Source organism: Chenopodium quinoa, unplaced genomic scaffold, assembly GCF_001683475.1.
Source record: "Chenopodium quinoa cultivar QQ74 unplaced genomic scaffold, ASM168347v1, whole genome shotgun sequence".
NCBI classification, from domain to species: Eukaryota; Viridiplantae; Streptophyta; class Magnoliopsida; order Caryophyllales; family Amaranthaceae; genus Chenopodium; species Chenopodium quinoa.
In genome coordinates, this window is record NW_018742630.1 from 3278362 (window position 1) to 3347218 (window position 68857).

Sequence of the window (68857 nt, forward strand, 5' to 3'; positions counted from 1 at the left end):
ACCCAAATTGACCCGACCCGAGTTAACCTGACCCACACTAACCCGACCCAAACCCAACCCGTTTATCCGAATTGACAGCTCTAGCGTTCATGCATGACTTATTTATACATCAAGCCAAGTTTATAAATAAGTATTGATTAATAATGAGTTTTTCTTTCTCACAATATATATAGATCTATGAATAATATTTGTTAGCCTACAAAAATCGGCTAATTAATTAATAACATGACAACAAATGAACTTTAACAATAACAAAATGAGCTTATTAATGGGAATAATCAAAATTGTTCATGAATGGGCTAAATAAACAAGTAGTTTAACAAAACAAAATGTTCATAAATTACATAAATGATATAACTTTGTTCTTGTTCTACCTTGTTCATCAAATGAACATAATAGAGGTTCAATAATACTTGTTTAACCTCGACTCATTTATAAAATTATTATGATAAATGTATAACCTAGGTTTGACTAAACTCTAGTATGTACAAGTTGTTCACTTAGAATACGACTTAAAGGCCAAAAGTTTGTAATCCATATTTGTTGTAATGTACTAAAGCTTGTCTCTTTCTTTAGGGTCATTTTAAGGTCCAACAAGTTGAATACTAGTATATCTTAAAGGCCCCAGGCCAAAATAAAAATTGACTTGACAAGTACTTTAACACCCATTTATACTGTTTTGTGAGTAATTTCTGTAGCCAAACATCAACTTGACAAGTAATTTAACACCCATTTTGTTTGTTTTTGTTAAAAAAAAAAAACCTTTTGTTTTCTTAAAGTTGTTTAAAATTTCTGTTCAAACTAATAAATAGGTGTTTTTACTGTGATAAAAGTAAATTCAATCAATATTAATTTGATTGTGATGAATCAATCTTCCCTCCATTCTTCGGTTCTTCCTTCTGCCATGAATTTTAATTTTAAGAAAATCATTTGAAGGACTACCTAATTTATGCTCATAGGCACACTATAACACTATAATAACATTATATACTTTTTTTGTTTATACAATTTTTTTTATCAACTACATATAACCCGCTATCTATTCTTATATGTGTATCTTTGATCAATTAAACCTCACTATCTATCTTATTATAATATTCATCTTCTTAAAAGTTCAAGCTAAAGTCAAATGAGACTTATATTTGGGGATAAATGTAGTTGTATTTGTATATCAGAGTTGTATGTAATTGTTATAATATGAGTATACTCCATCCTTTTGTAGCAATTATCCATTTAAAGAGATAAATTTGTAATATTTGACCAAATTTTCATGCAATTACATATCAAAAGGGGTTTTATTAAATTCTTACCAATACATACTATAAACCTTATAAAAATTTTAGCAATGCATGATTATTAGTATAAAACAAGAATGTTTAATTAATTAGAGATATAATGGTCATAAACATACCTCTATGACGTGGAACATATATATATAAAGTGTTAATCTTATACTCAGTATGAAACATCAATCAACATAGTCTTGAGAGAAGACTATCCTATTTAACTTCTTGTTTGCCTTTCCTATCAAAAAAAAAATGTCTATCAACTACAATACTATAAATCGTGTTTATAATAAGTATACATGTCACTTCTTTAATATAGTAATTTGAATTGAAGGCCATCAAGAAATGAGTTAAAGGCTTACTAATTACTCTCTTCATCCCTTAATGATAGTCCCTTTTGGTGAAATTTCACGGAAATTAAGAAACTTAAATAAGAAGTATTAAAAGTACATTGAAAAGGTAAATTTACATGGGGTATGCAAAAAAGTAGAGAGAGAAAATAATAAAAGTATATGAAAATGCAAAATTTACACGGGAAAGCTAAATTTGCACAAATATTATTGTGCAAATTGGAGGGAATTTTGGTAAAAAATTAATGTTAATGGGGTGAACATTTTGGGACTAATATTTGACCAAAAGAGACTACTATTAAGGGACGGGGGAGTACGATCTTAGCTATCTTTCAATTATGCTTTCACACTCAACTTAGATGTATCTAACTTGGAATGGGGGATGTTAATTTTGTGTTTATATTCATTAGTCCATCTATTGTTTGCTAATTTCCATCACATAGTTTATATTTTGAAACTCAAGTAATAAAACATGTTATTCTCTACATTTCAATTTACTGGGTCCACGGTCATTTGTACAGGATTTTTATGCAAGTGAAAAAGTAGAGGAAATATATATATATATATATATATATATATATATATATATATATATATATATATATATATATATATATATATATATATATATATATATATATATATATATATATATATATATATATATATATGAGACCTAATTCAGGTGAAAAAGTATACTGAAAAAATTTCTTTAAAAAAATGGAGCAAGTAAATTTCTTAATACTTGGTCTAGGGATAAGGATTGTTTCATAAGGTTGTGGTATCAATCCCCATTAGAGACAATTTGAATGTGGGGATTGCCTTATCTTTCTCCCATTCTCAAGGGGTGTCCTTGTCTGATAATCCGAACCGAATGGACCTATGAGAGGTTCTGGTCTGATAAGGAATTAACCCACTGTTAAAGTCAATGATTATAAATAAACCCATCATTTATTTATAGTTGTAATTTTATTAGTTGCTAGATATATGCATTATCAGTATTCTCATTTGAATTAGTCCATTTGTCATCATTGGGTAGAGCCACATTCACAATTCTAGAGCCAATTAATCCCATTGAAAATTGAGCAAATTTAAATTTCTCATGTATATATTTCCAATTTAAACCCAAAAAAAAAAAAATTCATCAATCTTATTTTAAAAACACTCACTAAATATTATTTTTAGATTCGTCACTATCTCCATGTCTATATGATTTGTAACCCTTCCGGCAACTCCAATATGATCGATATGTATAGTTATTAGTTAACATCATTTGAATTCGCGGACACTTCCGACACAAGTGAAGTTTGAGCAATGACTAGAAGATGAGGTCCCAACATGAGAGCAATTGTGATAGCTCGTATGGGCTTCACTGCCTGCCTTCCCACGCTGCCGCCCAAAACAATTGAAATATTAGTTACCAAGTATTGTCATCATTTGCATCAATTAATGCTTCAACTCAAAGCAACGTATCTAAGTTTGAAGTACAATACAAAGTAATGCTGTCAAATTTACAACCTTAATTAATTGTTAAAGGTTGAGTACACTACTATGGCGTCTAATTAATGTTGCTTATTAATTTGGAATTTGGATAATACCCTTTAAATTATGAAGTAATTAAAAAACTCATTTTAAATTAATTTTATTGAACAATTTTGTTAGGTTGTAATTTTCAAAATGCTTATATAATTGTATTTGTTTAACTTTTTAACGTATAAGGTTTAACTTTTTTTTAGGAGAACATAATTGTATTTGTTTTTTTTTTTAATTTCATCTGTGTGACTGCGTTGATATATAAACTATTTTTTAAAGTACTGGCGTAGGATTTGCTTTAACCTTCACTTTTACAATTGAAATACTGGCGTTGTATTTGCAATTTTTTATTTTTTATTATTAAAATATCTAACACCACTAGCAATTTTCATTTATTAATGATTCCTATTAAACCCTCAAGCATTTGACAATCTAAATTAAAGAGCACAAAATCAAGAAGTGAAAGAAAAACCCTTCAACATATATATTTGAAGTTTAAACCAAACCCTTAGAAGAGTTAGAACCGATCCTTTGAATAGTTTATATTATTTATTTTTAAATACTTTCAAACCGATGGCCGATGCAAATAAAAAATTTGTTTTGTTATGAAGTACGAGTAATCCACTTTTAAACAATATGATATGCTAATTTGCATCATTGGGTGAACTCCATGTCTACCTATATTTAGAGGTGTCAATTTGATAAACGGGTCGGATTTGAGTCGGGTTAGTCTGGGTCGGGTCAGCTCGGGTTAATTCATAACCTATGCGGTTCGGGTTCGAGTTGGGTCATGTTTGAGTAGGGTCATACATCTTATCGGGTTTAAGTCGGGTTAATAACTGGTCGGGTTACATTCAGGTCGGTGAATAATAGGTCGGGTTTAATTCGGGTTTTAACGGGTTAAAATGAGTTAGGATCATTCTCGGGTTCGAGTCGGGTTCGGTTCAAGTCAATAATTTGCGGGTTATAATCAGGTCGGGTCAATTCCAAGCCGTGTCATGTTCGACTTCAGATTTCAAATATTGGGTTAATTTGTGTCTCGGATTGATTTCAGGTCGAGTCATATCGGGTTCGAGTATATTTTTCGTTTCGGTTTATTAACAGTTCATGTATTGACGTTTATGTTTAATCATTATCAATTTATTCATTTATTACATTTTTTCGCTTATTTTAGGATAACTAATTTCATATAAGCTCAAATTCGAACTAAATGTGATCTTGTTAAGCTATGTTCATACCTTATTCTGATCTTTTTTTTTCCTTGATTCCACTCATTTTAGGAAACAATTTCAGATTAGTTTTTGTTTAAGTTAATAAGTTCAAATAAGTTTAGATAAGATATATAAAATAAGTTCATATTAATCCAGTAAGATAGTTTAGTTTAGATTTTTATAAGATAAGTTTGGAAAATACGTCATATAATGTTCGAATTCAGGTCTCAAATACTCAGGTTAACTCGGGTTTAGCTAGGGTTAGTTTCAGGTCGGGTCATATCGGAATCGGGTCACCATAATTGGGTTCAGGTAAATTTTTCAGTTCGGGTCAGCTTTTAACAGTTCTAGTAATAGGTCGGGTTATATTCGGGTCGGGTTAGTAACAGGTTGGGTTACTAACAGGTCGGGTTAAATTCGGGTTTTGACGGTTTAAAAGTTAAAACGGATTTGGGTCAATCTCGGTTCAGGTTGGGTTCGGTTCAGGTCAATAATTTATGGGTTATATTCAGGGCGATCTCCAGGTTGATTCATGTTCGGGTTCGGATCTCAAATATTCAGGTTAGCTCGGGTCTAGGGTTGGTTTCAGGTCAGGTCATATCGGATTCAGGTCATATTTTTTTGATTTCAAACAAGTCAGTTAATAATGGAGTTCGGGTAAATTTTTCGGATCGGGTCCGTTTCTAACAGCTCTACGTACATTATTGTAAAGATTAAAAAAGACTTCATTATCTAAATAGTCCCACACTCCCACCAACCATAAATCACTAAACAATTGCCCACGCCGTCTATGCCTAATATTTAGCCCAAAAATCTTGGAAGAAATTAAAATTAAGCACTCATTTTGAACATATTAACCAAAAATCAAAAAAAATATGAGAGATTTCAGTCAAATTTTCTCTCTTTTTCTTCACTTACTCATTTTCACTCTAAATTCCCGACTGGGTATTTGCAGTTTTCAAAGTTCATCCTTGGACCCACTTACCCAACAAAATTTAGACAGAATTTATTATCTTCCTGGCCAGAATTTTGATGTGGGGTTTTCACAATTTTCTGGGTATATAACTGTTAATGAAGAATATGGAAGAGCACTCTTTTATTGGTTCATTGAAGCTGTTGAAGATCCTTCTTCAAAACCTCTCCTTTTGTGGCTTAATGGAGGTTCAATCTTGTTTTTACCCTTCTTTTATTTGATTTTATTTTGACTTTGGTGTATCGGGGATGGGAAAGGGTAATGATGTAGACGGGATTCGATCACTGGTTATGAGTATCACTTTGGATGACTTTAGCTAATTAATCTAGTTGACATTGACTTTGATTTTATTTGTTCTTGCTGAAATATACTGGTTATGATACCGAATTTATATTTTGATTGAAATGATTGTCATTTAATATAGTACGAGTGGCTGTCTTTTGGATTGCATTTTACTCTTGAAATGTGATCATTCAAGAATTTGAGTTGATGGCTGTTTGTTCTTGCTGATACAGATCGAAATTGGTGGATTTTTGAACTTTTTTTTTTTTTTTTTTTTTTTTTTTTTTGTAAATATAATTAGAATTTAGGTATGTTCATAAATTTGTTTGTTTTTTTAATTGAAATGAGTAGCATTTACTATAGCTGTGTTTTGGATTGCATTTTACTTTGAAATGGTGTTTTTTTAGCAAGTTGATGCTTTATGGATTGGGGGATTTGAGTTAATGGTTGTTTCGTGTAGGGCCCGGATGTTCATCCATTGCCTATGGGGAAGCAGAAGAGCTGGGTCCATTTCACATTGAGAAAGATGGGAAAACACTTTATATGAATCCTCACTCCTGGAACAAAGGTATGCAATACTTTTATGGATTTGCCAATGAATTCAATACTGCTCTTAGATCTTTATGTAATTGTATGGTTGAACTCTCTTTCTACCATTGACTCAAATGCTCAAGTTTCTTCATTTCCTCTAATATTGGACCATGAAGCAGGAGTTCGAATGGATGAAAGAAAGTAGGAAAGTAAATACTTTGTATATGATATAAAAGGTTTTGATTTGGAATTAGAATTCAGTATATAACTTCAATGAACGAAGAGCTGATTGAGGGTTACCGACTATATGCTTCGAAATGTTAAAATTAAAACTATCTGCTGTTGATATGGATAATTTGGGAACTACACATGTCTCACAACAGCTTTTTTTAATTCATCCTGATAGAGTATAAAGCTTCTAGTGTCTCATCTTATCCTTCGGGTTTGACATGGTTTGATGTGACATTAAATCCATTGTATTAGCTTTTCTGGACTTAAGTTTTTCACCAGAGAGATCACACAAGAATTCTAACTCAGTAAAAAAAATGATAACAGTCAGCAAAAACTATTCAAGATCTAAATCAACTCATTAAATTCATTTCTCACCATAGACTCATAGAGAATACATTTGTCAATCTTGACTGAAAATTAAAGTGATATAATCTATATTTTTGAATTTTGAGTGGCAAAGTTTGACACAACAGCTTGTATCGTTTGGCTATGTTTTACGAAGTACTTTTTTATGCAAAATAAGATCTTTAGTTTGGAGGAATAACTGACCTGCATAAAGCAAATTTCCCCCCATTTTCTTAACTTAACCCCCCCCCCCCTCTTTCTTCTTTTTAATCATTTTGAATTATCCAATCTTTCGGGTACTTCTCTATTAAGTCCAAACTAATTTCTTAGAAAGACCTAACAAAGACAAGGACATATTTTCCTGGTCTCTAGAAGTTCTTCCAGTTTTGACTTTTGTTTGTGTGATAATCACTGTGAGAAGAACTTTTAGAGACAAAGGGAATATCTTATTAGGACTATAATGGGTTGAGTGAACTTGTGATTCTTCATGTCAAATTTATCATATTTAGTTTCTTCTTGAAATCATTGTGGTCCTGAGTGGTCAAAAAAATCAGCAGCAAACAAGTTAGAGAATATGTTTCATTTCCAAATATGCTTTTTACATCTTGTCCTATGTCTAGCAATTGGTTCTGCGGGGTAACTGCCATGTATTTCATTCAACATTAATAAAGAGATCAAGATTGATAATGATGGGCCTAAAGGACACCTATTGCATCTGTAAATATATTGATTAAGCTGTAAACAAGTTCAATTTGTTTGTGTTCTTCTTAAAATTCTAATGGCCCGATTCGTTAATGTTAAATGTATGATCATTCGGAACAGGTACGGTCTTGTGCTATTTAGATCTTGAAGGGGGCTCTTTTTAAAATCATTTGCTTTTTATGCAGTTGCCAATATTTTATTTCTGGATTTTCCTGCTGGTGTTGGCTTTTCATATTCCAACACTACATCTGATTTGCTATCTCATGGAGACAAAAGAACAGGTATTACTCTGCTTTTAACATATACGACGTGGACTTTTATATATTTTAAAAAATAGAATCATTTATGGCTGTAGACTGTTCTTTCTATGGATTTCAGCTCAGGACTCCTTGAAGTTTCTGCTGGAGTGGTTCGAACGGTTCCCACACTATAAGGGGAGAGAATTTTACATTTCAGGAGAGAGCTATGGAGGTATTCCTTAAAATATTTGTTTTGCATTGGATTAGTTATTTATTTGTTTTTTCAAAATATTTTGTGTTTCTTTTTCATTCCAAATTTGTATAAATACGCTTGGCAAGTTCCTGCAATGCTTTAGGAGCCCCCTTTCTCATACAGAGGAGAGATTCTTCTTTAGGCTATCTAGATTCTGGATGTTGTGTTTAGTGCTGCGATTTTTTGACGTGTAGCTAGGTAATTTTCAGTGACTCAAAATAAGTATAACTAAATGGCTTATATCAACTATATATTATCTTACAAGCTTAAGGTTACATTTGTGGTCAGACCAATGTCATAAGCGGCTTTTCGCGTAGTTGTGCTTGTTAACAGTATACTTTCATACTGTTAGGAAAGACAGAGGTTCAAATGGTCGTTTAGGTATAGTTTAGATCATATATTAGACAAATTTAGAAAATTGGTGCTTGCAGTTTTCCCTTCACCTTTTATTGCAGAGAATGATGTTGTATGTTTTACAGGACATTATGTGCCCCAGCTCAGCCAAGCAATTGTAAGGCACAACTTGGCAAATAACAAGAAAACGATTAATCTGAAGGGTTATATGGTATGTTTTCCTCTCATGCTAGAAACACAAGCTATCTTTGGCTGTCTGCAGAACAACAGAATACTTAACTATCTTTTTATTTGTATGCGTTTTAGGTTGGAAATGCCCTGACTGATGATTTCTATGACCACCTTGGCGTTTTCCAATTTATGTGGTCATCTGGATTAATCTCTGATGAAACATACAAGCTGCTTAACGTATTCTGCGACTTTGAATCATTTGTACACTCATCAGACAAGTGCAATGAAATACTAGATATTGCTAGCAATGAACTTGGAAACATTGACCCATATAGCATCTATACCCCCTCTTGTACTGCAAACTCTTCGTTGCCTAACAAGCTACTGAAAAGACTGGTAAGTGCCAAGTGGTATTTCGGCAGTTATTTTAATCTCGCAACATTTTTTGTTTGTAAAGTTAGCATGTTAGAATTTTAATTATTTATCTAATTAATGCAAAGCTACATACTTCCTTCGTCCTTGAATAAAAGCCCCATTTATCTCCAAATTCTTGCCCCTATTCAAAAGTCCCATTCGGCCATTCCTAATTCGGGTGGGCCCCATTATCCATTTTAATTACTTCTAACCAAGAAACCCCTCTAACCCCACTATTTTTTGCTTACTTCCTCTAGAAACAATAAACTATTCCCACTACCTTCCTTTTATACTCGTATTCAATTTTAATCAACAACACCCCACTAACATTCGTCTCCTAAAATTGTGTGCCAGGAGAAATGGGGCTTTTATTTAGGGACGGGGGAGTATTAATTGATGGGAGGTTGGCCTTCAGTACTTGGACTAAATGGGAATAATAACTTAACATTATGCATCCAACTTGTATCTTCCCTGAACTATTTAAGTATTGACCTTCTAAGATTAGAGTATTTTGTGACTTTGGACTAGAGCTGACACAATTTCAGCTAAGACCTTGTTTTCTGTATTGGCTTTTCAGTTGTGTGAAACTTGCTCTCTCTCTCTCTCTCTATATATACTGGCTGTGCTCATTAATTATCATCTTGCAGCTTAGAGATCTGATAATTTGAGCTAGTTGTGCATGCCTTATTGATTAACAAAATTGTTGTTAGCTTCCGTTCCAATAGTATATTCAATCATATCACATTGATTATCCTACTTTCTGATTTGGGGAGTTCAAATTGACTGTCTTATATGTCCACTCTTTGACTGTGCAACTAATGGACTACTTTATTAGAAAATGTGCCTACTTATTCTTTTTCCACTTTTCTTGCTTTATATGAAATGTCAACTAAGGTAAATACTCTAATATGGAGGGAATAATTTCAAGTTTTATAAATCTAAAAGTTCATCCCTGTTGAATATCTTTGTTGATTATTCATGATTGGGAATGTTATTTGCTAGATTGGTCACATCAATGAAGCATATGATCCATGTAGTGAGAAGCATTCAGTTGTATACTTCAACAATCCAGAAGTTCAGCAAGCACTACATGTTAATCCCAAGTTTGCTCCTAAGAAATGGGAAACATGCAGGTAATTCTCCAGAAATAGGCAATTGACCATTTTGTCAGATCAAATATTATAAGCATGGTTTAGCAGGAATTTTTTAGTGGCCACCTATGTGCATGATAATCTGGCTAACCTGGATTTCCGCTCCTAATACAGGGTATTCTGAGCAGATGATTTTCATTGCTTAAACTGTTGCTCATGAAAAGATATTTGTGACATAACTTGATCACAATTTTTTGGAAACCGGGGCTGTTTGAGTACTAAAATGGGTTTGATTGGAAATAAAAATTAATCTCACATTGCTTCTAGCTCTTGTGCATTTGTTTCCCTCAAATATAAAGCTCATGTATATTTGTATGCATTAATTTATAGTGTGATAATTTTTGTGCTATATCCAGTTTGTTCTGGAAACTATATCATATGTATGCTTTATGCATCCTTCAGGTTTTCTCATTTCCAATATTCGTTATATGATAACGTGGCAGTCTTTAGATAGTATCCTGACACTTTGAACTTTTGACGTTTTTTAGCTAATAATTCTGCCTTGAAGCTATAACACTGATATCCAGAACAAAAATTATATTTTCCAATGATTTTCTCTTGATTATCTTCGTTCGTATTCTCCATCCCATTATAGAGTTTCTAGTTGACTTTGACATGATTTTAGCTTTCGACGTCCCAGAACAGTAACAAGGTACTTTATTGTGGGGTGGAGGGAGTAGATATCTGCTGACTGCTGTTGTATTGTTGTGCTTGTACCCTGCATTCCTATACATCTACATACTACCAATTGCAATTTAATGCCACTCAATATACTTTTTTCCTTCTTTATGTCTTGCAGTGAAACGATAAATACCAACTGGAAAGATTCATCGAGCTCAGTCCTTGACATATATCACGAGCTTATAAATGCAGGACTTCGAATTTGGATTTTCAGGTTTTAATCAGCAGACTCTATCTTATCCTATATTTGGCTCTGTTTTTTTCTTTGTGTATGTGTGTGTGTGTGTGTTGTTTGGGGGTGGGGGGGGGGGGGGTGGAAGATCATTGAGTTCAGTCCTTGACATATATCATATATCACAAGTTTATGGATGCGGGACTTTGAATTTGGATTTTCAGGTTTTAATTAGCACACACTATCTTATCCCTTATTTAATCCTGTATTTTTGTGTGTTGTTTTTTTTTTTTTTTTTGGGGGTGGGGAAAGAGATCGGAAGATCATGAAACCATTTTTTGATGGGTTTATTCTAAGTGTCAAAAAGTAAGAATATACTCCCTCTGTCCACAAATAATGTTCTTGTATCTCCTTTTAGGACGTCCACAAAAAAATCTTCTTGATGCTTAAAATTGAAAATTTTCATACTTAACCCATGTGAAGTAGACTCCTCCATTAACTCTCTTTCTCTCACAGTCTCACCCCACCCTACTAAATTCCTTAATAAGGGTGCCAAAGCCTTGCAGGAAGATTTTTCATGGAAAGACGGTGTATTATTATTTGTTAACATGGCTTTTGATCTATTGTTGAGCATCATTTCAATTTTTTTTCATTATAATTGAGTTTCCCATCATATTAGAAAATTGTTGATATTTTGTTTGTAAAAGTTCAGAAACTGACACGTACTTCGTTGCACATAACACTCGTGATTGGACTTAAGTCTGGAATATGTTAAGTTGATGTTATAATTAGGATTTGGGTGCACATATATATTGGTGATATGTGCACATGAACTCCTTCATAATGACAGCCAATTGACTGGCAGGCTCGGTGCATGAGCTTGTTTGGTGTAATTGAACCAGTGACCATCAAGACTAAATCTCACACAAGGAAGGGTTTTAGTGGCAGTGGTCAAATTAGGACAACACCATTCAGTCTTTTTGTTACAGCATATGTTACTATCAAAGGGCTGGTTTTGCCTAGCTAGGGTAATTTCTTATGTCGATTTTGTGGTTTGCATTTTTTTTTTCTTTTCTGTATAGCTCCATCTGCATTCTAGGCATGTTGATTTTGATTGTATTTTTGTTGACATGAAATAATCTCCAATGAAAAGCAAATAATATAGCTTCTTTTTTTTACTCAATGCAGTGGTGACACTGATGCTGTAATTCCCGTCACATCAACAAGATACAGTATAGATGCTCTTAAACTTCCAACTGTTAAGCCTTGGCGTGCCTGGTATGATGACGGACAGGTAATTTACTATACTTACTGTAGAAGCTAAGACTAGTTTCCTATATTATATCCTCATTTTTACTGTCAGCTTTCTCTTATTACTCTTACCAAAACTGGTTACGGATTCCTTAAGTCTAATTTATGCTATGATGCATAAGCTATACTTGAATTTGCATTTATGTTTTGTGCATATACTTATTCGAGACTAATACAATTGTCATTTACTCATTTATTTTCTTATCTTTCCATTTCAAAAAAAAACTGCTCCTAAGATAGAACTTGTTATCAACTCATATTTTACTTTTGACTTTTGACAACTTGCATTCTTATAAGTTTAAATTTTTCATCATATGCTGTTCTGATACAGAACTAATGGAATAATTGTTTGAATCTCGCTAAATATAGGCTTTTGGGAAGGAAATACTGCCTTTTACTTAGCTCAGTTTCTTAGCGTTTAAAATACCTTTCAGATTTTTTGCTTAAAATTCATCATCCTAGCTTGAGTTTTTGACTGATTGTTTTCATGGAATTTATGTCCTCCAATTTATACCCCTTTCAGATTTTCTCATTTGGTTTTTCCATGACTCAAACAGGTTGGGGGATGGACACAAGAATACAAAGGCCTTACATTTGTGGTGGTGAGGGGAGCTGGCCATGAAGTCCCTCTACATCGATCTAAGCTTTCCCTTACGCTGGCCAAGTCCTTCTTGGCTGGTGAATCGATGCCAGCACTGCATCAAGTCAGTGATTCTTAAGCACAGCATTCTGTAGGAGTAACTTTTACGGGTTATTATGATCAGAAAGGATCTTAACTCTAAATTGTCTTTCCTTTTCTTAAAACCCTTATTCACATGCACTCTAAATCTAATTTATACCCTCAAGCGGGGGAAGAAAGTTCCAATAATCATATTGAATAATAATTCACCCGCATCTGTCAATGACACTGAATTTATGTATGCAAGTGTTTAATCAAAGCACCAAGTGGGAAACTCACCTTGTGACTTTGAGGTCATAAGTTCGAGTCCTACCAACTACAAAAAAGTGTTTAATCAAAGCCTATTTTGCTGCTGATTGTGTAGATGTTGGAGTTCTACTTGATTTTATGCCGTTAATCTCTGCTTTACCTTGTATTCTTATTTCAGAGAGAAGCTGGGCATATTGCTGAACTTGATTTCTCTTATGAGCCTTATTCTTCTACGGGACTTAATTAATTCTTATGGGATAGCTTCCGATGCCTCCCAATGAAGACCCATAACCAGCAACTGCCAAAGCACCTATAGGGGGCATTATTCACCCAGTACAATCTCAAGCAAGGAAATAAAGTCTTTGCATCAAAGTATCGTTGTCGGTATTGCTTGCTTGAATGCTTGCTGGCTGCTAAAACGATTCGAAAAAATCTGTTTCAGTAATCAAAGCAATTTAGCTTTGATCATAAAATCAAGGAAATATGATTAAAGTATGATAGAAGAGGGATCCTGTAAAGCCAAGTGTGCTAATATCTCATAAATTACAATTTTATGGGTATAATATGCCTCTCAATATTTGGCTGAACTACTAGTTTTATTTAGGACACAAATATCAGACAGGGGGGTTAAAGTACACTGTAGGGGATATAACAATGGGACTCCTTACTCTATGCTGTCCATGATTTTCCATCCAAACCAGCGAACCGTAAGTATTTCTTAACTCATCAACACTCTTGTACTTGATGGTCATAGTATAGCTCTGCTTCTCATATTGTCTCTTAAACACCAATGTTCTCGGGTACACCCTCACTTGAGCTCCCTTAGGTGCGGTTATCAGTGCCTTGTATGTTGTCATACCATATCTTCCTACATTCGTTACCGTCCTATGAAAAGTCATAGTAGCAGTTTTAGTGTCGCTTTCATAGTAAGCAATGAAGGATGGGTAATTGAGGTCGTTTGATGGGGTTAAGCAGTGGTGTTTGTTTGATCTTACGATGCTCATCATTTGGTTTCTTGTAAAATTCACAGAACAAAGGAGGTTTATGTAGTCTTGTGGTGCCAAGTCGTAGACTAACCCTGGGTCAAGTGCACGGTTAGGATCAATCTGTCCTGAACCCATGGCTAATGGGGAAGCAGGTGCAAGGTCGAAACCATTGTCCTTGATAGCACTGCGAGTGTTATCAAGCGGGTCTGCTGTTGTCATAATTGCAGACCTGATAGCAGCAGGCGTCCAATCTGGGTGTGCTGCCTTCAGAAGGGCGGCCACTCCTGAAGCGTGTGGACACGCCATTGATGTTCCTGAGATCAGAGCATAGTCATTTGACAGTACTATTTTATCACCAATCCTAGCAACCTCAATGTTCGGAACATAAGCTGCCAGTATTTGTGTTCCGGGGGCCATAACATCCGGCTTCAGTACACTCTGACAATTCCTAGACGGCCCCCTAGAGGTGTAGGACGCGGCAACTGGTGCAGGCTTCAACCCAACAAACGTTTGCTGGAATTGCATGCTCACCCAAGTATTATTCTTGTGTGATTTCGCGTATTTTACAATGGTTTGGCCCTCCTTGGGGCCGACGACAATCCCAGGCCATGACACTTCCCCTGCCTCATAGACCAGAGGATCTTTGGAGATGAATATAGCACCAGCTACTTTAGAGTTAGAAACTTGGTATATTTGATTAAATACCATGCCAGATTTACCAGTATCATCACAAATGATTATTTCATTAGTAGCTACTTTTGTCAAGTAATCAGAAGAGTTGCACATTGCTAGTTGTTGCTCGTATCGCAACCAGACCTTTTGAATGACAGCACTAGCTGGGAATAAGGTCCAGCCTACTATTTCCCGGCCATTTCCGAGCAGCAAAGTCCCGGAAAATTGTCTGTCGACGTTGCTTGCAGCAACTGTCATGGACCAGGGAATGTCGTTGTGGACCGAAGCATATGCCGGGCCTTTATTTCCTGCTGAAGAGGACACAAACACGCCTCGCTCCATAGCAGCAAACGAGCCTATTGCCACAGGATTTTTGTACAAGGCTAGATCATGGAATCCTAGAGATATGGAGATGACATCAACACCGTCTGCAATGGCTTGGTCCATGGCAGCAAGCACGTCCGAGGTGAGGCAAAGGCCGTCGTCCCATACCACCTTATAGATAGCCACTCTAGCACGAGGAGCCACCCCTCTAGCTGTACCTCTTGCATAGCCGAAGAAGGACACATCATCAACGTAGTTTCCTACGGCTGTTGACGATGTGTGGGTGCCATGACCGTCGTTGTCCCTAGCCGAGTTCACCTTGGGCTTAAGTTTAGGCTTCGAGGCTATAACACCCTTGTTAAAGTATCTAGCCCCTATCAACTTGTTATTACACATGGATGTGTTGAAATTTTGTCCTCCCTCACACGCACCCTTCCACCTGGATGACACTGGGGTCATCCCGGCATCATTAAAGCTTCGGCTCTCAGGCCAAACCCCGGTGTCTATGACCCCAACAATAACGTCGTGGCCATAGTTTGAGGCCGGCCAAAGACCGGTACGTGAGTTGAGAGAAAGAAAGTCAATAGTCCTAGTGGTGTCAAGTGTAGCTCTAGCCTCTTTATAAGCTGATACAAAAGCTGGATGTTTTTCAAGCTTTTGAAGCTCATTTTGGGATAACAATGCACTAAACCCATGTAAGGCATTATCGTAACTATAAAGGACACTAGGTGAAGAATAAGAAGTGGGTGATTCATAGCTATCAGGCGTCGTGGCCGAGGCGAGGGACTCTACGGTGGAGGTGTACCAATGATGGTGGCTAGTGAAAACATTAGGCATGAGGGACTTATTCATGTGGATGATGTAAGTTGATCTTTGGTGATTATCTCCATTAGAAGAGTGGATAAGTTGACTTATTAGTAAGAAAATAATTATGTTTAGAGTAGACATTAGTCTATTGAAAATATACATGGATTTTTATGCTGTACTATATGGTATGGAAAGGATATAATGCAAATATTAAATTTTTGGTTGGTTTATATAGATTGTTGGAAGGTAAAGAGTTTATAGTCAAATGGGGTCAATACTTTTTAATTATGAAGTAATTAATCATATTATTAATAAAATAAATGGGACATATTTTTGGAAATATGATGTAAGACGAAATAAAGGTAATATATGGACTTGTAAGTTTTCCACATAAATGATACATCAAGCCATCAAGGTGGAAACTTTCTCTAGTAAATTATTACACTACTTTATAGAAATTAAAAATTCTTAATGATATTGATTTTTCAGGTGATTACAATGAGATCATTGAGGAAAGTGAATTTTTTTAATCATTTTTTTTTTGTGGTAGAGTTAATGTTTTGAATAGGATTGGGCCTTTGAGATGTCGTACTCGCTTTGATCTGTTACCATAAAATTACAACAGTTTGACTTTTATATTGTTTATACAACTTTCGTTAACAGTTATTTGCAACGATGGGACATTTTTCCTCTCTACTTTATGTCAAATCGTTGCAAATAACTGTTAACGGAGGTAGTATATTCATTTTAATTATCATAATAATGGTCATAATTGACCGTTATCAAATGCGATGATAATCATATTGTTATAATTTTTTAAATACAAATGAAGTATTACAGATAATATCATAAAATTCCAAGTTTAATTATTAATTTTAAATTTAGCTTATTTTTTGAGATAAGCATTCTAATTTTTTGTTAATTTGATTAGGATCCATTTGAGACAAATTTTTTTTCATTGTAATTTCGAAACATAAGCATAGGATCCTCAGTGATGTGTATATAAAAATTTATAATGTGTGAATGCCAATCAATTATCTTAATTAATTGATTAGAATATTCGGGGTGATATTCATGATATATTATCGAATCCCGGCCCATCTACATCATACGTGATATGTGCTTTTATGACTATACATTGTAAGTTTATAATATGAAAAAGGAAGATGAAGATAGATGATATGATTATGCTAGTATATTTAATAGGATTTATGAGGATAGGAATGTTCATAAATCTTAAAGATATACTACCATGCATAATCGTAAATATCTTAACATAAATAATAATATTAAATATATTATTCTCCTAATAATATCAAAAATATATTACACATATACTACTATATATTTATGAATTTTGAGAGTAAGGGATAACTCAAGTGGTTAGAGCTTTAATTTCCTCCCGGTCTTAGTAGATCTGAGATCGATTCTCACCCCGCTCTTATGACTCTATAAACACCATGATAAATTTTTTTTATTAAGATATTATTTAGTAAAATATCTTTAGTAAATATATCTTATTTAATTTAAAGATGATTATAGCAAATGCAAGAACCGTGCCTTGTGATAAAAAAAAGAAATGAAATTGTGCTAATTATGGTAGTATACCATGAATTTAACTTTGTATTACCAACCCACTTAGTTATGGTATGATAATAGTAATAGAGGACCACTAAACAACTTATCAACTGTTTCTGGAAGTTCACATTTCACCTAAGACCTAATAATGACTTAATTAAAAGTATGTTACTTTCACATTGTAATTGATTAAAGAAATTAGACTTATACTGGTCCAAGTTTGAAAATCTTGATCAAATGTGTTTACTAATCTGCATAGTGTGTTTATATAAAACTAGTTTAAGCCTCGTACAATGCACGTATAATGTACGGATTCATAATACTAAGATTTATTAACAATGATATAGTTCATTGAAATGGAGTTCATTGAAATTAAATGACTTTTCTAACTTTTTTTTATTAAAAAAAATGTAATTCTTTTAATGTCTACCTTTAAATTCTTACGTGTTACATATGTATATATTAAAAAAATTATTCAAAGAATTTTAGATTTTTTCTAATAGAAATTTCTACAAAAAATATAAATAGAATTTTGAAGGGAAAATTTTTCACAAATATGTCAAGTGTCCTATCCGATGATTACTTTAGTATATAGTATAGATATAGATGTGATAGATGTATATTTGAATTATTAACTTTTTATAAATTTATGTAAATGCATAACTAAGGCTGTCTGTATGAAAAAACATACTTGAGCGTTAAATTATCTAAACATTTTATCTAGACTTGTCCAAAAAAATATTTGTTTGAAAACTATTTTGTGTGCGACTTTGTTATAACTAATCGGTTCAACTTATATGAAACTATTTTAAATTAAATATAACTTTTATTTTCTTAAAAAAGTTAAAATAAAATAAAGCAGGCAGACCGAGTGGTAGTAAAATTTCTTTTGGAGACTATATGGTTGCGCCCATTGTTTTTGTAGTATTATACTTTTTCCGCTCCCAAATACTCACAATAATAACAAGCTAAGAGACAATTTGATACTTTGCATAGTATAGATGAGACAATAAGGGGGGTTATGAGCATTTGCAAGGTGGGCAATCGCATAGGTCTCTGCATGAAAGAGGCCCAAAATTTTGGTGGGTATATTTTATTAATAAAAGATAATCAAGCGGTACTTACAAAAATATAAAATTCTAACATAAGTAGATAACACCTTATAACTAATTATATCGCAGATTTGATTAACGATTATCTTAATTAAAAAAAATAAAATAAAATCATCTGAAGCAATACAATATGTGAATTAGCACTAACTCGACTTGAAATCGTTAAGTGCATAATCGATCATTTTGGATGAAAATACTCATATTGTCCTCTAGATACTTGTGGAGATTACAAAACCCTAGATCTTCAATACACGCCAAACGAACAAACACAATAATTAAATACCTTAGAAAAACCACCATCTCAGGGATGGGATATATTTATTGAAAGCAATAAAAAATGTTTTTGGGGTTTACCACCGGTAAGAACACCAATAGAAGCCCCTACAAAGATTTACAACTGAGACCAAGAATAAAAGAGATGAAAGAGAAAAGGGAGAAGAAGGAAGGAAAACCTTCAAAAAAGTCAGAATAAACCAACAATAGGGGCTAGAAAAAACCCTCCCAAGGGAGAAATTAAGCCTAACAAAGTCTTTCTCTCTCTCTCTCTCTTTTTTTTTTAATTTTTTTTTATACTATGTTAAAAGAAAATTGTTGATAATGATTTAATCTTTAAATTTTATCATAAATTGATAATCTAGTAAAGATTTTTGTACTTAAAAATCGTATATGAATTGAATCAAGGGCTCAATTTTACAGAATTGCACCGAACCATCGTTAATATTAGCATTTGTAGCACCGTCTCTGAACATAGGATATTAAATACAGTCTATTTAGCACACTTACGTTGAAATAATTATTACAAGTCTAACCTTTTAAATTTGCATTACATATATGTAGGGTTTTACACTTTTAATTTGATCGCACTAGTGTAGTGGCCCATGAAGAAGATTTGAGTGAAGGCTTAATACATCAAGTTTTGAGTGCTCCAAAGTTAATACTCCAATATTGATCAATATTGTCACGGTTTAAAATGCATGCTGATCTATGTATAATGGAGGTTGTTTTCAATTTGAAAATATTAGCAAATGTCATTTTAATTAACCAATACAATAAATCTAATACATGCAATAACTATTAACACACAATAAAAAGTTTTTATCACTAAAAAGAAATTATTGACACCCTTTAAGAAATTGGCACCCTTTGAGAGGTCCAAATCATGATTATTACCTACATATATAGATTCTGGCTAAACATGAATACTAAAATTATACTAGTATAAATTATTTAATGTTATTATTACTAGGAGTCAAATATTCTTTGGAGTTCATGAGGAGGTATGTACAAGCAATGTTAATATTAATAATGTACTTTATTTTACATCAAGTTTATTGTTTATGTTAAGTTTGTGGAGATGGTTAGACTTGGAGGAGTGTTTAGAGAAGAGAACGGCCATGGATTTGATAGCACGATCATTTAGGTTTAGAACCATATAAATATGGTCTATTGAGCCGATGATATACTTTTCTGTGTAGTTCTAGTATTAATTAGAGGTTAATTGGTTAAAGAATCCTAAGAGAACGTATTCGTGTTTAGGCTTAGATTGAGAGATTTTGAGAGCCTATTATATATCACCATCTCACACATTAATTAAAGTCCTAGTGCATATTTCCCAGTTTTTATTCATATATAGTAAAAAAGATTTTCCACATAAAATTCTTTTGTTCTTTGCTGTTTGTTATATATATTTTTTTTTATTATTGCACCCTATAAGTTTGGCACAATAATTTTGATAGTGGGAAAAATGAAGAGAGAGAAAGGTAAAAATACAAAAGTTTCTATGTGATGTAACATAGACTAAATAATAAGTGTGAAAAAGTAAGGGTATGTTGGGTATTTGCAGTGTGAATAGAGATATTTTTTTGTCTTAAAATAAAAATGGTGAAATATTTGTGAAATTTCCTTAAAAGGCAAGTGGTGTAATAATAAAAGAACGAGGAAGTATATTATTTCCGCTTTTTAAAATGCACAATTGGTGAGCAACAAATTTTTCTAACAGTTTAATTTGCTGAATGACTCAATAATAAGTTTTCCAATTATCTTATTTTATATGTAGTACTTGTTATGGGATTTAAATAAAGTCACTTTAAAAATATACCAATTTTAAATTAATTAAAACTTCTTTGTAACAACTAAATTTGAACAAAGATAAGTAGTAATTTGAATTAAAATTATCTCTTCATCTTAAAAATTTAATTAAGCTCACCCTTAGCTTGGGTTGAAGGAATTGTCATGAACTGAACTTATGATGATTTGGAAGGTGATCTGATGTGTTTGAGACAAACAACTACTTAAGACATATCTCATCAACATCAATCAATTGCGGGACTATCTTGGCACTGACTTGCCCGTGTCCACCAATTTTTTCCACAACAATTTTGTGGATTTGTCTCACACAAATTATCTAATGTTACGTCGTCTTCTGCATACTAATAAATCATGATAAATGATAATAAATTTATAAGTACGGAGTATCTATGTTCATAATGCCAAATCCGTGGATTGAATTTTTCTTCTCGAAATTCCACATTTCGTAAGGGATCGACGATGTTAACAAAGTATTAATGAAAAAAAAGTATATATTTGGATAATTGAATCAAAGTATTTTCTAGATTATGATAATTAGCATAATACTGTTATAACAATACTTCATAATTCATACTACATATTTATTACCGTCTATCAAATGAGTTTCAACTTTTAGGCTTTTAGCCTACGATTCACCTGATATATAATTCATACTACATATTTATTAGCGTCTATGAAATGAGTTTTAACTTTTAAGCTTTAGCCTACAATCCACCTGATATCAGACGTTATAAAAGGAGCGTCACCCATGAGTTTCAAACTACAGTTGTCTATAACTCTATAGTAGTGCGCTGCACTGGCATTTAGGACTTAAGGAGCTCCGACAAAGGGGTAAAATATTGTACTTTACACTAGTAAAGCTGAAAAGGCTGGGCTTAACAAGCAATATTCATGCCATAAGGGTAGACCATAGAAACAATTACAACCAAAGATGATGTATATATACAAGATTAGATCTTAATAGAGTATAAAACATATTTTTGAACTTCAACCACCATTTTAAGCTTTTGGTTGAGTTGGTCCACTAACATTGTATCAGAGCCAGTGTGTCACAAAGGTCACGGGGGTTAACTTGGTCTTTTAACAGATCTAAGGTTTAGAAACAACCTTTAAAACTTTAACTAAGATAGTATACATCCACACGATTTGACTTGTTATTGAATATTGATCCATCATGATATATTTATTAAGGAAATTTTGCATATAACCACCTTTTAAATCTTGTTTATTTGCATATAATCACCTTTTAGAAAAAATATTGCAAAAGACCACCAATTTTAAAAATTTTGTTGTAACTTACCACCATTTCAATGTACAACAGTTGGCAGGTTTGGTTAAAAAGGTGGTAAGTAGCAACAAAAATTTTAAAATTAATGGTCTTTTGCAACATTTTTTTTAAAAGGTGATTATATGAAAAAAAAAAAAAGATTTGAAATGTGGTTATATATAAAATTTCCATCTATTAATAATAGACTATAATCAAATAAGGCTCGTTGCAAATAATTTGTGATCCATATGACACAGGACTCGAACCAATAGCTGATTCAAATGCGATCCGATGCGAAGGACTCAGTTGTTACCTCTAACATCATGCTGTCCATGTACCACAAAGTACTAATAAAAATGTCAACTCCACTCTTAGAAATCCACCTATGAGGTAGAGATATAGGAAGAGGAAGGGGTTTAGACAAGTAAGTGGAAAGTGGAAAGAAGCAAGCTAGAGGCCATTTGTGAAAGCAATAATAAAACAAAAAAGTAATGCATGAACATCCTCTTTTTCATTAACATGATGTAAAGATTTGAAGTGCAACCATCGTGGGAAACAATAGTAGAATAGGGGTGCACCACTCTTATTTAAAGCTATTTACTTTTTCAATATTAGTTTCCACTTCATTAGTTGGTTCTTTCATTTACCTAATATCTCCTTTTTTATTTATCTAATGCTCCAATTTTTTTTAAGAAAAAGTCAGCGACCTTTAGTGGAGTAAATAAACCCCAATATCCCAATGCAAATCATCATATTTTCACAAAGTACAAGTAATTAGGAGTGAAAGACTACATACTAATAACTTAATCCAATTTGTATTAACATCACGAATTATTTACGGAATACCAAATTAGATGTGAACAAAATATTCACCTACTCTAATAGTATCTTATTGATGTACACCAATTGTTTACAATTACACCATAATAGATTATAATTTTTTCGAACATAAATGTTATACTCTGTATTTAGACTATAACATACCTCATCCATCTAAAGTATCAATAAAATAAACTACTACTATATTAGAATGTCCAAATAAAGTTGTTATCTTTTATATAGTAATTATAGTTTGTATATAATGACCGTTTTACTCATAAATACCCTTTGAAAAATTGGTGGGAAGATGATAAAATTAACTCGACTATAATTTTTTGACACGGCTATTATATAGTATTGTACCTACATATTTCGTAGCAAACATTTGTGACTTTTGAGACTATAAAGTCCAAAAATTAAGAAAGCGACCTTTTTTGAAATTCTAGGGTAAATTATATATTTTAATTTATATGGGAACCAGTGTACGTAAAAATTTACAATATCAACCTTAGTCCTCTATTGCGAAGATTTTGGTTTTTTCGGATGATATGATGGGTCAATCAACCACTCGATATATGTTTAAATGATCATTAATAAATACAGAGTAGATTGTTTTTCAAATTAGCCATTGCAAGTAAATTTAGTATGAATGTATTGAACAACAATATTACCTTTAATTTTTGGGTGCAAGAAAAAATACCTTAATAATTATATATTCTACTACATATATATATATATATATATATATATATATATATATATATATATATATTGACAAATTAATAGTCAAAAATATAATGAGTTTTGTTAAATGATGCGGGGAAGCAAAGGTCTATAGCAAATAGCAACATAGAGAACAACTCGTAGTTAGTGGTTTCAAATCACAAGGATATGGCCTATTAAATCATAAGTAGCAAAGTTAATAATCATATAATTAATTACTTTAGTACACTACTCGTAGTTGACTTATTTTGTATACGATTATTATAAAACTAAACTCAAATTGTTTCAACAGAGCCAATAGATCAGAGTCCTACACTCGTGGAGTAAAGCATGATATATTGGTATTCATTGTTGTTGGTCCTACTTTTTTTTTTTTTCTTGATATATGGTTAGCCTAATGGTCACTTTGGGAGTAGCTAAGATCAAGCTTGTGCACATTGCACACCCATGATTTTTTTTGCAAACGGCTGACTAGAGTTCCTCCTTTTTAATGAAAGTTTCGGCTAGTTTTCTGACACATGCGATGGGTTAAGGCAACGCTTTTTTCAGAATTATTACTATACTAGTTTAAGAGATAGTTAGGCAGCGAGAATGTTAATGTGATAATAGAATAGCGGTTTTAAGGATGAAAACCTAATAGTGACTTAGGGGGGTTAAAAGTAATTTGTGATGTTGCACAGCTCTTTTAAGCAACACTTCTCACGTAAAGCACCTCAATCACACTTAACGAACACATCTTATTAAAGACACTTCTATCTAAGCACTCTAAGAAGTCATTTTTTAGCAGTACATAATATTGATCTATTGGTTCATATATAATTTGGAGAATAAAAACTAAGTAAAAACCCTCATTTTAAAACTTCGACTAACTTTTTTTGGCATGCATGTGTGATGCATGAGCTATATAAGTCAAAACTAGAGAAGAATTCCCACATGAATTTCATACAAACAATGCTTGTAATTATTGATTTACTCATCATCAATACTACACCATAGTGGTAGGGTGAGTTTTCTCCCAGTTCTCATGTTTATTCACTACACAATACTTCGTAATATTTTTCTCAATCTAAGTCTAAACTTATGCAAACAATTAAAATTTTCTTTCCTTCCGTCAAATTTAACAATAGATTTATTCACTGTACAACAATATTTTTCCCAATCCAAACGAATACAATCTTTTATATACATTGATAGATTTGATACGAGTACAAACAAAACACTCGATAGTAAATGCACAATAAAATAATAAACTCTCACTCAATTATAAAAATAAAACATTCAAACCCAACACATATGACAACATTAGAAAAATTCAACAAGTTAAAAAAAATCACAAAGTTTTTTAATTAGGAGTTAGCACCATTTAAAGGGTACCCAATACCATGCCTTGTACTAGGAAACATAGCAAAAATACCACTACAAAGACCACCAACAATCGGAGGCAACACCATAAGCATAGTCTTCCGAGTAGTCTCCAACGCCGGTATGTAACAATCCACCGTGTTCTTGTCCAAACCCGCCACGACAACAAACACAAAAACCGACGTGACAGCATGTACAAAATCCCCTGCCCTTAGCTTATACTTAGACATATCAACGTTACTAGAACGACTAGTAGGCCAAAACCCCTTGGGTGTGGCAATCCCATAGTGTACGTTCCCCTCGTCGTCGACATAGCTATCTGTGAACGTAGAAAAAGCACAATTAAACCCACAAATTACTAGAAAAACACCCATTATGTACTTGTTTATGGTGTGACATTGACCATTGTTGCTTAAAATTGGACTTAAAAATTGGAACATGAAAACTGTTCCTGTTGGTAGTAATTTTAGTAGGCTTCCTAACCCATTAAAAGCTTGATCTTTTAATGATTTTTTTGCCATTTTTATGAATTCTAAATTTGATGTTATATTTTTGATGATTTTATTGTATGGAAAAAGTTGTTTATATAGATTAAGGTTTATGTTTTGGTGGGAAAGAGTTGCTTCCAAGAAATTTATTTAGTTCAGTTAAAACTTTAAGTTTAGAAGTATAGTTTGCGTGTAATTAACTTATGAATAAAGGAAGCTGACAGTTTTAGCATAACATCATAAAATCCAGCAAAGTATGTAATTAAAATTTCATTTATAGTTTGTGACATACAATACGTACATAATTGTATTATAAATGTGGATAGAGTTAGTTTTAATTTGCTTGTACTCTTTCAGTCATGTCATACTAGGCCATACATATGGTCTGTTTTAAGTCATCACAATAAAACAATACCTTTTGAATTAAAGGTGCAATCTATTTTCGATCTTATTTGAACTTATTAGATTTATATTTTAGCTGTAAAATTAAAGTTAATTAACTCTTACCATAAATATGGTTCTAGAACGTTACAAGTAACTCGATTTCTTAAAGATAACTCATAATTAAACGTGATGACTTGAATTTGTTTAGAGACGGAGAGTCAAATACGACCAAATTAAATTCGAAAGGAAAGGAATTAGTTGTTGAGCAGGCTTATGATGATATTATGTCTAGTTGTAAGAGTGTATAAAGACAGTTAATCGTTACGTCTAGTTGTATAACCTAGAAAAAGGTTCTTTAAAGTTGGAAGTAAGTTGCACGAAATGATAAAATGACATAAACAAGATTGAGATTGTCAGCGAAGATGTCTCTAAAACTAAAAGGCAACAGCAAACTGTTAAAGGATAACGCAACAAATACTAAAACCAAAGCTAAGTACTCTATGGATTTATGGTTATACACGGGCGAAAACGGCCATAAACATAACGCGAGTAAAATTATTCAATTGTTGTACTACATATAAAATATGAGTTTGCCACAGTTTCGGATGAAAATAATAGGACCTTTAGCAGGCCCTTTTAAAGGGAGAAGACTGGTCTCGGTCCGAGCTGCGGCTGGCTGAGGATTTCCTGCACGGTGAACACATGTAAACTGGCCTCGGGGGGTTGTGCCGAGGAAGGCCCCTCGGATGCCGAAGTCAGTAATGTGTTTAAGGTAGAGCAATGCCCAAGAGTACTAAGAGCGTAAGGCTTTTGGTGTGTAAGAGTGAATGTGAGAGGAACTGAATTAGCATCCCCTTACTTTGACTTACTTGGAGGCTTTTATACCTTGACTTAACGGATAAGTGGGCTCGCCATTAACTGGGCTTGACTGACTTGGCATGAAATGGAGAGTTGAACCTTGCTTTAGGCTTCAAATTGTATCATTATGGACATACCCAATTGAGGTGAAATTGGACCAAAATAGCCACATTAGTATACATCTTGGTATGGGTTGTAAATTTGTGATGGCGAGTTGCCGAGTTGGCGACGAATAGACTAGCATGTTGATCATGACCAGCGTGCTTCCTAAAGCATTTTCTTTATCTTCAGTTTACAGATTGTTGTTGTCGACCTTGGGGGGGGGGGGGGGGGGGGGGTGGGGGATTTCGGGGATGGCTGGCTTTGCATCTAAGTCCTATCATAACTCAAGTATAACTATTTGTCCGAAATTTCACATCCTACATCATTGCAAGAGATTGGCTATAAAACAGTGTAAGGGTGAAAAAAGGGATGATAGACTATTCATATTCTCATGGTATGTAAAAATCGTCATAAGACATAAATTACACACATTCATATTTCTAATCTCTCTATTATTTGTTTTTTTGGCACGAAGTTGCGAGCCGACAATCAAGCTGTAAGTTTACATATAGAGCTTCAAAATCCACATTTGAATGATCGACAACATGGCAAACATGATGCATTTGAAAACCTCAAATCCAAAGGCTCCCAAAAGCTTCTTCAAGTGCCCTTTTCCGGCCAAGTTCCGGAGTCCAACCTCCTGCACGTCCACCCTTTTCAGCTCGCAGCTTCATCATTTCTTCATCATCAAGATCGGGGCCCCCAAGGGGTATCGGTTGTGGGGCCATTCCCATCGGTCTTGGTTGCATAAATGCCCCTCCTGCAACTGCAGGTGCATACCCTTGCGCTGTGGTAGATATCCCTGCTTGTGGGTTCTGTTCTGTGGCCTGCTTACACAAACAAGAGATTTAGCTTTGGAAAGATTCTAGTCATATGGACGCCTCTTAATACCCATGCTAAAAGGGAAGCAGAACTTTGCTTTGTGACAAAGATGACGGTGTAAAAATGCAATATGCACTGTTCAAAAAAACTTCAATAGCTCAAGGCCCTCAAAGCAATATGGGATGTTCTAAAAAAATTCTCTATAGTTTAGAGTAATGACTTGAAGAGACCACAAGGTGAATCTGATCACAGTCCAATCCTTACAAACAAACAGGATTAGATCTCAAATGTGCACAACCAAAAACAGATTAAAGTTGTTAAAACAATGGATGGACTGGCGAGAGTGATCACTCACCTACAATTTTGCATGGTCCAATCTTGCAAACAGACGAGATTAGATCTCCTATTGCCTAAGCTACTTTCAGTACTAAAAGATAATCTGACTAAATTGAGTGTGTTTTTATTAATATTAACCTGCAGAGGTACAGCCTGCCAAACCAAGCAGTGAAGTCGCTCTATGGTCTCTTCCAATCCAATACAGAAAAAGGAGAAAAGGGAGAAAAAGAGCTCATCCATGAGGAGAAAAAAATAACAAATTTAACATGTATCCAATTGCAGATAGTCAGTGAACACAAGTATAAAGCCAAGGATATTTTAACTATTTTAAAGAGGAAAAATTTAACACCCAATCCTGCATCCATGAAACACCAGCATTGCCCCTTGCAGTTAATCATGTGGTCTGTTTCAGCATTTTCAAATGAATCAACCCTCTCAATATAACCATTCTACCATCTCTTGAAGTAAGCAAACACAAAGGTAATATGTTCAGGACAAGGAATGAAATATACATTTGAGAACAAAGGAATTGCTAATCAAGCATTGGCTTCATCATATCAGTAGACATTATCAACCATTGCAGAACCAAGGAAAAGGGGAAACACATATATGTGTGGCTAGTTCTTCCTAAATTTGAGCTTGTCAGATTGGCACTCGGTCAGAGTAAAAACATGTAGTGACTTGAAAGCAGGACAGACATAATTCACATGAATATTGTTGAAGCTCCTAGGAGCAATATGAATTGTCCTGATGGTTCTTGAGAGTGGAGAGTTGGGACTTACGTTCCTTTGCTATGATAAGCTTAGGTGCTATTGAAGACCTTTCACTCGCAACTATGCATAACAGACTTTCTACGGCAACCTGATAAAAAGTGGGTTCCCAAATTCCCTGAATGATAGAGGCCTTCAATAGTTCAATTCTCCAATTCATCAATAAGTCTACTGGTCAGGTATATGATTATATCCACTACCAATGAATGTGTAAGGACCCATTAAAGCAATCTATCTAATTTGCTAAAGGTAAGACAGCAAACATATAGCCAACCCCAGACCCTGCCCTCGACAGGATCTTCAATAGGTGGTGGTTATTTTTAAAGTTGCAGCCATCTGACTGTGCACTAACAAACTGCAAGCAAATCTACATCTTCTTGACTCACCCATACAGGACTAGCAAAGGAAATGGAATAGAGCAAGTACACCACCCAAGGTAAAGTCTAGCCCATAGTCTGTGGGTTGCAAAAATGAAAAGGATTTTAGAAAACATTACTATCCAGATTGGCAATCGGTGGATCTAGGAAAAGGCAAGTGGACTGTTCCACTTTTCCTAATTAGACAACCCAACCTATGATTGCTCTTTCTAAAATACTAAAAAAGCAAATTGGAGAATCAAATGTACATCTCCAAAGGTGCTATCAAAGACCATAATGGATTACATCAACTATCAAGAACAACTATGTTTTGAGCATGGCTTGCTGATGGCTAAGATACTGGATCGGTGGCCAATGCTATACTGGCAATCAAAGTGAACTATTTTGAGGTTTTATAAATGCAATATAGATGGACCAAACAAATAAAAGGCCCCTCAAGGCCTCAATATATTGTGATTGTGTTAGAGAAGCATTCAAGCATACAGCTTTCAAGTAAAACAGGAATTACTAAATTAATTTGAGCATAATTACATAAATAACACTTTCGTGATAACAGTAAACAGCAAATGGTATTCTTACTGCCCCAAAAAAGAATAAAAAGGGAGTACTTTTAATTTTTTAAAACTCCATATTGATGATGATATTAAAGCTGCCAAGCCCACCATTTAGGAAATTCAAATACCTATATGCTTAAAAACATTTCTAACCCTTCTAGCTTGTTCTTTGCGCAATGATACAAAACTCCAAGTTCAAGTTCAACAGCGCTTTGCTATCTCTGGGTTATCTTTTTTCACACTAGCATCATTTTTGGTTCCCTCATAAAACTAAAGGTTCTTAAATATGATTAGACCACACCAACTAAGGGAGTAAGGGTTCAACTTACGTATCCAGCTTTGATTGTACCAAAATAGAAATTACAACCACCTTTGAATTTTATTCCAGCCAATAAAAGAAGTAGGTTCAAGCTTAATGCTTGCTACTGAGAATATAGGTTTCCTCTAATATGACACAAGAGGATGCTTTCTTTTATAGCAGACTAAGTAAACAAAAGGCTATGCTGCATCCAATCTGGTTCAGCTGCAGACTAAAGCCAACAGAGTACCTTTTCTGGATGATGGCACTGGGCAGCAAGGAAATGGGAACATATTAAAGTGTAGGCACTCTCCAAAGACTTAATAGAGGGAACTCTGTCAACAATCTCTCTCCAATTGCATTAATTTGTGTGCAAACAGTAAATTTTAAGAACTTTTATAAACGGAGGTAAATTATAATTAGTCACACAGCTCACACTTATACTAATCAATTTTGATTTATTGAATGACAGTCACTTTCTCTAGTTTTCATATTCTTGATTTTAGTTTTCAAAGAAAAAAAAATGATAACAAACAAGCCCAACAATTTCTTTCTAATTTTGTGCATCATTAGCCACCGCCAACTTTAACGATTAATTTCAAAATCAAATAAAGTAAATTAGTAAAACCAAAAATATAGTTCATGACAGCACTTGTAATTAAAGAGCAACTGCTTTGCTTTATTATGGTCCCACAAAACTTGGATAGTTTGAAACCAAGAAAGATCAACCAATGATTAGACCTGCAAAATTAATCAACAATATTCCAATTGAAGAGGGAAATAAGTATTCTACCATCTAGAAAAATTCAATACACTTGAGAGCATCTTAGAAAATCGTATGAGATCTGACAAAAACCATAATAGACCTAATATGTATAATTTTTATACCACCCCTGCACAGTAATACACTTGAGAGCATCTTAGAAAATCGTATGAGATCTGACAAAAACCATAATAGACCTAATATGTATAATTTTTATACCACCCCTGCGCAGTGCTAAGGGTTACCTTTTTTCCATTTGATAGATACAGACCTACATATTCTTATAGATTCATACTCACATCTCGTGCGACATATGACAGTGTGCAGTACTTCCTATATAAATCAGGCACGGAGCAGTTCCAATTAGGTTTGTACAACAATAGATAATCTAATAATCCTTGGGAGTTTTGGTCATGGAAGAGCATTATGACACAATTTAGTCCAAGAAGAGAAAAAAAATGGTTAAAACATACCACATCAGCATCAACTTGCGCAAGTCCCTTGCTGGCTGCCAGAGCTGCCGCTAGCTCCTCTGCCTGTGCAAACATAAATGTTCAAAAACTTCCCTTTTGATGTATAGTTCTAAACGGTAATCCTCCTAAAAAAAAAACTCTAAAAAGTTTATCCTATATATAGAGTAGAATTTTTTTGCAAAATGTGATTGATTGGTGATGACAATATCTTCAAGTTTAGGACAAGTGAAAGCTGTAATACACAATCTCTTACATGCCTTACGAGCTCGAGCATTCATTATCTGCTCAGAATTGTCTCGCTCATACTGGGCTATTTTAGCTTCAATGGCAGGAACATCTATTCCTTCAATTAAGTTGCATGCTGTAGCAAAGACATTATTTAACTATTTGAACCTTGTAGACGAAAAGTCTAGATAGAAAAACCAAATCCTCTGAGGCAATGAACTTACTCATATCCTCCACTTCCTCAAGGTAATCATTGTACTCCTTCAAGGATGGAAAATCTTCTTCTCTCTTATTAAATCTACATTTCACAAGAAATTCACAATAATATTAAACCAAATTATGGTCGGGCAAGTCGGCAACACCTTGTATAGAAAACAACAACAGCTACAAATAAGAAAAGGATAATTAAACTACAAAATCAAGTTACAAGAATCAAAATTGTATAAATTTGATATACATTACTGCTGATTGCTACTCTTCGTCATCATCTGTATGTTTTACAAACTATCATGCCCCAAGACTGCTACATTGTTTTCCCAATTCTCAAGAAGAAAATTATTCCTTTCATCCCTATATATTGGCCACTTTACAATATTGGAACATTCCTGCACTTTCTAGATTCAATTAATTAAACTTTGAGCTTTTTACAAATATATCCTTGATACCCTATACTTTGTGGGATTGCAAAGATGTCAACAATAATGAACCTGATTAAATTTGGCCACCTGGCTAGTGATTTAGGGTCGATTAGCTATAATGTTTTTCCACTCACAATAACAAGAGAACCCGATGTAATCTAGGCATGCTAACATACCAAAGGTGCATAATCTCTATGTAATAGGTTCCATAAACCAAAGCCAATACTCAAAAATCCAAATGATTTGAAACGGAGCTCATGCCCATCCCAAGCATTTAACAATTCTGAAAATATCCATTCAACCCATCATTCCAAGATCAAATACTTGCTACACTTACAACTAGTCATAAGGTGCGCCAACTCGAGCCGAAATCAAATAGATTTTGCTGACATTAACACCTTTTGCATGACCATTTTTGCAACTTCACCATAATAGTTGTTAATATCATCCAATTCCAGATTGAATTGCACAATAAATTGCAATTAGGAAAGAATTTCAACTTGTGAAACAAATAAGCATATCTACGCATCATATGAAAAATCCCATGAACCCCATTATAATTGACAATCAACAACAGTGAAATTAAATAATGGGTAATGATAAAAATCAAAATTAAAGAACCCCAAAATATCAAATCATCAATAAAAGTAATTATAGAACAATGGGTAACCCAGAAAATTCAAAATTGCAGAAAACAAATTCAATAATGAAATTAAATTAAAAAGAGTAAGATAGAAGATAATGGAAGACAGAGAAAATACATGCTGATGATTCTCCTGCGAATAGAGACCTCTTTAGCGAAAGTGTTTCCACTTGAGGCAACCACCATTGTTATTGCCCCTTTCCCCTTTTAATCAACAATTAATTTCAGTTAATCTTAGATGATTAGAAATTAATAAAGGGAGTTAATTTGATGAATTGTAGAAGGGTAAGACTTTAGGAGAAGGGAGAGAAAAGGGTAGAGTTTTGCAAAGAGTTAGAGGGAGAAGAGGGAGGTTGGTAATTTGTATTGATGAACCTATTTTCAGACTTTTAGTGACTACCAAAACCACCAAGGCACCAAGGGTAGAAAGAGGGGAATGGGAATATGGGATACATGGGAAAGGATCTATACTCATGAAAGGCTTTCTCGATTATATATAGAGATGACAAGTGAGTATAATTTTTTAAATTTCACATCGCACCTGTTTTAATTGAAGCACGTATGAGTAGGAGTACGACTTTGGTTGATAGTGGATGGGTATGGATGTTAAAAGTTATACTCGATTACTTGTCATGTCATGGATAGTGAATAGGTTAGTGAATTTGAAATCATAATTGATTTACTTACATCGTATCCACCCACCTACACTTTATATCCACTTAGTTTGTTTGATCCCTACTCTATATTCACAATTTACAACTATTTAATGAAATATTAGTATAAATAGTTTCAAGTGGGTAAAATAAATAGCTATGTTAAAATAGATGGGTAGTAAATATTCTCTTGGGTGATAGAGCGGACGTGAATTTAGGTTCATACCCATTTAGATAGGTGTGGATGTTGGATATATATCCGACATGAATAGTGGTATAAGGAAATGATATTTGCACCTAAAACTCATACTTATTATCCTTGGTCATACACCTAGTTTGTTTGATCCTCACTCTTTATTCACAATTTACTACTATTTAATAAAATATTAAAATTAATAGTTCCAAGTAGGTATAAGTAAATAGTTGTGTCAAAATAAACGGGTAGTGAATATTCACTTGGGTGGTAGAGCGGACGTGAATTTAAATTTATATCCACTTAGACAAATGTAGATGTTGGATACATATCCACCATGAGTAGTGGTTTAAGGAAAAGGTATATGCACCTGCAACTCATATTTGTTATCCTTAGTCATACACCGTCTATTTACTCGTGTTTGAGACCTTTCTTCCAATCCTTTGTTACCCATTTTGATTATGCTAACCACTCATAGAAAAAATCAAGTTAATCACTAGGATAAACAAATTTGGATAAAAAAAAGGTGCTATCAAATTAAAAAAAATTTAATTAAAAAAGGCAAATTAAAAAAATCTGTGTGAACTCCGTCAATGGAGAACGCTTCAATAGAGAACGAGAAGCTTCATCTTCTTCCTCCTCCTTCATGCGATCCCCATTTGCCTTCATCATCCTCTTCCTCCTCCGCAACCATTTCTGACAATTTCGTAATCGATTTAAACGAAATCCCAAGAACAAATGGAGAATAGAATGACATGGTTAACCAATACGGGTAGGAGTGTCGTCCTCTTTCATTAATTTCCCCCATTAAAGCCTAGTCTTGAGCTCCATTGAAGTTTCTTGTAAGCTTCGTCAAAATCGTTCTCTTAGTTTTATTTAATTTCGAAAACGACCTTGCTTTTAGTAGTTAAAATTACGAAGATACCCTATATGTTATCTAGGTTTTTCGGTATTTAGAGAGCCACAAGAACGAGTGATGAAAATCGATTCCAAATTTGACTGAAATCGGGAGAAAAACTCTAAGCATATGAGTTATCTCTCACTCTCTATATATTATCCAGGTGATTGACTTGTATTTTCTAAACCACACCAGCCATAATATTTTCAACAATTGCCCAAAAAAGGAAAAATAAAATAAAAAATCATGTGCTAAAAACTCACTTGCGAGTGCTTAGAGCTAAAACCCTGACATAAACCTTACAAATTACAAAAAAAATAAAAAATAAAAAAATCTTGCCTTTCTTATCGCTTTTTTTCTGTGTTTCTAACATCCTAATTCTCTCTCCATAATTGCTCTTGCTCCAGTTTAATGCCATAAAAATGGCTAATTTATCAACTAACTGGGTTTTTCAAGGTTAGTTCCATCAATCCTTGATTCCATTAATTAATCTATTTTCTTTCTCTTACATTTTTTTTAATAATTTCTGGAATTGGGTTTTTTTTTTTTGTGTGGTAGATAGAGGATTGAGGTGTTTGATTCCATGTGATACATCATTTTTCAAGGTAATGTCTCCATTTACTTGATTATTGTGTTTGTAAATAATCCTCAATTTTCATTCTAGTGAATTATCTATGAATTTCATCAAAACTATGGTTTATCTTTCTATGTATTGTACAAGTATAAATTTATAGGGAAATTCTTTGATACTATTGTGGAGTGGAAAATTGTATTGCTAATTTGTATTTAGTCTGTCATATGATCCAAAACACGAATGCTAATGTTGGAAAATTTATCATATATCAAGAAGTATACTGATAAATTTAGTGTACTGATAAATTTAGTGAATTTCGGCTTTGTGTCTTTGAAATTCACCTGGTAACTCGGAGGGCCGGAGGTGTTGTGTAAGTCCTTGATTGTGATGATAATGCTATTTGGTAAATATGGGCTGACATTGACATATTTGCTTAACTAAGCTATAGACTTCGGCATGGAGCTTAAGGGGTAAAATCAGGCATGTTTGTTGTCATTTGTCTGCTCGGCTGTGTCGTAAACTCTTTGCTATCTACATTGCAAGTTAGTTAGACATAATGTCTAATTTTGTGATGATCGTTAGTTTATTGAATCTAAAATACTCGTAGATGAAAAATGAAATTGTACTCTTAGTATAAATATAACGTAACAGGTAGAGTTTATACATAACATGTATGGTATTTGTACCATTAAGCCTTGTAGAAAGGTGGTTTGGAATAGTAGAATACTGGACATGTAAGTAATTTTTTTAGGAAGTTGTGAAATCTATTAGAATCATTGCTTTATTCTAACCCTAAAAAAATAAAAAAAAAAAATAAAAAAGACTTGTTTAGAATCTTTTGTTTGATTTTGTCATTGAAGTGTTCTTGAAATCCCATGTTGTGTTTTTGACATAGGTTGGTTTCTTCAATGCTTCATCCATCTTGCAATATGAATAGGACTTTCTTTGCCATCTGATCGTATCAGTTAGCAATAGAAAGTGAAGTGTGAATCAATTAGTTCCCTTATCTTGTATCGTTGATATGAGCCGAATTTCTTATACCTGTAGGCCTCATTTGTTGCTTCATCTTCCAATGCAATGTTACCAGACAGAGGGAGGCTGCGTCTTCCATCAGTTAGGTCTCGGTCACACATTATAAAAGGTAAAAAGGAGGACGAATCCTTTGAGGAAGTATCTGTTGAACGTGCACCATATCACAGTTATTTGGACTCAACGTCGGGGAGGATTGAACCTGCCTCTGGTGCACGTGCAAGTATTCCAGGACAGGAGTACTGGCCTGAAGGCACTGTTGATCGAGTCAGGGCTGCCAGGGCTCCAGCACCAAAAGGAGAGTCAACAAGTGCTTCATCCTTTGGGAAGAGGCCTGGAAGCAGACGTAAAAACTACAAAGGATCTGTTTCTTTTGCTGGCTCTCAGGAAACAAGTCCAGTCACTTCTGACCCTGCTATAACAGAGGCTTCAGATGATGTTGATGATTCTAAAGACGATTCTTCAGAATATGTTATCTACCAATCAGATCTTGAAACTGAGGAGTTAAGTGAATATGAGCTGGACAAAAAATTTGGACGACCTCATCCCTTTGTTGATCCAAAAGTGAAAAAGCCAATAGTAGAGCCACTTACAAGTGATGAACTTTGGTGGAATTGGAGAAAGCCTGACAAGGAGCAATGGTCTAGATGGCAAAGGAGGAAACCAGATGTTGAAACGGTTAGTGGAAACTAAAAGGCTAGCTTGTATATTTTACTCTCCCTTCCAAAATTGGAGGTCGAGTTTTTGATTTTTTTTGTTAAACATCCTTAGATTCAACTTCTTTGCTTGACTAGAAAATTATGAATTTTTAATTATAAAAAGAATATTTAGTACCTTCAGGATGAATATTTCCAAACCATGGTTACAATGCTTGTACTATCAAATTTAGTTGATAAATTATGGTTTGACTTTGTTTTTTTACTAAGACCCTTAACTTTGGGGGAGGAAGTAGATTTTAAGTTGATTGCCTTTCTTCTTTTGGTGACAAGTCCTATCAGTCTATCACTCCTATGTTTGATTTGTGTTTGGTCCCCAAGAGTGGAATGTTAGAGGTTTTAATTCCAATTGACGAGCAGCTGAATTATTAGTGTCCCAGTATATCTAATGTGCTCTTGGTGCTTGTTAGGTTTTCCTCAAAGCTATGGCTGAGACTGGACAAGTGAAGCTTTATGGTGAACAACCAACACTAACAGAGACATCACTCTACAGAGCAAGACGCCATCTTTTTAAAGAGGAAAGGTACCATGGTAGCATCTATATAGATTCTTATTTCCTTGATATTTTCTTGTAATGGCTGGGGCTGGGGTATATTATGATAATAGTTCCATTCATTTAATTCTGCATGCATTATAGTGTTGAGCTCTGTGTGTAGATCACAATGGTGGAGGGGCATGGGATACTTGTATATTTATTAAATCATCCTAATTATATTTTGCAGCTTCATGGAAGATGTGATACATATAATTCTGTATGTGCATATTTTAAAACCATGTTTGTTCAACTTGTATTAGGTCATTCTTATTTTGCTGCTTAAGATTATACAGACATGCAATGAGTCATTAATGCCTTTTGTGATCTGATAACATTTAGGTCATTGATTTTCCTTATAATGGCATTATTGTAATCCAGTAAGCTGGCCTCTTTGCATTTTGAAGGCTAAGAAGAGTATTGTGCAAAAATCCTGTTTTGCTTTGCTGCATGGGTCTAGCTAGAATCAGTATACTTGTTTTTATCTGTCAATGTTCAGATACGAGAAGTTGCATCCAAATTTTTGGTTCTCGCTGCTCTCTGAGTCTCTTCGCTTACTTAAAGCAAGAAATTTGACACAAATTAGTATTTGTATTTGTAATCTGACATGCTTTGAGACAATTTTTTTTTTAAAATTCAAATGGTTTTAATTGTTGTTCGGAGTAGGCTAAATGCTGAACAAGAGAGATTGCAGAGCATAGGCCCCATGGCATATTACTCTGAATGGGTTAAAGCATGGAAAAGAGATACTTCACGTGAAGCTATTCAGAAACATTTTGAAGAGACCGGTGAAGATGAGAATACACAACTTATTGAAATGTTCAGTCATCAGACAGATAGAGAATATCGCATAATGATGGGGACTGATGTTCGAATACGCAGGGATCCTTTGGCTATGCGCATGCGTGAGGATCAAATAAAGCAAAGTATGTCTTCAAAGACTAATCTTCTAGTTTTGAAGAATTTCATTTTCTTCATGATTGTTTGTTGTTTCAATTTGAGGGTTTTGAGAGTTGCTTTATATTGTTTTATATTGTGCTAGCCTGGTGATGCATAGAGCTGATGCATGATTGTCCTGTAGTCATTAATGTTATGAACTAGGGGCTTTGTGTTTTTCTTATCGTCATTACTTGGATGCCAATCACTCTAATATTACTGAAAAATGACTGTAGTAGTGTAGTCCTAAGATAGTGTGCCATTCATTGGATATTAAATGATATGGTTCCCAACTATGGATGTTTCTTAATACGAAGTTTAAGACAGTGTGTAAAAATACAAAACTATTACTGTATGGATTTTTGTCATTGCCCTTTTAGGAATGTGTTATTCAATTTGAATTTATGTTTTCTTGGACTGGCTGAAGAGCCTTTTGGAAGCAATTTTTTTCGCAGAAAGAAGTTTGAGATACTACCTCTGTTTTTTTAGATGACACGTTTTTACTTTAGCACTATTCACACACTTTCCTTTGACCGTATTTTTTGATTTATACGTAATGAAAAATATAGTCATGTGGGATCTTGTTAGATTCGTCACAATATATATTTTCAAAATATCAACTTTTAATAATTTTTGCTTATCAGTATTTAAAGATATTAATAGTTGAATTTGTACATTGGAAAATGTGACTAAAGAAATGTGTCAACTAAAAAGAAACAAAGGAAGTATTTGTAGAACAAGTGAGATAACTATGAATCATGTATTCAATCTTGCTGGTATGATGCCACATATTTCAATTTTTTTTGTTGTTTTTCCATCTTAGGTGGTTCCTCTTAGCAATAATGCAGAAATAGCAAGCTTTCAACAATCTAGTAGCTTCATGTTGTAAGTAGAAAGCTTTGATGCTAATCCAAGGAATTCTAGTAGGTGCTCCCAATGCATGGTCTTGGGTCTTTTTTTTATTTTATTTTTTTTGCCCCTAGCTCCCCTGAATGGCTTATGATCAGCTACTTAATTCATGATATACCTGATTCTTCTATAATTCAGGAGACCGCCTAACCGAGATTGATTTATATATCCAGCTATTATATCTGTTCCTTTTAATTCATTCTTTGATGTTATTAGAAATATTATGCTATTGGTAGGCTTTTATAATCCAAAAACTGTTATGTTCAGCCGGTTTACAATAAATATTAGTGTACGTTGCATAGTTTTAGGGTAACTTTTAACCTTCTTTGGGGTAACTTTAATCCTGTTATAATTTAAATGTAAATAGGCAATGGGATAAGTTTTATAAGGGTAATATAGTAACTTTCCCTCACTGCGATTTGATTTTTATTCATTTAAAAAGAGTAACTTTATCAATAAAGCTAGATAAATTTTATCTATATTAGGGTAGCATTTATTTATATTGAGGTAACTTTTATTTATCTCGGGATAACTTTTGAACATTATAGGGCAACTTTACAATGAATGTACAATATTTAATGTATACCCGAAAGTCTTAAAAGTTGTGTTTAAAGTTTATTTGTATCTTCTTTTCTCCTTACCTGTTTTGCTTCATTCTTATCAATGCACTGAAGAAATTTGTTGTTTGTTATAGATGTTTGGCTCAACTTTCTTCCTTGCTTATGCTGTCACATTTCTGAAATCACTCTCCTTTGCAGTATGGGGTGGGGATCCCGTTTATCCAACTATCAACTACATTCAAGACCCAGATGTTGTGATTGATTATAGAGGTCCAGATTTTCATGAACCTACACCTGACATGCTAGCTCTTCTAAAGGAGGTCAGTTGTGTCATGTTATTGCTTCTTATAGTGGTGTATATGCTATCATCTATAAAACATGTCTTGAAAATGGAACACAATAGAAGCCTTCGTCATAAAGTATTTGTATATTGCTGCCTGACGAGTTTTTTTACGAGGAGCATGATATGTTTTATGGATCTTTATTGTTCTCTTATATGTTGTAAATGTTATAAGTTGCAATTAGGTTGCTGATCTTCATCAATCTTTGGAATTTTTCCTTTCCCTCTTTTGTGTTTCTCTGGTAATGACTGGTTTATCCATTTCCAATGAAGCCGGTTGATCACAATTCTTTGACTTTGGCTTATAATGGACTAAGTAAAAATAAATGAATGAATGAATATATAAAAAAAAACTCTATGTATGAGTGTGTGACCTCCTTTTTTTTCTACAATTTTTTTAATGCTTGTGAAGTATAGATTTTTGTTGCATTTTGGATCTAAGGGTAACTTGGAATATTGGCTTTTCTGTTTTTTCAAGGGCCAATAGGAAGGTTGTGTACAACTGACTGATCTGATCCCTTACCCGTTCAGAACAGAAGCCCCTCTAAACGCATTAGTGCAATGTTGTCATTTTGTAGTCGTCCATTTTAAATGTGAGAAATTTGAATGAAGATCAACCACCTAATTTGGCCAAATGCCCAAAATTACCCCTTCAATCTCCGTAAAGCGAAAGTTGAGTTCCTGACAATTTATTTAGGTTGTTGGCTTCTGTGCAAAAGAAGTAGATTCTTGATAGGACAATCTTTATTTGATTTTGTGTCATCACACATTGTCTCCTTTTCATAATAAAACTGTTAGATGATTAGAGGGCTCTTAAATTTATCAGCTAGTTTCCTTGTATCTTTAACTGTGCATGGTTTAAGTGGCAAACCTATGACGTTTAATGTTAACATGGTTTAGAGAGATGTATAGGAAGTTGAAGTTATATAGAAAATTTATTTTTGTGGCATGTTTGTTGCTCACTTTAATCATAACACTCTAACATATTACTGTGGTTTTGTACTTAAATAAAGCATTTATCTAATTTTCTTCATTATGAACTTGTTTGATCAGCATGGAAAAATCATTTCAAGGGAGGACCTAGAAAAGCTTTTGGCCAAAGAGAAGACTGAAGAGCATGAGGTAAATTTTTTGATCTTATCTACCAATATCTTCCTCGTTCCATTCTCTTCCATTTAAGAGCACTTGTCATTTTGCATGCTGGTCAGTTTCATCATCAATATGTTTGATACTCCATCCAACCTTTTCCTTGCCTTATTTGACCAAAAAGCTCTCCCATTTTTTATCAATCGGGTTAAGTAAAATGGGATGAAGCTTGTAATAAATCCATGGTTTAGGCTCATTTATTCTGTACTACGTACTTGATTATATTATAAATTTAAAATGTGATATGTATTCTCTAGGCATTCGCTTTATTTTGATGATTTCCATTGTTTAGGCTCATGTTTGTTGCTGACTTATATCTAGGCATTCGCTTTATTTTGATGATTTCCAAACCTGTGCAGTTAATTTGGGATGGAGTTACATTAATAATAATGAGAATGGTAGTTGATAATTTTTTTATGTATACTCATAAGTAATTTATCCTGCTATGTTGAGGAGTGTAACATCTAAAATGTTGGCTTATAACTAGATACTGTTAGTAATTTCTTTCTTTATTATTTTTAAAAGTATTCATGTGTGGCTTTGTAAATATCCGGAATTCCAAACCTATTATGAGAAGATTTTTCTTGAAAATAGAGTCTATTGTTCCCTTGATTGGGTAAAGATGGATTATAAATCTTGACCTTATTGCATCCCAAGAATGGAAGGATGAATTCAATCCTAGGTGTTTTTTAATTATTATAATAGTTGGTGATATGTCACTAGCATTACAATCCTTCATATTCTTTACCTGTGGTTCCTAATTTTTCTCTACAATGAGCAGATGGCAGATATGGATGACGCTATGGCACGTGCTGTGGATATTGGTGAGAATGAGGTAAGTACCATCTTTCATAATACCTCTTCCTCAAACTTCAGCCTCGCTTGATTTTTAAGGTCAATAATTCAAAAGCCTTTGCGCTATTTACGAATGGAGAAAAATATCAAGTATGGAACAGAATTCTGACTTGCAATTCTACAATATATGCTTTTCTCTTCGATGTTTTTGTGTAGGATGAGGATGAGGATAGTGACTTGGAGGGCAATGATGAGAAGGAAGAGAAGATTGATAGAAAGTGGAGTGTCCTTAAAAGCAATTCTCAGCTTCGCAAGTCAAAGGTTGTTCTCCTTCATTGTTGATTCCTTTCATTTAATGCTTATATAATTTTATCTAGATTAATTAATTAGTTATTAAGTGGAAATTATCAGCAGCACAATGTTCGACTATGTATAGACTTAGTGTGAGAAAATTAACAAGTGACTTAGGTCCCAAGTTTGTATACCCACTAGCGCATGTGGGGTACATATCGCCCTTTACCCCTTCTCACATGCAAGGGCCTGTAATTAGGCTGGCCTTGTGGCCTCAACCTGGTGTAGGAAGGCCAGGCTCGGTGCCACATACACTCCCCCCCCCCCTCCAGTCTCCCTCAACAAAAAAAAAAAAAAAAAAAAAAAAAAAAAACCAAGGGTAAAAGAATAAGAAATAGCTTGGCGTGAGAAAACACTAGAAGTAGTAGATCTTTCAGAAAAAAGCTCTTACCTGAATTTAGGGATTGAATATTCTCTAGGAATGCAATTGTCACTATTCTTGCAATGCACTTTAAGAGCCGTACAACTCTCCTGATCTTCAAAGTCCTTTCTTGTTATAATGAAGGAAAGTATACACACAGATCACAATGCATCATGATGCAAGTTTAGTTTGGTTAACCTATATTTTGAACCTCTCTATTGCCTGACAGCTTCCGAATACCCTGTTTATTAAAAATGATGTGTAAATGTTGGCATGACATAAGATTTGGTTGAGTAACTTGAGTTATATTCAGATTTTTTTTTTTTTTTTTCTTTTGTGATTCTTTCAGGACAAACCTAAGAAGAAAAATTCCTTGTCTTTGGATGAGGCTGTAGATGATTCAGAGAACTTGACTGATTTTCTTTTGGACTTCGATGAAGAAGAGTAACACCTGCAATAACTGAAATACTGATTGACTTCAGCATTAGGGTATGGATGATTAATGTGGCATCATTGTTTAGCATGTATTTCGTACTTGTATATAAGATGACAAGATTTAAATTTTTTCCTGTTACTTTAATTGTATGTAGTATGTATTCGTCACAGTCCATGGTACATTGGTACTGCTGTTTACAGATCAGCTTCTGTGAACATTTTTGGCGTATTACCTGGGCGAGTTTGTACTTTGCAATCAGAAGTGAGGATCACTTTAGCACCCAATGAACAAACGCAACAATAGGCAGCAGGCATGTATGGTAGGTGATTTATCAAATGGAGCCACGGAGAACCCCTTTGCTGTAAAAAATTGCAGTACCATCCATGCTTCTGGATCTGAATCACTCGTCATAACCATGGAAGTATCAATAATTTAGATATGTGGAAACTGCAGATGGTCCTGTTACGTTTGTTGTACATTGTAACTCTTGTAAGTCATGTATGTAACCTTGTTAATTCTTGTGAGTCATGTAACCTTGTTAGTGACTTAGTGTATAAACTAAATGATTCAGATGTTTATAGTTGACATCGGTGTCAAATGATGTTGATTTCCTTTTATTTGGATGGTATTATTGTAAGTAATATAGTTCTACTTTGACCTCTATTAAAAAAGTTTGAATGACATAGATTGAACAAGGCTTAATGTTCCGAATTTAATTAAAGTTTGAATGACATAATTTGTTTTATTTAAACTTTTTTTTTTTTTGACGAAGTTTTATTTAAACTTATTGTCATTGAATTTGTTTCAAAACAAAATTGTCCCATAACTTGACTTGTATAAATCTATTGGCTATACAACTAACTTGTTCATTAATCTTAAACTTCACTAATAAGAATTTATTTGAGCTTATTAGTCCTAAACTCCGTGAAAATAAACTTATTAGTCCTAAAATGCGTAAAAATAAGATAAATTGAGCAAAGAGTGAAATTTATTGACTATCAACTGTCAATATCAGAATGAAAAAGCCAGACATAACATTTGATTTAAAAATAATTGGGATTTTATCAATAGTTCACTCATAGTTCTGACTTTTATCAACGGTACACATCATTAAACTTTGATTATCAGCGGTGCACCTAAACTTTTCCCTAATTTGCTACAATAATAACAACGTTAATTAAACGTTAAATAAGGGTTAATTGAAGGGATTTTGCCAGCACGTGAGTTCACTAAAATGCCCCCCCAGTCATTAACTCTCCCTCCAAGCCCAACTACCAACATTTAATCCAAATTTTTTGATTGTTCATCTCCCAAACTCTCTCCCCAGTTCTTATTCTCCCATAAAGCCCTAATTGAAGCTGGATTGAAGAAAAATTTCTGGAGATTTGCGGAGAAAAATCGTGGATTAAGGTTAGCGCTGAATTGTGATTGTGATTTTGTGAATTTTTCGGTTTAAATTCTTATGTTTCAGTTAATGTATGCAATTTTGTTTTGGTGGTTGAATTATGAATTCGAGTTGAATTTTGCTCTAATGTTATTGGATTTTGCTTAGAATTATGCTCGATTTACATATTATTAAGTGTGCTTGCTAACTTTTGTATTTTTTTACATATATAATTCGAAATGGGAGTGTTTGTGTTTGTATGGTACAGTGTTACTTGTTAAATGTTTAACCTAGGTTTAATAATGTGTTGTTCTTGAGTTTGTGATGTTTTGTTGTGCTTAAATTGTAGTATTTTAATCTAATTTTGCACAATGAGTGACAAGCTTGTATTTGAGATTTAAGTATAAGGAGCATTAGTTGATATTGAAGTGGATCCTGGTACTTGCAACCTCATGGATTTAATAATAGAATTTGAAGATCAGTTACAAAAAAAAAAAGAAATAGTTATATTGAACCCTATCTTTGCTTATGCATATAGAGGCAAACATTGGCCAATAGATAATGATGGTGGTATGATTAGGATGTTTAAGACATTCTCTGATGCTAACATGTGTGCGATTTTGGTTGGGACTGCTCTGAATTCTACTTTCATGAATGATTTAGTGTATGAGTTTATATAGGAGGAACAAAATAGCTGCTGAACAAGCTAACCAGGCTGATTTAGGAGAACCACCACAACCACCTCTTGTACATGAACCACCCCTACCACCTCCTATAAATGAACCACCACTACCACCTCCTGTAAATCAACCATCGCCACCTCAAATTACCCAGCCTTCTGAGATTTAGACTAAGAACACCAAACTAAACCTAGGAGGAGATTGAGATTGAAATACTCTGAGGAAGCAAATAATGCTGATGCTCATAGTAATGTGCTTAGTCCTAGCAACCCTCCATTAGAAGAGATTTTTGGTACAGTTTTTAATCATGATCTAGAAACTACTTTGGTTGATATTTTGCAAGACAATGAAGAGGGTAATGGGAAGTAGTCTAAGCAGTCTTAGAGGGCATACACTAAGGGTAGGAATGTAACACCCTAGAAATTCCTTTCCTTTAAAATACTTGTTTTGCTCTTTTTAAAATATGAGATAGGAAATTCTAAGACATTACCGCCACCGTGAAAACGGCTAAGGCAGCTATCAAAGACACACAGCAGAAGACTCTCTTTAAAAAAAACCAATCAAAACAAATCAACTTCAAAGTCAAACCAACCAAAGTAAAGTCAACCAAAGTCAAACGAAGTCTACCTACAACTTAGAACCATTGTTAGCCCTTATTAAAACCGAAATCAGATTTAAAACCTCTGTGTTAGTCTCACAAGCAAAATATATGATAATCAAAACAATAAATCACATCATATTCTTATAAAAACTAAGCATGATTCGCTCTTCACTCATGCCCATCATGAATATGCTTCATCACTTAAAAAGCTTCTCTTTACTTTGTCCCCACTACTCGCCATTATAAATGAGTCGTCGTAGGGCCAAGATAAAGACAAGGCCAAACAAACATACAAACACACAATCAGCAATGCTGAGTACATAAGCGTAAACAGAACACACTAACATGCTTACATCCTATCATCACACAACTTACCTTGTTGCACCTGTTTACAAGCATACAACATACAACATAACCAACTAATAAACCACTAGACTATTTATTTAGCTTGATTACGCATCGAACGGGTTTCCCTCTAACCTGCCCCAATAAAGGGGTACTAACATGGGAGCTATGATCAAATATAAATTCACATAATAAAAAGGAATATACAGCGTCCTGTACACTCAGTAGAAGTTATGATCAAATATAAATTCGCATAACTCCCCCCATATCTTCATACTCGAGGTACATACGTTCCAAGAGTTTTGGTGCGCAATCTCTTTCACTTTACGTGATTTACGTATTTTTAGACTTGGTGATGACTCTCCAATCATAATACAATCAATCATAATAAATTATTCAAGCATCAAACACACCAATCAAATTCTTGAATAATTAGTGACCACATAAATTAAATGTTGAATCCTTTTTAAACTACCTCGATGTTAGATAACACCTTAAGCGCATAAAGCACCACAAATCCTATCCCTCGGTGTTTAGAACACCTTAAGTGCACTTAGGCACCAAAATATAATTTAATCCTAGTGTACATAGACACTTAAATAGCTCATTTCTCATGCTTATAGCATCAATAAAAATTATATGAACCATAATAAAATTGTCTTTCAATATTCCAACCTCAATTAAACATTTAGTTTAATTAAACATGCTCTCAATCATGCCAATAATAATTCATATTCAACATGCCAACATAATTAATTCCGATCATCAATTCACCACAAATAATTCATACTTCACAAATCAATCACCAACATCAATCCAATCAACAATTCCAACCAATACCTATCATGATACTACCTTGGAATTAATTAAACAAAGCCTAGCATGCTTCTATACACTTAAATAATTACCGAGTACGTGAACGTACCTCGAATATGATCTCAAAATCGCCACGACTACACGAAATCACTCACTTAGAAATCTCCTATAATCCAAAATTACAAAGAGACATTAATACCTATTCAATATAAATTTCCAGCAATATATACATTCTTTAAATCACTTGTAAACCCTCTAAAACAAGCTGAAAATTAATTTAAAACCCCTACTTTTATTCCCAATTAATGGGTAATTAAAAATCCTTTCAAGAAATATAATTCTAACCTTTATATAAAAATTCTAGCTTTATAAAAACATGTAAAATTACTGTAAATATGTTTTAAAACACCTATTTCAATAACATTAATCATCTACAACCAAAGTCCATCAATATATATACATTAATGTAGAAACCTAGGGTTTTCAATTTGGGGCTTTTAAATTCAAAAACCAAATCTGAAATTTATATACATAATAATCATAATCAAACATCATAAGAAAAATCATCACACAACCCAAAAACAATAATTAAATCAAGGCTAGATTAGGATTAAAACAATTTTTTTTTATGAAGCCGCATAGCCATACGACGGGGAGGGGGTTACTGCCGCCCTACATGCCGGTGGCTGCTGCTGCTGGCGGCGGTGGCCGGCCGGTGGGAGGTGGTGGCGGCGGTCAGCCACCTTGTGTGTGCGTGTGGGTGTGTAAAAATAAAGGGGAGGGAGAAAAATTAAGGGAGAGAAAATAAGAGGAGTGAGAGAGAGAGTTTACCTTTGGGTATTCTCCACCCTGGGCAAGATCTAACTTGCTCATAAGATGGGTATTTATATCCCCTCTCAAAACCCTCCTATTCTTACTTAAAAATTCCCTTTCTACCCTTAATGATCCATTCTCCTATTCAAACTAGTCATTTGACTTTCTTTAAATATCGTTGACTTTAAATTTCCTTTTATAAAATAATATGCCCCAAAGTTTCTAAATAATAAAATAAAATATTTCCAAAACCAATAAATAAATAAAAATGGACCTTTATTTAAAATAATTCTTTTTAAATTAATAAAATACCATAAATAATTCATTTCAAATTATTTAAATGCTTCATAAAATAATGATTTAAACTAAAATACGGGGTATTACAAGGAAGGAGTTTGAGAAGTATTGTGAGAAGGCTAAGGTTAAAGATGGAGCTGGTTCTTCTGGTGCTAAACCAAAGGGTAAAGAGAAAGCTGGTTCTTCTGGGGCAAAAGGAAAGGGGAAGGGTAAGGCAAAACAAATATGTTCTGGTGGTGAGAAGTTACCCCCATCTCCCATTTCACCACATATTGTGTTTAAGACACTTGTTGTTAGAAGAAGCCCAAGATTTTCACCAGCACAGACTACAACCATTCAAACCACTGTTGTTCCTTCATCAAGTCCTAACACCAGACTCTCTACACCAATCACTAACCCTAGGCTATTTACTAGGAAAATTCTTAAGAGTACTCAAGTTAGAAAAGATATTTGGACTAGTTCTAAGGTGAGAGGGAATGCTCAACCCAAACAGCTTGTGGGAAGTTATGAACCTAAGGCTAGAAGGAAGGTCACCTTTGTGAATGATGATGCTGGTGGGGGTGAGCCTAGTGACTTTAGCAGTTTTTCTAGTGATGACAAGGATTATTTTGACAATGGTGGTGAGGATGCTGATGATTCAGATACTGAAGTAATCCCTGAGGGTGATGTACTAGCCGATGAATTGATTGAGGTTAACAATGTACCCTACATAGAAGTTGCACTAGATGACAACAATGAAATCTATCCATTAGCTTATGCCATAGTCAGCTCTAAAGACAAAGAAAGCTGGTCTTACTTCTTCTGGCATCTACAAAACATTGTGAAGCAGTTAAACAGGAATGAGTGGACAATTATATTTGACAGATAAAAGGTATCAGTCTCTTACTTGTTTCATTAGCCTTTTCTATCTATTGCTTTTGGGTATTCTGAACATACTTTTGCCTTGTGATTTTAGGGAGTTGATGTTGCTCTGACACAAGTGTGGCCTGAAGCAAAAAGAAGATATTGTTGCAGACACTTGAGTAGGATGGAATTGCAAAAAGGCATTCCCAAGTCCGTTGATGTATATTATGTTCTGGAGGGAATGTAATGCCACTAATGTCTATAGCTTTAGAAAGGCAATGGAGAGGCTGCAAAAGGAAGGATGAGAAGATTTTATGAAGTGGTTTGCTGATTTAAGAGATCAATCAAAATGGAGCAAACACAAGTTTGATCCAAATGTGTGCAATGACTCCAACACTTCTAATTTTGTTGAGAGTTTCAACTCAACACTAGGTTTTGACAGATGCAGACTAGTCTTATCCTTGCTTGAAGGTAATTCTCAGATGTTTTCTTAATATTTAACTTTCACCTTCAACTAGTACTCTGGAATTGAAACCAACAATTTGTTTTAATAATTGCAATTGGACACGGGTATTAGAAGAGTGTGCATGGTCAGAATTGCTTCAAGGCATCAGAATGCACAAAGCTAGAAGTCAAGGCATCCCAAAATTGCTAAGTTGGTCAGGGATATTAGCAAAGCAACCAGCACATGTAGGGATTATCAGTCAAGTCCAGGAGAGTATGAGATACATGAGGGGAAGTCCTAGTTTCCTCTAAGTCTCAACACCAAAAGTTGCTCATGTAGAACTTGGAGACTCTCTGGTATCCCTTGTAGACATGTAGTTAGGGCAATGCTCCATGTTAAGGTTGATCCTCACAACTATGTAAGCTCCTGGTACTTTGCAAGAACCTATAAGCAAGTCTATAACTATGTTATACACCTTATTCCTGATTTCACTCAATGGCCACCTGCTGATCCTAACCATCCCCATCAGATTTATTCACCAAAGATGAAGAGAGGTGTTGGGAGGCCCAGTAGAAACAGGAGAAGGGAAGATTGAAGACCAACCAGGGAAAAGGGCAAGAACTATGAGATGCAGCAACTGTGCAAATTTTGGCCACAATTCTAGGACTTGCAAAGGGGATTTTACAGGAAAGGAGTTGAAGGCAGGTGAGGCAATGGTTGTTAAATCCCAAGGGGGAGGGATCAATCAAATGCTGCAAAAGAAGCCGCAGCTCAGTCCAGAGCTGTAGGAGTTGCAACAGAGCTTTCATCATCACAAATGGCCAGCCAACCCCAAGACTTATCACAATCTCAGTCTTGAAGCATGATAGCCTAGATGCATAACTAAGTATGTAGGTTTTTGAACAGTTGTGAACAAACTTAAGTAGTTTTTTTAACAGTATTTATAAGGTGTAATATTTTGGAACATGTTTTATTGCACTATTGGTGACCTTTCTTAATTAACATCAGTTAATATGAATGAACAAGTTGTTTTATCTCTGAGTATTTAGAATGATTTACAACTATTAATTTTGCAATTTGAAAATAACTTGCTATAACATACATAAATAAACAAACCACTTTATTTATTCCAAAATAAACACCAAGTACAACTGAGTTCATCTCTTTCATAACAACAACTGAGGTCATCTATTTCAAAGCAACTATCAACAACACCAAATACATCACCACAGCTAATTTCACAACCATGTACATAAAATCATCAAAATCGTTTGTCTTGTGCATAAACTCTGCAAATTTTGCCCTTAATGCATGTACAGATGCTGCTTCTGCCATGGAACCTTGTCTCCCTCCTATGTCCCTTAAAATTTGGTCTTCACTAACCCACCTAAAGAATTCACATAGCCTACACTTATAATAGGGCCTTCTAGGATTCGATGTTGAGTTAGAAAACCTAATGTCTCCAGATCTTGGTGGTTGGCAATTGCAGTTCATGCCTCTGAACCAAGCAGCTCCTCCATTTTTGTTGCTTGAAGATGAAACCCTGCTAGAAGAAGCCATTGAAGTTTAAGAGACAAAATAATTGAAAGAGAAAGGAAGAGAAGAGAGAATATAAACAGGGGAAATACAAAGTGTGAGAGGTTTAAATAGGAAAAAGGAGAATTTCGAAAAAAAAGGAGGGAAAAGTGAAAGGGAATTTTGGAGGGAGATTAAATGGTAGGGGCATTTGAGTATTTTAACTTTCCCAACCCATTAAACCAGCCCAAATCACCTTACTTAACGTTTAATTAACGTTATGATCACTGTAGCAAATTAGGGAAAAGTTTGGGTGTAACGCTGATAATCAAAGTTTAACGATGTATACCGTTGATAAAATCAGAACTATGAGTGTACCATTAATAAAATCCCAAAATAATTTATAATTATACGCAATGGTTGTTGATTAAATATCCACTTTTCACAGATTAATTTAGACACAATATTATTTTTCCAATTATAATATTTACCTTTGATACGCAAGCATCCATGATCCATGGATCACAATTATGTGCTATTAATCCCGAATGACCCACTAACTTCAAACAATTATTATTAAGTGTATCTAAGCACTGATTTTGAACAAATGATTTGTAATTGCAAAAGATCAAATTAACATTTTTGTTTCTAATTGATTGTCATATTGGAATCTTTAGAAATATCTTTACGTATCTATATATTTTATATCTTTACCTATTGAAAATTAGAACTAAAAGAAATAACTTTTTCTCTCTCTAAAAATTGAGAGCATCTCTCATTAGAAGTGAGTTTCTCCAGCTTGTCTAGGGTTTGTCCTTTTGCATCCAAGAAGCTGAATCTTCTGCCTTAATATCCCTACATATTCTTACATGCATTCCAGGTTGGAGGCATATTAAGAGTTTCTTGTGTCAGTGGGATTATTATCCTCTTTTGCTTCGTCCAAAGAGATTATCTCCTAGGTTTTTTCAATAACCTCGTTTCCTATAAAAGCCACAAACCTTTCTGCAGCCCTTTGCTTTGTTCAATACGGCTGATTGCTTCTTTTACGCCTTCCAAAAATTCATAGCTCTTCTCCCATTGGTGCAGGCTATTAATAGCTAGAGTCGGCTACTAAGTTAGGAGGTTTTTATTTCTCTGTTGTTTGTTGTCCATGCGCAAGTTTCTCAAATTTCAAGAACTGGAGTTGAGCTTATAAATACTCAGGTCTTTCAGTTTTGTGTCACACATTCTGAATTAAGTCTTCTTCTCTTCTTCTCTTGTCTTTTCCTCTTCATTCCCCTGATCAAACCAATATTCCTTCTCTCTTCAGTTACGCTTGTCTTTTTCTCTTTATTGTCTGATCTAAATTAATCATGAGCAATAATAGGAATTCACCTAATGCTTATGAGGATCATCGCCTCCAAATTATGCGAGGGGTCCTCTAATTCCTGTTGATAATTTAGAGTGTCGGAGGAGCGCTCGCTCTTCTGAATCGCGCTCGCGCCAGCTAGGCGCGACCCGCGACAAAACCGCGCATAAACCGCGATGAGTTTCTGGAAATTCTGGAAAAGTTTGGAGGCGCACCCGCGCCTCTGGTTGGCGCGCCCGCGTCATGGCATGGCGCGACCCGCGCCTAAACCGCGCTAAAATCGCGCTAACTTTCTGGAAATTCGAAGATTTTAGGCAAAGAAGGAGGCGCGCCCGCGCGGGCAGGTGGCGCGCCCGCTCCCCATGGTGGCGCGCCCGCGCTGCTGTGGTGGCGCGCCTGCGCCTCTTCGCTCGCGCCCGCGCTTCTTGCCGTTTTGCAGTTTTATACGACGGTTGATTCTATTTTATAAAAAGGAGTTTCTTTTCGTAAGATATACAGAACTTTTCTCTGGGATTCTCCCTAAGTAATTTCTCCATTTTTCTCTCAAAAAACTTGCAATCTTTTGTGAGAAATCTTCTTAATTTTAGTCTTTCTTGTGAATTATTCATCATCAATTTGTTTCTTAGTGCAAAGAACAATTGGGCTGACTTTTGTATCTCAAAGAGTATTTCCGGATCAAACCCAAGCACCTTTGTGGGGGAAATTAAACTCTTTAGGAATGTATTCATACGCCTAAGTCAGTGTGTCAAGGATTGAGACTCAAGTGGTCACCGGTTTTCTCATGTTCATGTTGGATGTAATAGCTTGGAGTAGAGGCAAGTAAAATATCTTTCACAACTAGTGTTTTCATTGTGTTTTTCTGTATTACTTTGATAAATTGGTGTTTGGTTGTAATACATTGAATTGTATTTGGATTTTTGTATAATTCATTATCAATTATACATAGTTAGGTTTTGTTCCCACAATTGTTATAGTAGTTCTTGTTTTAGAATTACTTGAAAACCTAACAATTCCCACCCCTCTAGATTTTAATATTGAATGTGTAACCATTAATTATAATTCGAGTGTAATAGGGCTGTTTGTTGGACCACATCCTCCTTCTGAACATTTCGTGCAACACATTGTCAACTCCCGTTGGATAAGAAGGGGGGAGATAAGAGTCCATAGTTCCGGGCCATATTTCTTGTTTGAGTGCAGCAATACTCAAGACTTGGAAGGCCTAGTCCAAGCAAACACAACAGTTATAGATGGGAGATTAATCAATCTCAGAAGGTACCAATATGATTTTGTACCCCATCAAATGAGCTTTACCCTCACAAGAGTATGGGTGAGAGTACACGGGCTACCCTTGGCCTACCTAATGTCAAGTTGGGCAAGACAAATTCTACGTCACGTGGGGTATATTGAAGAAATAGACCATGAGGGGAATGAGCTTCCTATTCATGCAGAGCTTAGAGCTCGAACGCTAATTGATCTCTCTATCCCATTAATCCCAGGGTGCTTTATACCCTTGGAAAGGAATAGAATGATATGGGTTTACTTGAGGAACGAAGGCATTTATAGATTTTGCAAGTCTTGTGGATGTGCAGGTCACGATACCTCTCGCTGCTCTCTCCATGCCGTAGTTGCAAGAAGGAGAGTAAGGAGTAGGTTAAATGAGGTGGAGGCTGACGGTGTTAGAGTACTATATGGGCCAACCGAATACCCCTTCTACTCAAACTACATTCGTGGCTTGCCAGATTGGTATAGGTTCCAAAACACAAGTTTGGACCTACGATCAAATGAGATACCAAAAGAAACTTTCCCGTATGGGAGAGTGCTAAGGGATGATATGGGGTTCAATGATAATCACCCATATAATGAGCCCTTATATTCCCAAGAAAGTGAAGATAGTGAGCGGTTTCATACCGGAGAAGAGGAGTTATCAAATGAAGACTCTGAGCTGATTGAGATGGAGGAGGAACCGATGAGACCGGACCTCGTGCTTTCTCCAGTTATAAGTTATGATCTTATTTGAACCCTAAATCTAATCTAATTTGACCTCAGGTTAAAATTCACCTAATTTGCTTAGACATGATCTACATAATTTTGTGTATTTATATAGTTATGAGCGTGCTTCGATAGATGCAATCATGTCAACAAGTGCTATATTAATACATTATGGGCGTGCCAAAGATGTGGTCTCGCATATGGAGAGCACTGCTTCTACCGTTGCCCAAGGAGGATTGTTAATTAGTGTAGGACTTATTTCGATACCATATAAAAGAATTTAGGATCATTGTAGCTTTCATGCACAATTGTGTTATTTATTCATAGTCATAAATCAATTGATAAAATTAAAAATTATATTTATTAGTGCTCTTAATTATAGGTCATTTTGTTTAGTTATAGCAAGTAACCATATACTAACCAATAGTTGATATTATCAAATATAGCTATATAACCAATTGTCAAACAATCGAGACTGTACCAGCCACTACAAACAACTGGTTGGCTGGTCAAACCAACCAACGAAACAACTAAAGCAATGACAACCATCAACAAATCAACAAAAATGGCCAATTCACGGCTTCATATATATTTGTCTAACTACAAGATTGTATACAAACTAAAGTTTGTCACCTCCTCAAATATAACTTAGAAGGTTTGCCTAATAAATCTTCAAATGAAGTTTCGTTAACGTATGTTGGGATTTCATGATAGGGGTCGGACAACCGTAGGGATAGTTCTAGAGGGTCAATTATCCATGCATACGTACGTACCTTGTTATGCAATGTATAAATAAGAGACAATTTCATTAAGGTTTAATGAATTAGAGGGGCTCGGGGATGAGAGCATAGCCAAGGCTAAAGGATCACCAAGGAAGAGCCTAGCTCCATCCATCCATAATCAACCTCTATTCGATTTTAATTTTTACAAAATGCATGTAATTAGTTAAAGCAACAAAACATTCACCATACTAGCTAATGTCCTTAATTTACACATTATGGTGATCACTTGGAATTATTATTCAAAATTAAAGAGTACGGTGTTTAGTTGTTCAAATTATCATATTTAGTGATATTTGTAACACCCTCAAATCTTCATGTACGAAAATTCTAGTATAATACGTATACCGTAGAGATAGACTTAGGCGTATTACCATCGCGTGATTACGCAAGACTACTTAAACTTACTAACCAAAACCAATACTTTGCAGCAGGAACTCAAACTCTTTCTTTATTAATAATAATATAAATAGTAACCATTGTCATGAGTACTCATAATTAGACAAAGACCAAAATTCCTAATCTAGGTGAAGAACATTTTCTCGGGACTCCCATATGCATAATTCTTGACTCCACCTGAAATAGTCAACACTGCTTACCATTACGATAAACAGGGCGAACCAAAACAAATAAAAAATACGGGTTAGCAAAATATGCTAAGTACGATAAGTGCAAGATAAGTAAATTCAATTTATTTGCAAACATGTTTTTAAAACCAATTCCAATAATCAATCAATGAATTCCAAAACTCATGATTAAACCAATTCTCAATAATTCAATGAAACGATTTATAAAATCAATTCCTCTTTTGAAAACCAATTCTCAATATTCCAATAACTCAATAACTCAATAATAATGATTAGTCAAATCAATTATTTTCGAAAACTCAATCTCCTCTCTAAGTGTACACACCCCCCAAGCTAGTCTCCTACTACTTCAAGGCTACTCTTGGAGAAAGACTAGGTCATACAAAGTCCGTAACCTTCAATGAATCCGCATAGTGGGATTAATATAATAAATATGCTTGTATAACTTTTTCAATAATTTAATAAACCTCTTTAACTCAATAACTCCAATAAATAACTCAAACTCCTTTTTAATTAAATTTAACATGCTTTTAAAATCAACCTTTTAATAAAATACTTGAGAATTAAATATCATATTAGTAATTCAAAAATCAATAATTCTTCCTTTGAAAAAAACCTTTTAATTAATTCATCAAACTTTTCAAATCAATTTCTTTATTCAAACATGATTAGTAATTCAATCCATTCAAAACATGATATGACATCAATCCTACAATATATTTATCAAACCATTTATTTAAACATGCTTTTATTTCATAAATCATAATTCAATTCAATTTAATTCAATCATCATAAAAATCATATAAAACATGCTTATTCAATTCAATCAATTTCAAAGGTATCTAGCCACCTAAACGTACCTTTGGTCCTTACTTAACAAACACAAGCACTTGGATCAAACACACCCTACAAATAAATATAACCTTAATTAATATAAGGTTAACAAATAATCACAACAATTAAATTAAAACCCCCCAACTATATGTACATGAACCTTTTAAATTATTTTTCATAAACATGAATAAAAATCTAATTTTATTTAATTAAACTACTCATAATAAATTTTATAAATTCCCCATAATAATAATAATTAATTAAATAAGAGAAGAGAAGAAGAAAAGGTAGAAAACCAAGGAAGAGAGAGAGAAGAAGGTGGCGGCGGGCAGCCCTCCGACAGGTGGCTGGAAGTGGCGGCTGACGTCGGGGAGGGTGGCAGCCGGCGTAGAGGTGGTGGTCATGGTGATTGGTGGTGGTGGCGCAAGAAAGAAAAGAAAAGAAAAGAAAAAGAGAAGAGAAAATTTAAAGAGAGAGATTAAGAGAGAATTAGAGAATTTGGTGTGAGTGTTTAGCCATGAATCAATGGGTATTTATAGGCTAACTCATGCATGAATTATGGTAAGAGAATGTAGGAAGAATTATGGTAAAAAGAATCAAGGAAATTACTTGGAGAAGAGTGTTAAAGAAATATGGAAAGTTTGAGATTAAGGTGATTAAGAATAATAAAATTAAGGAAAGTATGTTGTCATGAAAAATAATATGGCAAAGGAGGTTTACTTGGAGAATAATCAAGGATGAAATAAGATAGGGAAATAAGATGATTAAATATTTAGGAGGTGGAAAATAAAAATTAAGGAAAATAATAATTTTTGAGGAAGATAATTAAAAATACAAATTACCAAAATATTTCCCCCAAAAATCAACCAAGAGGGCCGAAAATATTGAGCTTCCATAGCTCAAATTTTCGGAACTCCTTAGTGTATTTTAGGAAATTATTTGCTAGATTTAAGGATTAAAAACTGTGTAAATAATATTTACTGTATAAAATAATTAATTAAGAAGATACCAATTTTTCACTAAATTTAACCAATGAAAATCAGATTTTCCACACTAGGAAAATCCAAATTTCTTAGCTAATCATTAGGAATTTTTGGACTTATTAATTAAATAATAAAAATATAATGTTTGCTTTAATTAAAATATCTGAGATGTATATAAATAATCCGGTTTTTAAAATAATATAAATGGATAATAAATATTATTCAAAATCCAACAATAATAATTAAGTTTTAAACTATTTTTGGCTTCAAAATTCAAATAGTAGAATTAAATTACTAAAATACCCTTTTTAGAAAATAATAATTAATTAATTAATTAATTAATTAGAAAATACGTTTCAAAATACAGGGTATTACAATATTTAACATAGAAGATCATGTTTAATGCAATTGATAGAAGGGATTATGAAATCACAATAGCGTTAGAAACAATATATTTTATTATTATTGTTTATATACAAAACAATACATATACAGTAATAGAATAAACCAGTGTGTGGTACTGGCGATGCACCGAGTTTTACTTTGAATATCAATTAATGTTATTTGAGGTATGAAATATAAACTGTATAATTTTTTTTTTTAAAAAGAACAATAATAACTAATGGAGCGCTCTCAAATTGTTGTATTATACAAAGTATTTAGTATATATATTATAATTGAATATGAAACATAATTAGAAGATAGCGATTTGGAGTTGCGAGTGATAGACTTGATTGATCATTATAATAATTCCTGGGATGTTGAAGAGGCCAGAAGTACTTTCAATGCCAGCGAGTGTGCTTAGTTCTTTCTATACCTCTGTCAAATAGATGCCCAAAAGACTCCATGTTCGGTGGCCTTCGAGAAGTGGGGAGTATAGTGAACGTTCGGGGTATTGGCTGAGCAAGAAGGTTAATTCGATTGTGCAAGGGAATGTGTGGGATGATGCAGTGCCGGGGCTAAAATTGCGAATTATTTATGGGGCCCTGTTCAACTTTTTAAAATGGGGCCTTCAACTCGATAAATTTAATACCCAATTTTTATTTGGTAAAAAAAAATCGTTACATCAGAAAATTCGTCAAAATTAAATTTTCCTGCTTAGCACTGTGCAAATGTGTTGTCTTCTGCTTTTTATCTATAGTGCATTCCATTAACAATAATTTGCTGATGTTATGCTTCTTGATTCAAAATGTGATATGAAGTATTAAAGTTCTATCGTATTAATTCTAGCCCTTCACTTTTTTTATTTGCTATGTTGTTATTATGTACTGTAGAATACTAGAATGTTATTTTGGTTAGTAGAGACCTTTTTATATCTAGTCTTTAAGTCACTAATTTTCTGGGTAAAATGAAGTTCAATCAACAATTTATCAACTGGGTTTTCTATTTTAGGAGAGAAAGAGTGAAAACAAAAGAATCACAAAGAACTTGGCAATTTAATTAATTGGGAAATTCTGTCTCATATAGCAACAAAAAAAAATCCCCATTTAAACACAACGTACATTGCATTTCCTCATTTTCAATTCTACCCAGTTCGGTATTAACCTCAATTCAACAATATTGCACTAACAATTCCCTAGAAAAAAAATAAATAAAAACAATAAAATTAAACCTGTTAACTTGTTTTAAATTGCAGAAGCCTTCGTACACAGCAAGCGTCGAATCGAAAGTCTTCACCAATGACAAAACTGTTGAAATTATGAACTAATATGGGGAAAAATAATTTTGGGAGATGAAAAACTTTGAAAATTAATTGAATAATTGAAGAAAATGAAGATAATAATAGAAAGTAAATAAGAAAATATAGAGTTTTAGAAGATATAGAGTTTTTTTGGAATTAGAATAGTAGATTGGAATTTTTTTGGGAAAAAAGAAATCTGAATTTTTGGGAAAAAAATTGGGTTTGCTAGTTTAATTGGGCGGAAGTTTCTGGAGGGAGGCTACATTCAATGTATTTGGATGAATTCGAAGCCAGCTGCATGTCACGTGCCGACTGCTTTGCCCTAGTCACGCACCGTGCGCCACCCGCTTACAGTCCGTCGTAAGACGAGTTAGGCTTTCTCCTTGGCACTTACTCCTTGTGCCCACGTAGCACAACTCCTTGTGCTGCTAGTATAAGTTTGCTAGCACGATCCCTTTGTGCTAACAAGTCCCCTTTGGTTGAACTAAGCACTCCCCCTTAGTGCCTTAGTCCGAATTTACGACTAAGTGTCGTAGACAATTGAGCACCCAAGCTATCACCCTTGCTGGTATGCCCGATCACTCACTTGGCACCCTCGTGCCTTAGTTTTCCTCACACTCTCTAAGTGTTGGAAGGAGAGGATTGAGTTGCAAGAGAACACAAGTGCTTAAGAAAGGCTTTTTGTATTGCTCTCAACTTATAGCCCTTAACTTGTTGATCTCTCAACTTGAATGTACAAATGATGCCTTGGAGCCTATTTATAGTGCTCCACCCTACTTACTCTCTTTCTCTAGAATGTTCCTAACCTCCTCAAATGGAGGGTTCTAGACTACAAGGATCTAGAGAGTTCCCACCTCCAAAGGAACACACATACAAGGAGGTTTCTACATACTTCCTACCTAGAATGTTAAGGACTACCCTAGAACATTCTAGAACTTTACAAGAGTTATGTACATATGTAGAGAGACCTAAAAGACTCCTAATATGTACCAGACCTTCCTTGATTATTCTAGAGTCATCCACTCTAGAATAGTCTTCAAAAGAACCTCGTAGATAGCTCCGGAACCTTCTAGAATCATCTCGCGTTTTCCGGACTACCTGCTGCCAAAACTCGTATTTCGGGACCTTGTCTCGGAAAACTGACACCACCATCGTCTTCCTTGGCCCAAAATACGGTGGACCCCCAAATTTGGGCCCATTTGGACTTCATTTGGGTCTCCAAATGACCCATTATTGTGTTACTGTCAAGTGGGTGTTCACTAGGATTTTAAACAAGGTGCAATATAAAGCTCTTTAGGGGGAAGTGCTTATCTGAGCACCAAGGCAAGCCCCCTAGCCCCGATTGTTGCCTTGCTGCCTAGTGACCCTCTTGACGCCCATCCTTGGTGTGGGAGATGACCCGTGACATGCAGCTCCCAAAAAAATTAGAAAATTTTATCATGCATGTCTCGAACCCAAGACCTTGTATACACAATACAATTGCTCTAACCACTACACCAACTGCAATTTCATAATATTATATCAAACTTAATTAAATATATCTAGATTTTGGGGCCCCTCAAATTTGGGGGCCCTGTTCCGTCAACCACCTCGCTCCGGTCCAGAACCACCTATGGGATGATGTATGGAAGGTGATCGGGAACTTAAAAGCTCCTCCCAAGCTCTGTCATTTTTATGGAGAGCCTGCAAAGGCTTTCTAGCTGTCCGGGAGAGACTACCATAGACATATCCTGCAAGACAAGACCTGCTCGGTTTGTGGCATGGGGGATGAGACCATAATGCATACGATCTTTGATTGCAGCTCAGCAAAGAAGATATGGGATGCCAGCAACTTCGGAGGTATTTTAAGGTCTGCTCCAACCTCTAATTTTGCTGCTAAGCTGCTGTGGTTCACTAGCAATGTTTTGAAGGATGATTTGGTGGTTATTACGTCCCTGATGTGGGCTGCTTGGAGTTGCGGAAACAAGTCCATATTCGAGGATGCGTCCTTTGATCCAATCATGCTAGCTACTGGTATGACTCGTATGGTTAGGGAGCACAATATGTATAAGGAAAGTATATATTTGAGCTCCTGTAGGTCGCAAACTTCGAGTGCTACTTCGTGGTGTTGCCCTCCAAATGGCATGGTGAAGATTAACTACGATGCACACATTGGGAGTGAGACAAGGCTTGGGGTGGTGATTAGGAGTGACAATTGGGAGTTATGGCTGATGCCGTTTGAAGGAAGGAGTAGGATGGGCAGTGCAGATGGCAGAGGTTGCTGCCTGTAGCTTTGGGGTCAGGTTGGCTAGAAGGTTGGGTTTTGAGGAGGTTGAGCTTCAAAGTGATGCTAGTTTGGTGGTTTCGGACTGCAAGAAGAATGTGGTGGACTTCTCTCCGTATTTCCTCTTCATTGATGATATTATTAGTCTTTCTTCTAGTTTTGATGTTCTTGCTTCCACTCATGTAAAACGGGCGGGGAACTCCTTGGCTCACCTTGTTGCGAGGTGGGATACAAGGGGTAGCGATGAATATGTATGTTTGGGTTCTTTTTCTCAAAGTCTTATTACTTTGGCGGAAATTGATCGTATTTAATAATATCTCGGCCGGTTTTCCTCAAAAAAAAAAAAAAAAAAAAGAATTTAGCAAAGATAGCAAAGATGATAAGAAAATATATTCATTTCTTAGTGGTCTAGTGTTTAAACCTTGCTATAAAATTTTTTATTGCCATTGAAACATGTTTATAGTAGAATAGATGATATGGCATGAGAAAAGTATTAGAAATATTGCAATTGCACAAATAAATGTAATTACTTTATGATCCTCATACATAAATTAAATCTTATCTTTGTAGTTTGCAACGGATCACCAACTAGCATGCTTAAGATATATTTTGTAAATTATTTAATTTTAGGGTTTTGGATTGAGATACTCCTCAAACAATTAGGGTGTTTATATATGTGCGAAAATGCTTGAAGTAAGCTACCTCTAAGGGCCTGCTGTTTTGTTCACATTTTTTTCACTTATTTCAGATGTAATAAGTTTAGATGAGTTCAATTTAGAAAAATTAGTGTTGATAAGGGTTACCTAGTATAAATCAAATTACAACTAAAATATATTTTAATAAGGTCTAATAAGTTCAGGTCAGTTTAGATAAATTCAGATAAGATAAAATAAGTTCATCATATAAGTGAAAATGAGGTGAATTGAACACACTCTAAATAGAAGAAAATCATAAAATATTTGTATGCAACAAAGGAACTTAAAGTTTAGTGAAAGTCATTGTGGAGGTTCAGTTTAGTTTAGGTCGTTTTAGTTCAGTTCAATTTCGATCATTTCAGTTCAATTATTATTATTATTATTATTATTATTATTATTATTATTATTATTATTATTATTATTATTATTATTATTATTATTATTATTATTATTATTATTATTATTATTATTATTATTATTATTATTATTATTATTATTATCAATAAAAAACAAACAAAGTCATACAACCTACAAAAAATTAGTGGGAAGACGAGATACAATCTTGGCCCCAACTCCTCTAGCTATAGCAATGCCTATCCTAGTAAAGATATGAGCAGCAACACATGCCCCAATGTCCCGAGCCTTCGAGAACTTCTGGACCTGCCTCAGCAAAGCACTCGCCTCCTTTTCTTATTCCCCAAGAGAAGAAAAGGAGAAAGGAAGGAAACCGTAACCAATCATCTGAAAACTAGTTTTATACTTGACCCGCTTACGGTGAGCCGCATCAGCCCCTATCTGACCAGGAACAAAGTCAGACAACGCAGGCTGGGTCAAAGGAGAAGATCTCGTCAAGTTAACACACATTGAGACCCCGTTCCCAAGAATAAAGTAACACATCTGCAGGTTTAATTTGAGGGCCTCGTCGTTCCCCCCAAACAACTCAATGTCAACCTCCTTCCTTGCTGATATCCCAGATCGATAGAAAACATCAACAAGTGTATCCTGAACAACATTATGCAGATGTTTAATACCCATAATACCAGCACACGACACCGCATGATCACTGAAAATATCCCCAGAAAAAACCCTTGAGCAAGTAGAGAACGGCGACAAAATAGAGAAAAAAGGAACACCCAAAAGGTAACACAACACACAACGATAATTCTTAGCGTTCATCGTCTGACCCAACCCTGAAATAGGGACCACCTGAAGCCAAGCCAAGGTGTGTTCTCCCTGTTGTGACTTCCACAAAGCTAACGGACAAGGAGATAAAGAAAATGCGGATTTTGTAGAAGCAGTAACCTTTGTGAAATATATATCTGTCAATTACTTCATAAGTTTCGGGGCAGCGACCTCACTATGGTGACTTAAAATGTTAGACTCCACAGTTCTATTAAATAGACTTAAGGCATTGTCAAAGGCACAACCAGAACCAACAATACCAGCACGTAGTAGAAGTGTACTCTACAAGCTAGCAGATTGCAAACGAGAAGCTAGAAAAGCATAATGCCGAACATCACTCGCGGAAAACACCAAGCCCTCCAAACGCAAAAGGTAAGGTGGCAAGTCGGCATTGCCAATCGCCAAATCCTGGCTCGAAGCAGTAACAATACGCTCCAAGGAAGACCGAAGAGCCCCATCAAATGAGTGTTGAGCTGCCGCAAAAACACCAGGTGGACAAGTACGTAGAGAAAAGTAGAGATTTGAAATGCCAGTACACACCCTAAGTAACAACAACTCACACTAGGGATAATCAAGCTTAGAAACCTTATCCATAAGCGCAATGGTCTTGGTCACTCTCTGCATCACAAGCTCACTACTAAAAACAGAGTTGGAACTGGCAGGACCACCAAGCAACTTAACACCATGCATAGGCCGAGCAATGTCGGGGGGAAAGACACCCACAAGCCTGCTTCGAGGGTCTTCTATAAGCCAAAAAACTTCAACTTTTCCACGTTGAGGTGTAGCCCGAAACGAGGCCCATCCTCCATAATCATTTCCATAACCTTCCCTACCACCAAGGTATCACCAATAACAGTGCCATCATCCAAATACCATGCCTAAAGACATATGTTAAAAGAGTCTTCAATTTTACACACCAAAGGATGTAACACCAAATCAAAAAGTAAAGGACCAAGGGGATCATCCTGCTGCACCCCATGAGACGAACATAAGGTATGCTCCCCATAATACAACCTGGCTGGATGGGAGTAGCAGTATTCAACCCAATGCTTGATTATTATTATTATTATTATTATTATTATTATTATTATTATTATTATTATTATTATTATTATTATTATTATTATTATTATTATTATTACTATTAGTACTATTATTAGTACTATTACTACTATTACTATTAGTACTATTATTAGTACTATTACTATTATTACTATTACTATTATTACTATTATTATTATTATTATTATTATTATTATTATTATTATTATTATTATTATTATATCTCGAAAACAAACAAAGTCATACAACCTATAAATATTAGTGGGAAGCTGATATACATTATGGTCCCCCACTCCTCTAGCTACAACAAAGCTTATCCTAGTGAAAATATGAGCAGCAGTACGTGCCCCAATGTCCTGAGTCGTTGAGAACTTTTGAACCTGCTTCAGTAATACAATAGCCTCCTTCTCTAACACTACTAAAATTCGGTCAAATTGCGACTGTTTTTCAACGACCGTCATAAAAACGGTCGCAAAAGCTTAAATCTGCGACCGTTTTAAAAGCGGTCGCAGATTTGCGATCGTTTTTGGCTTTTTAAACCGTCGCAAAGGTATTTGAACAATTATTTTATTAAAAGTACATGTCTAAAATAATTTTAAAAAATAACCTCATTGCGATCGCTTTTAACGTTGCAATTAAGATATTTTTTCTTAATAAAAATATGGTATAAAAGGGTGCTTAACTCACACTGCCTAACCCTAATTTTCTTTCATTCTTACGCCACTCTTTCCTTTCTCTCTCTTCTCACGCCCCTCATATCTCTTCTCTTTCTTCCTCCCTCTGTTCCTTAAGGCCGAGCTCCATTAGCTACGATTTTTGGTGTTTTTAGTCAAATTCGACCATAAAAATTGTAGATCTGGAGTTTTCGTGGTCGAATTTGACCATATTAACACAAAGAGGATGAATTATTTGAAAAGGTGTTGATTTTTTTTTTTTAATTTTTTTTTTGTTTTTGTTTATTTTCAATTTTTGTGGTTTTATTTCAGTTTTTGTTTGAATTTCTATGTTTATATTCATATGAATTTGGGTTTGATTTTTCGTTCGTTATTTTGGTTTGATTTTTGTTGATGTTCATACGAATTTATGTTTGATTTTTGTTGTTTTTGGGTTAGATTTTTGTTGATAATCATACGATTTTTTGGTTTTTTTTAGGTTTGATTTTTTGTTTGATTTTTGGGTTTGATTTTTGTTGATGTTCATACGAGTTTTTGTTATTATATTGATTTTTATACGAAAATTTCTTGGTTTGTTTTAGTGGGTGATTATGTGAATTTTTCTATAATTGTGGATTTAATTTTTTGTGGTATTTTTTTTGGGTACTGTAGGGTGGACGGTGGTGGTGGGTATAGGCTGTTTAAGGAGATAGGGCGGTGGGTGGAGTTGCTTGGTTTCGGGTAAGAAACTGTGGGGCTAGGTGTATTGCAAGCAGTGGGTTGCGTTTGTTTATAATTTTTTTTTATATTTTTTAAATTTTAGTGACCGCTTATAATGGTCGCAAATTTTGAGATTTGCGACCGGCACTAAAACGGTCGCAATTAATATTTTTTGCGACCGTTTTAGTGCCGGTCGTTGAAAATAAAGGAAACGATATGAGACCGTCGTGCAGTCATAATTATGAATTTTTGCGACCAAGTGAATAACGACCACCTCGTTACGACTGTTGGCAGTTGCAATTATTTTCAGTGATCGTTTTGCTATTTTCAACGACCGTTTGAGGCGGTCGCAAAAACCTTAATTTTTAATAGTGTAATTCCCCAAGAGAAGAAAAGGAGAATGGAAGGAAACCATATCCAATTGCCCGACAACTAGATTCGTACTTGATCCGCTTTCGTTGAGCCGCATCAGCCACAACCCGTCCAGGAATAAAGTCAGATAGCCCTGATTGTGTCAAAGGAGAAGACCCTGTCAAGTCAATACAAACATCACGACCACGATCCTAGGAATATTATTATTATTATTATTATTATTATTGCTGTTGTTGTTGTTGTTGTTGTTGTTGTTGTTGCTGCTGCTGCTGTTGTTGTTGTTCTTATTATTCTTATTCTTATTCTTCTTCTTCTTCTTCTTCTTCTTCTTCTTCTTCTTCTTCTTATTATTATTATTATTATTATTATTATTATTATTATTATTATTATTATTATTATTATTATTATTATTATTATTATTATTATTATTATTATTATTATTATTATTATTATTATTATTATTATTATTATTATTATTATTATTATTATTATTATTATTATATCTCAAAAACAGACAAAGTCATACAACCTATAGAAAATTAGTGGGAAGCCGAGATACAATCTGAGCCCCTATTCCTCTAGCTATAACAAAGCTTATCTTAGTGAAAATATGAGCAGCAGCACGTGCCCCAATCTCTTGAGTCGCCGAGAACTTCTGAACCCTCTTCAGCAATGCAATAGCCTCCTTCTCTAATTCTCCAAGTGAAGAAAAGGAGAAGGGGAGGAAACCATATCCAATTGTCCGACAACTGGATTCGTACTTAACCCGTTTCTATGAGCCGCATCAGCCACAACCCGTCCTTAAAAGGCAACGCATGTAATATATTATTATTATTATTATTATTATTATTATTATTATTATTAATATTATTATTATTATTGTTCCCTACGTTTCAGATCATAACTATCGCAACACTAGGCATTGCACAAAATTTTAAGATAGTCATAGGATGAAGGCTAAATAGGGAATTTTATAAAATAAAGTATAGTTGGTAAGGATACATTCAATTAGTAGTATGAGTGAGATTTAATAAACAAAAGGTAGCATAAGTGGGGTTGGTAGGAGAGAAAAATAATAAAGGAAATTCTCAACGGTAACCCCCAACTTTTACTACGCACCAACGGTAACTCCCCCTTTTTTGGATTATACAAAATAACCTTAGTTAAAATTTTCATCTCACTCATAACCTTATTTCATTAAATATTAACTATAGTTAGATTTATCTTAAAAAAAAAATAAAAAAATAAAAAAAATAAAAAAATTAACCCAACCTCTTGTCCAGCCACCCCCACCAAAAAACCCACCCACCATAACCCAGCCGTAGCCACCGACGACTCCTTCCCCCTTCCCCCCGAAGCGCCGCACAGACCCCCATCCCCTCCCCCGATGCCGGTGCTTCCCCGACCACCCTCCCCTTTCCCCTTAAAATCCTCTGCATCATTCTCATCTTCTTCCTCCTCCTCCTCCCTCCTCAATTCAATACACGCTTCGATTAATTCAATTGGAATACGGCGAAAAGTGTAAGGTAAAACACAACAATTTATAACAAGATGTGTTAATTTGGGCGCATCAATAGAAACCTGAATAATACCGGGAATCAAAGCTAGCGCCAATGACTTCAAATCGAGGAAATGCAAATTCAGAGGAGAAATTACATTAAGCGGTAGTTTAGCCGTCGTCTCAAACACCAGAGTTAAATCTTGTTAATTAAAAATGGGGCAAATGTACACAAAGACCATACCCAATCAGGCACATTTGAAAGGCTAATCAGAGAAAGCTTCTTCAAATTCGGAAGCTGAAACTGAATACATTTATAATCAAATGCAAATTTACCAGAGATTGACAACTAAGAAAGCATTCAGGCGTTCGAAAGTGCCCTTCCTCTACAAGTGTGTCAATGAAAATGAATTGTTCAACATTTCGGCGGCAAATCTGATGAAAGTATGATTGTACAGCATCAGCATCAGCATCAGGGTCATCATGTAATTTTGAAGGGGAGGGGCTGGTGGCTGTTGTGGTGGTAATTGGGGGGCTGGTGGCTGTTGAGTTGCGATGCTTTTAGAGGGGAAGGGTCATCATGTAATTTTTAGTTTTTTTATTTTTTATTTTTATTTAAATTATAAATCTAACTATAGTTAATATATTTAATGAAATAAGGTTATGAGTGAGATGGAAATTTTAATTGAGGTCATTTTGTATAATCCAAAAAAAGGGGGTTACCGTTGGTGCGTAGCAAAAGTTGGGAGTTACCGTTGAGAATTTCCCAATAATAAAATAGTAGTGGGTCTTTACCAAGTAAGAAAGCTATAAGTGTTTCAATTATTATGAAACGGACGTAAAAGAATAGTGTTGTGATTGTACAAAACGTAGGAACTAGGAAGTATTATTATCACTAATATTAATTGTTATTGCTATTTTTTTTATTTTTTTTTATTTTTTTTGTTGAAAGACTGCTATTTTATTAATTATTACTATAGTATAATATACAATGAGCAATTTTATCCATTTTTATTTTTAATTTAAAAAAATCCCTATAGTATAATTTTTTTTTTTACAAGTTAGGATTATCTTTTCTTTAAAAATTGTATAACTCTCGTACATAAGCATGACTATTAGGTGAAGAGTATATAAACCAAGCATTGGATTAAATCACATCATCATCAGTTTCTAAATTCGGTTAACTTAATCCTCTAACATAGTATCAAAGTTAACATGATATAAAGATCACAGATCCGAATTTCATCCACCTTTACTTTCAAAGTGGAATATCAAATGTCATATCATCAATTACGTAGCAACATGAGGACTATATAAGAAAAGCATGGCGCTTGAATTTCGCAGCAAAAGGCACGGATTAATGCCTAAAGGCTCTTAATAGTTAATAGAAAGCATTATGCATTTGGAGGATTAATTTATTTTTCTTTTTTATCCCAATTGAACAAAATCCAATGTT

The 68857-nt window shown here is 34.4% G+C and overlaps 5 protein-coding genes across 8 annotated transcripts; 2 read left to right on the forward strand and 3 right to left on the reverse strand.

Moving 5' to 3' along the window:
• Nucleotides 1–5136: 5136 nt before the first annotated feature.
• LOC110721900 (serine carboxypeptidase II-2-like) lies at nucleotides 5137–13232 on the forward strand. Its single transcript, XM_021901131.1, has 10 exons — nucleotides 5137–5541; nucleotides 6096–6203; nucleotides 7630–7725; nucleotides 7823–7915; nucleotides 8416–8501; nucleotides 8597–8857; nucleotides 9878–10008; nucleotides 10826–10921; nucleotides 12068–12173; nucleotides 12748–13232. The coding sequence occupies exons 1-10, from the start codon at nucleotides 5256–5258 to the stop codon at nucleotides 12907–12909; spliced, it is 1425 nt and encodes a 474-aa protein (XP_021756823.1). The 5' UTR covers nucleotides 5137–5255; the 3' UTR covers nucleotides 12910–13232.
• A 395-nt stretch (nucleotides 13233–13627) lies between these two features.
• Nucleotides 13628–16112, reverse strand: LOC110721899 (subtilisin-like protease SBT1.9). The gene has a single exon (XM_021901130.1). It carries the CDS (start codon nucleotides 16067–16069, stop codon nucleotides 13733–13735), a length of 2337 nt encoding a protein of 778 aa, XP_021756822.1. The 5' UTR covers nucleotides 16070–16112; the 3' UTR covers nucleotides 13628–13732.
• Nucleotides 16113–24840: 8728 nt separating this feature from the next.
• LOC110721942 lies at nucleotides 24841–25230 on the reverse strand. The gene has a single exon (XM_021901178.1). The coding sequence runs from the start codon at nucleotides 25228–25230 to the stop codon at nucleotides 24841–24843; it is 390 nt and encodes a 129-aa protein (XP_021756870.1).
• A 1810-nt stretch (nucleotides 25231–27040) lies between these two features.
• LOC110721901 (RNA polymerase II transcription factor B subunit 3-like) lies at nucleotides 27041–33060 on the reverse strand. The gene is made up of 5 exons (XM_021901132.1): nucleotides 32706–33060; nucleotides 31531–31604; nucleotides 31339–31442; nucleotides 31082–31144; nucleotides 27041–27515 (listed from the first exon to the last, which is right to left on the reverse strand). Exons 1-5 carry the CDS (start codon nucleotides 32771–32773, stop codon nucleotides 27261–27263), a joined length of 564 nt encoding a protein of 187 aa, XP_021756824.1. The 5' UTR covers nucleotides 32774–33060; the 3' UTR covers nucleotides 27041–27260.
• An 804-nt stretch (nucleotides 33061–33864) lies between these two features.
• On the forward strand, nucleotides 33865–43711 carry LOC110721902 (protein PLASTID TRANSCRIPTIONALLY ACTIVE 12-like). Of its 4 annotated transcripts, none has more exons than XM_021901134.1 (11): nucleotides 33865–34787; nucleotides 34890–34936; nucleotides 35953–36612; nucleotides 37061–37173; nucleotides 37849–38108; nucleotides 39786–39907; nucleotides 40981–41049; nucleotides 41855–41908; nucleotides 42085–42189; nucleotides 42930–43069; nucleotides 43171–43711. In XM_021901134.1, the coding sequence occupies exons 1-10, from the start codon at nucleotides 34754–34756 to the stop codon at nucleotides 43026–43028; spliced, it is 1563 nt and encodes a 520-aa protein (XP_021756826.1). In that variant the 5' UTR covers nucleotides 33865–34753; the 3' UTR covers nucleotides 43029–43069; nucleotides 43171–43711. The 4 variants fall into 4 exon arrangements, with proteins under 4 accessions (XP_021756826.1, XP_021756828.1, XP_021756827.1 ...); XM_021901136.1 differs by having other exon boundaries at nucleotides 43187–43711; XM_021901135.1 differs by having other exon boundaries at nucleotides 43217–43711.
• Nucleotides 43712–68857: the final 25146 nt, after the last annotated feature.

Coding starts and splice junctions, on each gene's coding strand:
- LOC110721902 (XM_021901133.1), top strand. CDS start 34,754: ATGGCTAATTTATCAACTAACTGGGTTTTTCAAG. Junction 39,908..40,980: donor TGCTAGCTCTTCTAAAGGAG/GTCAGTTGTGTC, acceptor TTGTTTGATCAG/CATGGAAAAATCATTTCAAG. Junction 42,190..42,929: donor CTCAGCTTCGCAAGTCAAAG/GTTGTTCTCCTT, acceptor TGATTCTTTCAG/GACAAACCTAAGAAGAAAAA.
- LOC110721899 (XM_021901130.1), bottom strand. CDS start 16,069: ATGTATATTTTCAATAGACTAATGTCTACTCTAAACATAATTATTTTC.
- LOC110721900 (XM_021901131.1), top strand. CDS start 5,256: ATGAGAGATTTCAGTCAAATTTTCTCTCTTTTTCTTCACTTACTCATT. Junction 7,916..8,415: donor TTCAGGAGAGAGCTATGGAG/GTATTCCTTAAA, acceptor TATGTTTTACAG/GACATTATGTGCCCCAGCTC. Junction 10,009..10,825: donor AAGAAATGGGAAACATGCAG/GTAATTCTCCAG, acceptor TATGTCTTGCAG/TGAAACGATAAATACCAACT.
- LOC110721901 (XM_021901132.1), bottom strand. CDS start 32,773: ATGGTGGTTGCCTCAAGTGGAAACACTTTCGCTAAAGAGGTCTCTATT. Junction 31,145..31,338: donor TGAATGCTCGAGCTCGTAAG/GCATGTAAGAGA, acceptor ATGTTTGCACAG/GCAGAGGAGCTAGCGGCAGC. Junction 27,516..31,081: donor CGCAAGTTGATGCTGATGTG/GTATGTTTTAAC, acceptor TTGTGTAAGCAG/GCCACAGAACAGAACCCACA.
- LOC110721942 (XM_021901178.1), bottom strand. CDS start 25,230: ATGGGTGTTTTTCTAGTAATTTGTGGGTTTAATTGTGCTTTTTCTACG.